Consider the following 72,089-nt stretch of genomic DNA (forward strand, 5'->3'; position numbering starts at 1 on the left):
GTTTTCCACCCAATCTAGTAGTTCTAGTTGGCCCAAAAAGATCTAAATGGATCAATTGTAAAACTCTACTAGTTGATACATCATTAATGGATTTAAAAGAAACTCACTTTTGTTTTCCTTTAGCACAAGCATCACATATTTTATCATTATCAAATTTAAGCTTAGGCAACCCTCTTACTAGGTCTCCTTGAATTAACCGTTGTAAAACACTCATACTAGCATGTCCTAGTCTCCTATGCCATAACCAACTATCATGTTCATCCTTAGCAACTAGGCATAAATTAGTCATATCAAAAGAATCTAAATGCACCATGTATATATCCCTATTTTATGACCAATAAGCATAATCGAAAGTAGATGCAATGTCAATTAATTTTGTAATCATTTAAAATAAAACATTGTATCTTTTATCAACTTTATTTTTCAAAAGATTATGATTTTAACCCATTCACATATAAAACATTATGCAATGTTGATTATAGAGAGTAAGAGCACATGCATAAAGTTTTTGAAAATGTTATGCATTAAAACTTTATAATATTTAAACAAAAATCTATGCATAAACATTAAAAATTTCAGATCAAAATTTTGCAAAACCAAAGTTCTTGAAAAATCAATATCAATTATTAAGAGATATCAATTACATTTTAAAAATAATTTTGACCAAAATTAATATGATGAACTAGAGTTATATAAAAAAATTACCATGTTCATCATACAATTTTTTCAACATACATGAGACAAACATAATCATTTAGAATTATTTAACATTTAAAACCTCATGCATGCATAGAATAAATGAGCAACCAAATAAAATAAAATAAAATAAGTTTAGAGGTTATCCATTACTTTTTCATGTGTGGCTAGAGCATCTTGAATATCATCAACTTCATCACCATTGCTCCCACACACCTACAAGAGACATTTAAGTAGATTTTGGTATCCAAATTGCTTTGGATCCTTGAACATTAGTTTCAATGCCTCTTGTTCCTTTTGGAATCCATACTTGTCTAATTTAAATCGTTTTTCTTTCTTTAAAGGACAAGTATGTTCCTTATGACCATGATAATGACAATGTGAACATATTGTCATTATTGAACTAGATGAATTATTAGAATGATCTCTTTTTATTTTGTTAAACATTCAAGCTTATCTTTTAAATTGAAATTTCTTTTTCAATACTTTCAAATTTCATTTTTGAGAGTTCTAAATCCTTCTTCAAGATTTCATTTTGATTTTCAAAATCTATTTTCATTTCTAGAAGAAGTTTGTTTAATTTGAAAATTTCTTTTTCAAAGTTTTCAGATTTTATTTTTGAAAGCTCTAACTCCTTTCTCAACATTTCATTTTGATTTTCCAAGTCTGTTTTAGCTTTCAAAAGAAGATCATTTTTAGCAATAAATTTAGAAATCAATTTATTGTATTTGGAGTTCATGGTCTCAAACTCCGAAAATAATTTATCATAAGCATCTTGTAACTCATTAAAAGATTTTGAATTTGATATATTTGAGTTAGAATATACCTTTGGCTCTGTGAGAGCTAATAGAGACATCACTTTTATTGGTTCTTCTTCTTCCTTGTCTCTATAGATCTCCTCAAGCTTATCCCACATTTTCTTGGCACTTGAACAAGAAGAAACTCCTTTATATACATTAGGATCAATTGCACAACACAACATGTGCATAGCCTTTGAGTTTTGTTGAGCTTCATTCTGTTCTTGAATACTCCACTTCTTTGCCTTCTTAGTAGGAGAGGAATATCCTTTCTTGATTATCATCCAAGCTTCCATATCAAATGCTTTGATGAATATCATCATACACCTCTTCCAATGACGATAATTTGTTCCATTGAAGTGTGAAGGCACGTCAATTGGTCTGGATTCTTCCATGGAGAATGAACCGGAAGTGGACGCCATCTTTATCGATTTAACTCTTCCCGGATCGACTCAAGAGGCGATTAAACCTTCAAATGAGTTAGGCTCTAATGCCAATTGTTGAGTTAATCGATTGACGAATATGGCCAAGACGGGGGTGAATTGGCAATTAAATTTTTTTGTGGAAGCTTTTACAGAAAATTGAAAATAATTGCACAGCGATTTAGAGTGGTTCGACTTTATCAACCAAAGTCTACGTCCACTACCTTAGCTATCCACACTAAGGATTTTCCAACAAATTCACTAATTTGTTCTTTCTTTTGAGGACAAAGAGTAACCTTACAGCTCCCTCAAGAATTATACCCCAAATTCTTGAGCACACTCTTTTTCAAAGAGAAATACACAAATTTGCAAACTTACAAGGAAAACCTCACAAGGTAAGATGTTTGCACAATTCTAGAGCAAGAAATGAACACTCACAAATAATTACCAATGAGCACAAATGGTGTTCTTTGAAAGAAAAATGAATATTGAAAGGAAAATTGGCTTGATTTGCACAAACTTGGTGTTTGATGCTTTCTCTCTTGTTTCTCTATAATTTCTTGTTGATTAAGGGCTTCAGAACTTGTTTAAATACACCTTGAATCACTTCTGAATGTTGGGGATGATTAGTGAAGATCATATAGTCGTTTTAGTGTGAAAACAATTAATAAAACAGCTTGGAGCGTGGGGGAATCGGTACCCCCTATGGGGAATCGGTTCCCTAAGTGTAAAATTCAAATATTTCGACCGTTATACAAGGGGGGAATTGGTACCCCTTGGGGGGGAATCGGTTCCCTCCGAGCATACTGGAATTCTCGGAGCCAAACCATTCAGGGGGGAATCGGTACCCCCTTAGGGGGGAATCGGTTCCCTCTGAGCAATCTGGAATTTTTGGCTTTGAAATGGTTTGAAATACTTTGTAAAATTATTTTGAAATTGTTTTAAGATTAAAACTTAATTTTACACTTTGAGTAAGGATTAAAAATGATCTTTGAAAGATTTGGAGTAATGTTTTGATATTCGAATAATTCTATCGAATATACTTAGAAAATCATTTGGAAAATCTTAAAATTCATTTAACTTAATTTGTTATATCGAAATATCAAAATGTTTTCAACAAGTTGTTTTAGGTGCTATTTGTTTTATGACACCTAAGAACCCTAGGTAACTCTCTAAAACTTCAGTGCATGATTTAGAATCAAATTATGGACTTTAAAATGATTTTCAAGTATTTTTTGAGCCTAAAATAAATCTTTTAGGGTTTGAGTATCAATACTGGAATGCACAATATCAATAATGGATGGATATGGGCAAAAATTAGGGATTTCAGTCAGGGAGTATTAATATTGACCCCTTAGTATCAATACTGAGGGTTTAGTATCGATACTAGATGCTCAGTTTCGAGACCAACTGCTCGGCTTGAGACCAGTTGGTCTCTATACCGAAAGAATGGTATCCATACTGAAGATTGAGTATCAATACTGAAGGTGACAATGCTTCATTCTGATGTCAAAATAAATTGTTCCTTAATCTCAAATAAAATAAATGAATTAAGTAGAATAGTGAGAGCAAGGGTCGATCCACATGGACTAGAAGACTAATGAATTCCTCGCTCTTGATTTTGATTTTGGCGTGATATGTAAAGGAAAATTAAAAGGGGATTTGAAAGTTGGAATAAAAAGTAAAATATGAAAGAAAAATAAAGAAAGTAAACTAAGTAAATTTAAGTGAAAATTCAATTGGTAAAAACCAGCCTTGGGCTAAAGCTTATGCCTCAATTTAAATCGATCCCTGAATAGGATTTTACCTCCGGGCTCACGCTGGTTACAGTTTACAGGGCCCAACCCCTGTGACGTTTTTTTCTCTCAAATAAATCGAGTATCTAAAATCAATTTTTAGATCTAAACTCTTTTGTGAATCAATTGCTATAATCATTTACTAATTTAACGCTTTTAAATTCTAGAAAAAAAACCCAACTCGGATTGTACCGTCTCAATCGAGAATCTAAATCGATTTTAGTTTCTCTTAGCGGTCGCTAAGTGTGTTCACATGAAGTCAAATGTGCCACAAGTCGATTCTTCCTCCCAACTATTAATCGAAACCGAAATTCAATTCCAATGTGCACTTTTGAAATGAAATTGCTTTGAATGTAAAAGGACGATCGATTGTCGATACTTGATTTTTGAAAACTGAAAATGTAACCCTGAAGGGTATGAAGCTCTTTTCAATTCTCACGACTTAGAATTGAGTCATTGCTTTAGCCTTTAGCTATGGAAAACTTAGCTAAGCATGGTAGAAACCATACTTAGCATTTTGAAAGAAAATAAAGTAAATTTAAAAAGAAAATAAAACGAAAAAGAAAACTTTTATAAAAATTAAAGAAAGAAACTAACAAAGAGTTGAATAATGAGTTCTAAATATTCTTTGAGGCTTACCCTAATTGGGTATTTATAGTCCTTAAAAACCCTAAAAATCACATTCAAAATTAAAAAGATAATTCCTAAAAAATAAAAATAAAAATAAATCTTAATTTGAATTCAAAAATTTGGTTGAGTCTTTGGTCTTCACACCACTACTGACTGGACCTTCTAGAAGTTGCTAACTTGATGCAACGTCAGTGACGTCATGCCCCACTAATCCACTCATTAATCAAGAAAAAAATTGCACAATTTCATTAGTTTTAACAATATTTCTGGAATCTATTGTTCTGCATTGAAAATGAACGAAAAGGACCAAGTTAGCAACTCAAAATAGCTAATCAAGGAATAATTAATCATAAAATAATGTATAATTTAAGCCCTAATCAAATTCCACCTCACTTATTCAATGTTTGTCCCCAAGTATTTCTCAATTTTCATGCCAAAAAGCTCAAGTAGATGATTCCAATTTCATAGAATTTCCATGATTTCTAAGCAAACTCAATCAAGCAAATGTCAAAATCAATCTCAAACAAACAAGGCATAAACAATTAGATGTAAATAAACTAAGTCATTTCAATCATCCATCAATCTCAAAGAATTCAAGACTTAGTTTCTTACATGGGTTCACTCATTTCGCTCAAGTGTTTCGGGTGAAAGAATCACTCAAGCCTAAACTAATCAACACATTACCATAGGCTTGTAACTAAATCTATTCTCCACTACTTAGTATAAAAATGATGTATTAATTAAGAGGACTTCAAAATGGGTTGTAGTGAGGCTAAGGTTTGGGTAGGATAAAGGCTGAAAATGGGGTTCAAAAGTTCAGGACAAAGTAGTAGAGACTATTCCAAAAATTTATTCAAAGAAAGGTAAAAATGAAATGAAGGCGAAACAATAAAAAAATAGAGATCTTTTTTTTTTTTTTTCTTTATTTTTCCTTGCTCGAACCAAAAAAAATTCTACACTGAATTTTCTGCTCTTTCGAAACCAAATTGCATTGTCTAAAAATTTCTGCACTGAATTTCTACACTGTTTGAACCAAACTGCACTGGTTTTTTCTACTATTTGAACAAGGTAAATTTTTGGATTGTTTTGTTTAATTATGCACTATATTTTTCAAACAATTTTTTCTATTTTTTCGAAAATAATCTCACATTTGTCCTAAAAAAGGGTAATCAAAAAGAGGGAAACCAAAATAAGCTTGGGTTTAAAAACGTGGTGAATCAAGGAAAAGGATATAAGGCTTAAAGTGGTTCACTAGGGGAAAATAAATAGGGTAGGTTATTATGTTTGGGAAGAGAAAGAGAAACGGGTTTAATCCTAATGCCTCTATCACATCAAATCATCATAATCAAAAGTGTAGTCTCAACAAGCATCGAGTTACAAGTTCTAGACTACAATTAATTAGTTAGGCACACTAAATTGAAACAAAGAGAAAGAATAAAATATATGGTCATTAAGCTCAAAACTCACATGAAATGCTTATTGAACTAAGTCATGCATCCAATTCAATCAACAAATTCATGAAATTACCACGAAATATTTATATCAATTAGTCATGCCATGCTATCTTGAATCCTAAACTCAATAAGAACATGATTGATTTCACAAAGAAACACAAGGAAATTCAATCAAACTAAAGATCGACAACCAATATTATCAACAATTCAAATCAAGAAATAACTCAATTGCAATTTCAAAGAATAAGCAAGAGTTAACTTGATTTATAATGCCACCCCCAACTTAAAATAATATTGCCCCAATATAAACAAAATTAAAATGAAAAAGAGAGAGGGTGTAAATACTCCATGATCAATGTCAGTTGCGGCCACGACTACGTCTAGAAGGGCCCGGGTGAAGACAGGAAAGTATCTTGGCAATGTTGGTCTCGATTGAATCAAGTCAGCTATGCACCTCGTGGATTTCACCATACACGCATCAAGATGGTTGCTCCTACGATGCTGTAGGTTGAGTAGTCCTTTGAAGAAATACGCGCTCATTGCGCGGGGTAATCGTGTCGGGAGGGACAATATGTATCGCATTGGGAGTTCCCGTGACGAGTCCCATCGAGTCCAAACATCTAGCATCGAAAGATCCATTGCAAAATCATAAGTAAACTGATTAGAATCAAATGTTAATGGCAATAAACGAGATGCAAGGTGAGTAATGTAAGGTCCAAGAATTAATGGGCAATCGGATCGCACAACACACTCAAAGGCATGCACGAATCAAAAACCCAAATTTACCTTCACACCGGTTTACATACACCATAGGAAAATAATTCAACCTTACTTAGTGAAGATATAGTATCATTACATCCGAAATAGTTATATACAAGGAACCGATGTATGTAGCAGAGAGCGGGATCATGAATATGCCATCCCTTGGTGGTGCGTACATTATAGGTAGCACCGGGCGAACCAATAAGTCCTTCATATGCCAAATCTATGTTGAAGTCCTGCGGGATCTCATTTAAAGCTGATAGATAATCATAGTCCGTAACATCCGTCACGAACCCTATAGAAAAATTAAAATCCGCCAGTGACTTAACGAAATGTTGTCCAAGTAATCTAAAGAAAATCACACCTGGCGGAGCATTAGATGCTATACTATTTGTAAAAAAATGTAAAAGTCATATAAATTCAAAAACCAAATCATAATAAATAGCATATCTAATTTCAGAGTAAAAACGCCAACCAATCGTATCAAAATAATTCATGACAGAATCACGCAAATACCTAGCAATCTGGCCTAAAGGGTTGTGTACTATACTTATAAACTTTCCTTAGTAAGGAGTGGCATCAATCAAATCACATAAATATCATATTGGTAATAATGACATCCTATTGGCATGTATACACTTTTCAACTTAAAACATGCTTGGTTTAGGCCTAGAATCGGCTAAATTAACAGCTCTATTAACAATAGTTGTAACACCCTTAACCCGTATACATACCCAAATACGAGTCAAAGATGCCTACAAGAAATTTCGATTGTTTCAACAAAACTATTTATCACTAAAAGTACTAAATTTGTCATGATATATTTATTTTGACTAATTTTATTTGTTACCATGTTTGTTAGAACAACCTTGTCATGTAAAGTATATTGTGACAAAATTTTGTTCATTACCATTTTATAGTATTTATTGTAACAATAAAATTTATTACTATAATTAACTTATCGCAATAAAATATTTGTCACAATGAATTAAGAATTTCGTCACGAAAATTACATTTTTTTCATAACTAACTTATATTTTAACATCAAATATAAAGAGTTTTTGTGTCGAAAATAAATATGGTAACAAAAATTATTTGTCACGGTTTCTATTTCGTCACTAAATGAAAAATACATAGTCAAAATATTTGTTAAAATAAAATATTTATTTTATCACAAAAAGTAAATTTTGTCACAATTAACTTAAATTATGACATCAAATAAAAAAAAGGTTTTCGTGACAAAAAATACATGTTACAACAAAATTTAATTTCTTACTACTTTTATTTCGACACTAAATTTTTTCTATAATTTTTTTCTATAAATAAATAATTTTGTTACAATTTGTTATTGTGAAAGAATATTACTTCGTCACAATTTTTTATATTGAGAAATTAATATTTATTATAATGTTATTTTGATTAAATAAATTTGTCACAATTTTTATTTTAACAAAATATTGTGACGAAATAAATTTGACATAACTTTTTATTTTGGAAGTCCATACAAATTTGGGGCATTTAATGCCCAGTAATAGTCCCAACAATGACTCATGAGCAACCCCAACAACCGAGAAGCACACCAACAATCTTCCTCTCCTTGCCACGCATGCAGCAGTGGTTCTTATCTTCCTTAATAACATATGCATCCCATGCTGGTGCCCATGCCCTTTGTTGCATAGTAATTCATTTATTGAATAATTACACATCAACCACATAACTTTTCAAAATTTTCAAATAGGTTCCCCTAACTTTTCAAAATTACAAATTGGTCCAGATATCTTTCTAAAGCTTGTAGGATCCTTCTTACATCATTTATAACCCTTGTATATTTTTCATAATTTTTCTCACTTCCAAAAGCTTAGGTTGAATGTTAAGGGGGTAGGGTTTTGTGATTTCACTTGATTTCAATTTGATTTGCGCATGAAATCAACCTCTATTCAACATTTTAAAACCTCTACAATCAAACCCCTAACTCAATTTCATCAAATCACAAACTTTCCCAATTTAGGGTTTAAGTCAAAAACCAAAATAGCATTTTCTAGGTGGTTTTGATCATCAAACAAGCTTGGAAATAATTCTATAGCCTCAACAACATCAAAATCCATCATAAATTCATAAAACCCTAACATGAACATAAACCCTAAAATTTATAAAATTAACATTCAAGCAAGATTAGCTTGAAATAATGGTACCAAATGATAGAGCTCTTTGAATACAACAATTATCTATTTCACGGTTCGATCTAAAATCCAAAGGAAATTATTCAAAAATAAAAAATAAATTTTCTCTTACCTAGTTTCTGAGGAGCACAAAATGGAGGTTGAAGAGGGCCTTATTTTCATGAAATTTCTAGTTAATTTCATGTTAATTTGTCATTTATTAAGCTTAAATGAATTTAAAATTCATTTAATTAGGAAATGACAATTTTATCATTAATGAAACTTGATAATTACATCCATACCAAGCCACATGTTGGTTATCATCTTCCAAAGTCAAAGATGAACAAAATATTATACCCTTGACAACTTTATCCATGTAACTTTCCAAGAATTTCATTCTAGCAATTTTCATCCAACGATCCAAATTGAACATGAAAATAAATTCTCAAATCCAATGGTCCATGTTATTTTCCATCATTTTAAAATGTGAAAATAATATTTCTAAGCTTAATTTAATATCCTTCAAATTTTCTATTTGATCCGATTTACTAAATTTTTACCTGACTTTAACACTTTATAGTTTTTAACATAAATTCCGGATCAAAAATCTGATTCCCACCAAAACGTCATTCTTGGGTTTGAACTATTCATTTATAGGGTAAAAAAGCTAAATTTTGAAAGTTACACTTTTGGTCCCTGAATTTTTAGAGAATTACCCTTTTGGTCCCTAAATTTTTCCAAACTTTATACTTTGGTATATAAACTTTCAAAATTTACATTTTGGTCACTAACAAAAATTTGGGGTATTACAACCAACCTTACTGCTTTGAATTACCAGCTGGAACTTCTTGTCCCCTTCCATTCGTCAACTCCTATGAGCTATCCTAGTTGATGAAATCCCTCGTAACCATGTCTACATTTTTAGAAATAACAACATTAGGTACCTGACCATTGGGCGTAGGTAGCGACCCACTAGAATCTTGAGGTGTGGCAGCAGTTCGATTCATTTGATCAAGACTGTTGAACCAATCCGATAGCAGCGGAGCAAGGGGAGTTATAGAATCAGAAGCTTTTTTGACTTTCATGCCTTCCTGTGCTACGCTCTTAAGGTTGCTTCCAGATTTCCTTACTCCCTGTTGAGTATCCCCCCGAAACTTACTCCCTCCATTCTCTACAATTTTAATCGACGTATGATGTCCTTTGCCCATTGCACTTTCATGAGAGGTAGCTGAGATATTCTTAGCACTATCCGAGATAATGACCACAGCCTGGCTCTTAGCCTGATTATCCTGATGCATTCCATCTATTTGAGGTGCCTTGGAGGAACTCAGTACGCTGGTCTATCCTTTATGCATCGTGGCAAGATTGCCAATCATTTTTTTTTCAACCCCTGCTCAATCGATGAAACCTGCTTGGTCGAGTTCAGTGTTACCTCACTTCCCCCGATTAGATTCATTTTCCACTTTCTCGAACATTTGAAATCAGGATCCTGACACGTGACCCACCTTCTATTTTCCTTTATCTTGTGCCTCAACAGTTTTTTGTGGTGCACGATTCTTGCTCGCTGCTACCATCCATGGTCCATAGATGGACCCTTCTTCATTATGTGTCTCTTGATTAGCTTGGGTTTCAGCACTCGCCAGGCTCTCCTTAATCGCTTCAAGCTCTACTGGACTATAGATTTATGCGGCTTGCCCATAAATACCACATTTGCAGCAAATCTATTGGAGACCCTCGTATTCCAACTGTCGAACAACACCATCAATCCGAATACTCGGGATAAGAGGTTTGTTTAAGTTAACCACCTTTCCAATAACGGCAGCAATATACCGGAATAATGCCTTCGAATAATACCGATAAGGTAGTTTAGGAATACGTACCCATACGATAACTTGCAAAGGGAACATCTCAGCTGTGGAAAAGGTCCTACTCCACGGTTGAACTATCAAGTAGTTTCCATACACCATCCACGGACCATCCATAAGCACCCTTATGTAGTCATCCTCATTCGTAAACATCACTATGTAGTAATCATTATCAAGGTCAACTACCTGGAATTGGCCCTTAGGTTTCCAGAGTTGATTGATTCGATCCATCAGAGTTTTGTAACCATTCTTACGTCCAAGAAGCTGAACAATGATCAACCTGCGCATACTTTGATCAATCCTCTCATGAATATTCTCTGAGAATTCGACCGAAGGAATCGGTCCAGTTGTATCCAATTTCACTTCACCCTCTTAAACGACTTCATCTAAACTCGGGACACGTTCCAAAACCCTAATCTTAGTAGAGCCTCCTGAAACTACGCCCGCATACGACACATTGCCCGTTCCAGCCTCATCTGTAGTCTCATTCATCATAGGCGTTTTATAAGTTTCCCCCACAAAATCCACAATCATCATACCAGTTCCCATATCACAATTCTCATTCCTTCCCTTCTTCAACGCTCGATAATTCACAATCGGCGATCCCGATCTCTCCAATAAGTTAGGGATTTCTATGTTGATTCTCTCCATCGAGGTAAATTCAGAACTGTTATCCGGTGGTTCAACGGGCGGAATAAGGGAGGGATCCACTGGCGGAGCACCATCATTCAGGCTTTGCGTGCTAGGGTTTTGTACGCTAGGGTTTTCCATTAAATTATTTTTTGAACAGCTTTTAGAATTTTTACAAGTAGCTCAATCCTTAAATAAGTCCTTTATAAATATGAGAGACTCCTAGTGCTTGTAACTTGGGTGAGTAGCATGTTTCATCCATGTTTTATAGATCCCTCAAGATACAAGTAGCTCAATACTTGAATAAGTCCTCTATAAATATGAGACTCTTAGTGAGCGTTTGGTTTACTAAATGTAAGATTACTTTTGGGAATAACATTACAATGAGAATGTTGTATTACCTTGTTTAGTTTGTTTATCATAAATGTAAAATTATAGTGTTTGGTTGGAAAAATATAAGGATACTTTAATTCATATTTTACCAAATTATCATTGTGATATATGTTTTTTAAAACTAAACTTTAATATTAATTATAAATATTTGAATGAAAATCCATAGAAATATTTTAATGGTTTATATCTAACTTTTGGAAAAAAAAATACATTTAATATATAATTAGTATATTAAACTTCTATTTTTAAATACTTTTCATAAGCATTATATTTATTTATATAAAATATAATATAATATTAAAAAATAATATTATGATCTCGAGTAGACAAAGATATATTTTCAATGTATAAAATATATTTTTAATAACTTAAATTCGGATATAATTTAAATAATTACATTTTTACACCCATATTATTTTTCACTCATATAATTATAAATAATTAATATATTGAATATTAAAAATAAAAAAATTAAATACTTAAATTTATTAATATTTTTCTAAATTAAACTCTTTGTATATTATTATTATATTTATAATTTTTTGTTAAGTACAAAAAAAAAAATAAGAAATGAAAAGGATCATTATAAAAAGAATTCATTGGTCCAAGGATGTTCTTGTCTAAAGTGGTGAGAATTGTCTAATACCTAAAATTTTGGATTTAATGACATTCCCACCATTTTAACCAAAAAATGTTACTATTGGGAAAAAATATTCACTGGTAATAATCTTTTCATTGAATCAAAAATGGAAATGTAATTTCATAAAAGATTATTCTCCGTAGTAATGTTCTTTTCCGCAAATCAAAACCCTAACCTAATGTTTGTTTCATCCATGTTTTTTTAGATCCCTCAAGATACAAGTAGCTCTAAAAATAACGATTTTAAGATTAAAATTTGCGATGAGATGTGCATTCAAATTTATTACATGATGACAATCAAGTGAAAATATAACATTCATTAAAATATTACATTAAAATATATTTACATTTATTTTTTATTAAAACTAAATAAATGTTTAATATTAATTATGAGTTATTTATATTGAAATAAATTATCAAAAATTATATTAATTTTTATTAATAAATAATTTTACTTTAAAAAATAGGTAAAGAAAATTAAAATGAAGCAAAAAAAAACTTAAATTCTCTTGAAATCTTGTTTGTTGGCTGAATCCAGCAGACGATCCTTGTTTGTTTACAGCAACGAGCTCATAAATTAACCCTCCTCTAATGGGGTTCAAATCTAATTGCAAACTAACATAAGATGCTGAGATATTTTGCCGGTAAGTAGGCAAATTAGGAAACGTATGCAGTACAAAACAAAAGCCAATATTAGCCCCTTAGCGTTTATTAAACTGTCATTTTAATCCCTGTTCTTTTTTTTAGTATTTTAACTCCTAACATTTGATCCTTATTCTAGTGCATTTTGACCCTCCAACATTTTAATTTAAGATAAAACAAAATTATTTTAGAGCATTAACCATTTATTAGTTAACGATTTTCATCTATTGAATGACTTTTTTGCCCTAAAATGAAAAACTAATGGCCAAAATGCTCCAAAAGAAAAATAAGGAGCAAAATAACTATTTTAGTAAACGTTGGGACTAATTTTGGTATTATGCCAAAACAAAATAAATGGCTTCTTAATTTGCCTAATGGAACTCGCGACTTCAAAACAGGACAAACAGGGTTCATAATGGACGCCTTTGGCGCAAGAGATTTACCACAAATCACAAGCAATCCACGGAAATATTGAAATACAAACCAACCTTCTAAACCCTTTCAACACATCCCCAATGAAGAGAGGAGACAGCAAAATCCTACACGCCGGAACAAAAACCGACCCCTTTCGCAGCAATGATGGACGAAAATGAGAACATACAAGTCCAAAATTTTCACTGCAATGAAAGTAGACGTACAAAACTATGGCTCAAGTTCTTCAACTAAACACAGCATCTAAAATTGAAGCCACCGTGGAACATTGGCCTTCTGGTTAACTCCAAAATTAAAGCCTTGCTGATTTTCATTCCCACCATCCCGGAGATTCTGTTCGTCTTTTTCCCCTTCAATTCCGTATCTCTCCAAGATCTTCATAGCCTTCTCGTAAATCTCATGGTTGTCGTGAATTTGAAGGTTTTCAATTTTATCCAACCCTTCACATTCATCGATCATTTCTGCATAAAGATTGATTCCATCATTCATTCCCATATCTTTATCGGCCTCACAGACCTTCAGAATGTTCTCAAGCCCCTCGAGACACACGGTCACAATCCATGGATCTGGACAGAGTAGTAGGTCACACAGAGGCTTAATGCAACCTTGACCCACAAGGAATCTGCAAAATAAAATATCATATGAGGTTTGCCACATTCAAGCAAGACTGTCTCTCTGTCTTACATGCATATGATTAAGGACCATATAGTGAAAGATTACTGAAATAAGGACCACATTTTCATTACACATTACCATAAAAAGCATGTACAATGTAGCTGTTATTCACTTGTTAAAACTAGATTCATGACCAAAAACTGACATGATTTGTCATCATATTATGATGAAATAAATTGAAAGAAAAAATAAATACAATGATTGCCTTCATTACGCCATTAACTAACTAATTTAGTAAAGTAAGCCAAAAGCTCTTGTTCCCATTCATACCGGAGCCAAATGCTCTTGTTCCCATTGATATCGGAGCCAAATGCTCTTGGTCCCATCAATATCTGTGTACATGTGTGCAGCTTGATGCTGATTTTGCATTTGGACATCTGTTTATATTCTCAAGTGAGTCCATGTGTGGATGTTTGCATGCATTTATGTGTTTTTTGTATAAACATGCATGAATATCGGGTCCGAAAAGGATAAACTGAAATATAAGAAGAAAGGAAGCAGGACAGACTGAATCTGCTCATGAGAACCTCCAGAGGTGGCATTTGAGATGGTTCATGCAGCCTCCTTAATGTTGAACTCTGCATGTTGAAGAAGGTGTACAAGAGGGAGAATAATACTGGCCTCAATAATTGCCTGTGCCACAGAAAGTCGATACAAAATATAAATAAGAACACTAGAGCAGCTAATAAGATCAATTTCCCAAAACTAGTATCAACTGAAGTCGGTCCAAACAAGCAATGCTTCAGCAGCTGTCAACAAAAAATTATCGACACTTCGGATTTATAAGCCAAACAAGATGACTGGATTATCATACCCTTCCTGCACATGTTGAGGAAATAAATCCCCATAAAAGAAAGACGGATGGGGAAACTATAACTGTATTTGAGCTCTATTCCCAGCTGTTATATTGGAGATAGTCCAGCAAGCTTCTTTCTTGATGCTTTTTTTTGTGATTTTGTACAAGAAGTTGATAGAGATGAGGAAGCACCTTATTGTCAACCACAAACTGAAAAATGTTCCTAGAGTTATTGCGGCTTTTGTAGCAAAGAAAGAAACAACATGACAACAATTGTTTTTCATGCAAAAGAATATGTAATTTGTTTACTATTTCCTCTTACACTTGTATTCAAGCTGATTGATAACAATCCAAAAGAAAAAAAGATAGCAAGCACAATAGACAACAGAATAAATGTACTTTGTACCTGAGTCTGATTACCATCTCCAGTGACAATGTTTCCCACAGTCCGAAGAGCAGGTATTAGAACTGAAGGAGATGGATGACTGGAAAAAAGTTAATTTCGGTCACCACTAGTAGTCAAAATGTTAACAAGAATAAACCCACAAAGTATACAGATTATAACCATGTTACAGAAGCGAAAACTATCGGCAGTAGCTGAAGTGGGAGGATGGATGATATCCACGCTGAAAAGGTACTTAGAAAAGGATGCAAACAAAGTTTGTAAGCACTCCAGTTTTTCTAGAGTACTCGTAAGCTTACCCTAGAAGTTTCACCAGTTGTGGGCAGACCCCAGCTTCAATGACCGCCTGAATTTTGTCATTTGGGCCATCTGAAAGATAAGATAGTGCCCAGCAAGCATTTGTCAGAACTTCTTCATCATTCAAGTAAATAAGTTCCCGTAGAACTGGTAAAGCAGGCTTCACCTGAAAAGAATACAAGATTGTTATCATAAGCTCTATAAGCTAACAAAATGAATGGTTAAAAACAATGATAAGCTAACAGTGGAAACTTCTTTTAGTACAATACCCACAGAAGCCTCTACAATCTCTTCCTGCTCAAATGTCGTCGGTGGCTTACCAAGGCAGAAATTAGATAACGTCCATGTAGCATTCCTCAGCATGGATAACTTGGAGCGCTCATTTAACTGAGCCTACAATGGCATAAGTGCACCATCACCAAGAACTAGATCTCTACAACTTAGAGAATCACCGGCAACATTACCCAAAGCCCATACAGCCTAAACAGAAAATATGGGAAGCAAGGGTACTAAATGCATCAGTCGCTGCAGCCAAAATAACATTGACAGAGCATCTGCACATAGATCAAATGTAAAATATACTGGTCCGACAGGTAAAGCAAATGCAGAAAAATGTAAAACTAAAACCCTAACGATACATGTTACATGGAAAGTAAGAGAACATTGTCACTCTAAACAGGTGCAGAAGATACTGATGAGTTATCTGGACAAGAACTGACCTGCTCTCTAACATCATCATAAGAAGAACTAAGCAGCTATACAAACATTGGAACAGCACCGTTTTCAATAACAAGCCGTGTGTGCTCCGATGTGCCGGAGGCAATATTGGTCAAAGCCCAAGCAGCCTCAAACTAAAATCAAAGGTAAGTAGCCTCAGTAATAATAATATATCTTATACGAATTATTCCAATTTGAACACAAGGCTCAAAACACCATACTTGCAACTGGTGTACATCCTGCTTTCCAAGAAACTCCACGAATCGAGGTACAACTCCAGGTTTGATTACTTCATCAATTGGAGGACTGCGCTCTACAGATAAAGTAGATGAAAGTCAACAACATATATGGACATACTCCTTAATAAAAAGAACTGTTCTAAGAATATGAATTAGAAAATACAACTTACCTATAGATAACAGCTTCCTAAAATGAGTCGTGGCTTCCAACTGTGAGGCAGGATCTTCAGACCACACCCCTTGTAACATCAAAGGAATACTTTCCACCTGTTAGATGTCATTAGAAATAATATGTTCAGGACCCATATAACGAAAAGCCTAAAATTGAGAGGATCAGAACCATAACAAAATCCTCTCCCACGCTTTCTATGCATTCAAGCAGACCTATCAGTTAGTTAGATAACCTAACCGAAGAACAGAACTTCAGAACATATTTAACCTTTCCGAATATCAACTCTGCCTGATGAAAGAGATAGGATCTAAAATGCTAAAATTTCCCCTCACCTAATCCATTTTATCGAACAGTAAAATCAAACAGACAATGGTTATTTGAAGAAAACGCTCCTATCATTGAAAAGCTAATATAGATCACAGAATATCAGAACGTTGTCAACCTAAATACACAACCCTATCCACTTTCCCCTTTTCTGTCAATTAAAACAAACAGGTATCTCGGCAAACCCTCCATTAAAAAGACTATAGACCTCAAATCCTTGAAACAAGAGGGGGGGGGGGAAATAGAAGCGGACACTAAAAGAAAAAGTAAAGTTTTTGGCATATTTTGAATTAAGAACGCCCCTTCTTTTACCAAAATACTTATACTTTAACCACTACAAATCAGAAAAAAAAAACAGCACGAATAAAGTGAGTTTAAAGATCTTGATTGAGTAAAAAACCCAAATCTTGTAGAAATCTATTTTTCTAACTTTCGTTAATAAAGGAAAATCTTTCCTTTCCTATTGTAAGAATAATGATTGTAATTGAATAATAATAGCAACCATAACTAAAACTAGTAACAAGCAATAACTCAGTCACATCGAGTTAATAAAATTTCCCATCAAGAAATCCAATCCAAACTCATCAATAAAAAACCCAAAAAGGAAAAGAAAATGGTACCTTTTTTTGAATAGCCTCAGCAAATTGGACAGAATCGAGCAAAAGCCGGTGAGAGTGAAGAAGAAGGCATTCTCGACGCTTTTTAAGGAGATTGTCTTGGCGCTTTTTCTTCCTGATCTCAACCAAATTGTCCTCTCTTCTCCTTCTGGCTTCATCTGCATCCACCCCAATCTTGTAACTCTTCTTCCGCACCTCGGTTCGGGTACCTGGTCGAAGCGGCATTCTCTTCTCTTCTCTTTGCAATCCTTGTAACTAAATGGAAGGGGATAGATTCGTGGGTGAAGGAATACGTAAGTCAGAGATTGTGAAATAGAAGTTTGTTACTTTCCCATACTAGATTTTATGCTCTAGATTCTGAGAGGCTCAGCGACTCACTGAGCTGACTAGAGTAGCCATGAATTACTTAATTTTGAAAAGAGTAAATTACATAAATGGTCAGTAATATTTGAGAATAGTTTTGTTTTATCCACTTAAGTTTCAAAAGTAATATATTAGTCACGAATATTATCAATTACAACGAAATGATAACAAAATATTCACTCCGTTAAATTGATGATGTAGCCCTATTAATAAAAAAGTTAATATTTATTTTTACTTCTAAAATAATAATAAAATATTAATCCCTAACAAATGATTTTTTTATCTAGTTTAATCTAAAATTTTCTATTTTTTTAAAATACTCACCATCTTCGTATTCCTCGTCCTCTCCATGCCTCTCCCACCTTATCATCTCCCAAAATCATTGTATTCCTTTTCCTTTGGCCTTGATGAAATTTCTTCTCTTCGTAGACTCCTCCCACCCCACCTGACCGTCGCATCAATTTCGAACTCCTAACAGCTTGCTTTCGGCGTTGTCGAACCATTACTCCCAATTTTAGTACACTCAGGATTTATCATATATACTCTCATAGTTTCTCATTATTAAAAGGCCTGGACATGGAATGGTACTGAAGAACCCGAATCCATGTGTTCTTCAGCCACCACTCATATATTGTTTATTCTCATAAACACAAGTACTGTCTTTCTAAATTTAATAAAAACAAACCAAAGCAAGTAAAATTTCAGTTGATGCTTTGTTTTTTCTTCAGCTGTTGGAGCCACTGCTGCGTTCCTTGACATGGAATCATCTATTGGTTGGTTTTCTATGGAAAAAAAGGTTCACACCTGGGTCATGGTGAGTGCAAGAAGAATTGTAGATGATCGAATTGTTAACGTCTTGCACATTTCTATTCATGAATGCATTCATAGGTGTGATTTTATTAGCTACATGAAAGCACCTTTATTCTCACCAGCGATTGTTATAGCCCTCATACAAGAATCCTCTGAATCCGAAGAGAACTTTTTTCCATTACCTTTCTCTTTCATCAGGGCCAAAGAAAAAAGGAATACTGTGGGTTTGGGAGCTGATGAGGTGGGAGAGGCAAGGAGGGTAGGAATACGATAGTGGTGAGTATTTGAAAAAAAAATCAGAAAGTTTTTAGGATAAATTAGATATAAAACTATTATCTAAGGATCTATTTAATATTCTAGCAGTAATTTAAGGGTAAAACTAAAAATTAACATTTTTGTTAATGTTGTCACATCATCAATTTAACGGAGATGATGGTCAAATGATAATTTTGTTACAAATCGATAATAGTAGTGACCATTTTGTTATAAATCGATAATATTATTGACCAATATATTACTTTTTAAAATATCAGTGGGGAAAACAATAAGTTACTCAAATCTTAGTGGTCATTTGCGTAGATTACCCAAAAAAATTAGCTACGGTAAATTGAACGCTTAAAATCATTCAATTGACACTTTTCTTATCCTTTAAGTTGCACGTTCATTAGCTATTGGGAGCAAGATTCCCTTTATCCAAAATTCCCTTTCTCCACTTCTTGGCAGGAATTGTTCAGGTCGAAAACATTTTGATATTTTGATATAATAAATTAAGTTAAATGAATTTTAAAATTTTTCAAATGATTTTCTAAGTATATTCGATAGAATTATTCGAATATCAAAACATTACTCCAAATCTTTCAAAGATCATTTTTAATCCTTACTCAAAGTGTAAAATTAAGTTTTAAACTTAAAACAATTTCAAAATAATTTTACAAAGTATTTCGAACAATTTCAAAGCCAAAAATTTCAGATTGCTCAGAGGGAACCGATTCCCCTCCAAGGGGGTACCAATTCCCCCTGAATGGTTTGGCTCCGAGAATTCCAGTATGCTCGGAGGGAACCAATTCCCCCCAGGGGGTACCGATTCCCCCTTGTATAACGGTCGAAATATTTGAATTTTACACTTAGGGAACCGATTCCCCATAGGGGGTACCGATTCCCTCACACTCCAAACTGTTTTATTAATTGTTTTCACACTAAAACGGCTATATTATTTTCTCTAATTATCCCCAACGTTCAGAAGTAATTCAAGGTGTATTTAAGCAAGCTTAGAAGCCATTGATCAACAACACGAAACATCAAGCAATTAGAATCAAGAGAGAATCAAAGAGAAAGCATCAAACCTCAAGTTTGAGCATTTCGAGCCTATTTTTCATTCAATATTCATTTTGCTTTCAAGAACACTTATTGTGCTCAATTGTATTTATTCTTGAGTGTTCTTTCTTTGTTCTAGAATTGTACAAACATATTTGCCTTGTGAGGTTTTTCTTGTAAGTTTGCAAATTTGTATTTCTCTTTGAGAAAAGAGTGTTCTCAAGAATTGGGGTATATTCTTGAGGGAGTTGTAAGGTTATCTCTTTGGCCTCAAAAGAAAGAACAAATTAGTGAATTTTTTGGAAAATCCTTAGTGTGGATAGCTAAGGTAGTGGACGTAGACTTTGGTTGATAAAGTCGAACCACTCTAAATCGCTGTGCAATTTCTTTCAATTTTCTGCAAAAGCTTCCACAAAAATTTTTATTACCAATTCACCCCCTCTTGGCCGATTCAGTCAATCGATTAACTCAACAATTTGCATCAGAGCCTAACTCATTTGAAGGTTTAATCACCTCTTGAGTCGATTCGGGAAGAGTTATATCGATAATCAAAGTCATCAATGGCCTCCGCTTCAAACTTCGACTCCGGTCTTGACTCGATGCCCGTCAACAAGCCTCATTTCTTCAATGGAGCTAACTATGCCTATTGGAAGAATAGAATGATGTACTTCATTCAAGCAAGTGACATGGGAGCATGGAATGCTGTAGAAGAATGATACATCAAACCTCTCACTCATCCAAGGTTGTGGAGTGAAGGAGAGACAAGAATGTTCCAACTTAACTCCAAAGCCATCCATATCATTTTTTGTGCTCTTGGACCAGATGAATACGGAAGAGTTTCACCGTGTACAACCGCCAAAGAAATATGGGACAAACTTCAAGTCACTCATGAAGGTACCGATGAGGTAAAGAAATCTAAAATTAGTATTCTAACGCATAGCTATGAAAATTTCAGGATGAAACCAAATGAAGATATCAAAGCTATGACGGATAGATTTTCAACGATTGTCAATGGTCTCAAATCATATGGAGAGATCATTTCAAATGAAAAGCTTGTGAGGAAGTTAGTCTACTCCCTCCCAAAATCGTGGCAATCAAATAAGACGTCAATCATTTGAGTCTAAGGACTTAACGTCCTTAACTCTTGAAGAGCTAATTGGATCACTCCTCACTCATGAAATGATGCTCGAAGATGAGGTGGACCTCGACAGGATTGACGAGACACCAAAGGAGAAGGAGAAGAAGAAAAACATTAGAGTTGCTCTCAAATCCACAAAAGATGAGAGTGATTCGAATAACGATGACGATGACGAGGAAATGACATTGTTTGCCAAACGGTTCAGAAAAATGATGAGACCTTATCGAGGAAGAAAATTCAAACGAAATGAAGGCCTCAAAAATGAACCGAAAGAGAATGACCCAATCATTTGCTACGAATGCAAAAAGCCAGGGCATGTCAAATATGATTGCCCACAATTGAAGAAAAAGGGTCAATCAAAGAATAAGCACAAGGCTCATGTGGCTACATGGAGCGATGAAGAAAGTTCCGATGAAGAGGAACAAGAAGTAGCTAACTTGTGCTTGATGGCATTTGGGGAAGATTCTAAGGTAACCTCTAACTCATCCGATTTTGATGATTTCTCCTATGATGAGTTATTAGAGGAATATAATGGGTTGGCTTCGGATTATGAGAAATTATTTTTAAAATATAAAAATGATGTTTTAAAATTGAAAATTGAAAACAAACTCATATCCAAAACCAACAACGATCTTGAAAGTAAAATCAAAGATTTGCAAATCAAACTAGAAGAGTTTGAAAAGAAAATTTTAGATTTGCAAAATTTACTTTCAAAGATCAATGATGATCATCAAAAGAAAATTGATGATTGTCGTAACCGGTTTTCGTCCGGGCACGAATTTTTTTACTTGGCGGGAAAAGTGATATGAATAAATGGTTTTAAAAAATAAAATAATTTGGGAGTCGCCATCGGCCTTTTGGGTCAGGTAGGTCGAATACCTAAAAATTATCTTTTAAAAGAGTTTTAAGAAAACATCAGTTAAAAGATAAACTGATCCGCGTTTATAACCAAAAATTCGTTCTTTTTAATAAAAAAGGGATTCGTGGTCGGTTATGTTTAGGGAAGAATTAGCACCCCTACAACGCCCAAAATTGGTACTTTATTAATTAAAAATTGTCTCTATTATTAGAAATTTAAAAATTCAAAATATATTTAATTTATAATCCTATTTAATTCAAATATATTTTTTAGAAAATATATTAAACATAAATAAGATATTTACTTATTTGGAAATATCAGAAAATGACTTCTAGGTGCCTTAAGACAGCTCTTTTCTTCGATATTAATAAAATTAAAATATAATTTTTTATCATAATATTTAATTTTAAAATACCAGAATAGGGCATCCAGTTGTATTAAGACTGCCCTTTTCTTTGATATTGAAAAATAAATATATATTAAAATATGATAAAAACATAATTTATGTAAAATCAAATTAAGATTTAATATAAATTATTATTTATTATATATATATTTATATGACTATATAATAAAATAATATTTAAATATAAACAAGTACAATTAAAACATAAATAATCAATAAAAATAAAATTAGAACTATATATTTAAAAGCAGTAAAACTTTATGAAAATATTTAAAATTAGTGACTAAATTATAATCTAATAAAATTAAATACCTAATTCGTAATTATTTAAAATTTCAGGGATTAAACATGCTATTTTCCTTATTTATTAATTTGGTGACTAAAATAAAACTATATAAAATTCGAATATCATATTAAAATAAATTAAAAATATATACTCGGGATTAAAATATTAATTATTAAAATTAAAGGATTAAATATGATATTTATCCTAAATATATTATTTTAATATAAAGGACTAAAATAAATAAAACTAAAATTAAAGAACCTAATTAAAAGGATTATAAATTGATTTAGTGACTAAAATGTAAAGTTTACAAATTAGGATGGTTGCGGAAAGGATTTAACTTTTATTTTAATTACAAACAAACCCCTCCCCAAAACGACGTCGTTTGGGGAGGGCTATTTAAACCCATAACCGGCTGGCCCGAAGGGCCAGCTCTCATTTCTCTCATTTACTCTCTCTCTCTTCTCTGAGAGAATTCAGAATTCTCTCGCTTCTCTCTAAAACAGAGAGAAGCACACCGGCCGGCAGCCGTTCGCCGGCGTTGACCTCGCCGCCGGCCACCGCATCCGGTGGCCGGGAAAAATTTTTTTACACCTAAAGATAGATCGGACCATCCTATTGATGGTTCCGATGACCGTTTCCCTTAAAACATTCCCGATCAGAGCAAATCTACAAAAATACCTTCGGTTTTCGAAGGTTTCTGATGACGTGTGAGGGCTTCGGTGATGTTGCAGTAAGTATCTCTCCGTCTTCTCCTTGCTTATTTTTGGGTTTGTGGTTGCTGGTTGTTGTGAGTTGGTCTCTATTTTTGTATATTTGCTCTCGGGTTTGTTTCTCTGTGGCTGTTGTGGTTGCTCTTTTTTTTTTTGTTCTCCGTTCTTCCTCTCTCTCCTCCTTTGTTGGCAGGGGGCTCGGTGGCTTTTATAGCCACCACCGGTGATGGCTTCGGACCGGTCCAAAAGGGGTTCTTCGGTGAGTCACCGGACTTCCAGTGGTGACTCACCGTTTGGGGGAGACGTGTGCGGCTGGAGTGTCTCTTCTGGAAGCCTTCAACGAGACGTGGCAGCGGTGGAGATGGTGGGAGCAGCTGCGGCGGCCGCGTGGCCCTAGGGTAATCATACCCTAGGGTTTGCATCTGGAGGAGTGTGGGCCGTTGGATCTCTCAGATCCAACGGCTGAGATGATGAGGCGGCTAGGGTTAGATCAAACCCTAAGCTATTAGGGTTTAGTTGGGCCATCTGAATTTGTAATTGGGCCAGATAATATGGGCATGTTTGTAATTATTTTTTTAATAATAATAATATATATAATAATTATAATAATTATAATTATAATAATAATAAAATGGGTAAAAAAATTAGTATCTTCAGCTGCCCCTCTTTGCTCATTCTTGTATTAACAAGAATAGGGCAAAGACGAAAAGATAAATTTTTTTATCCATTTTGCTTCACTTGATTATGATGGAGATATTGAATAAATTCTTCTCTTTCTTCAGATGAGTTCTTCTCATTATGAACTTTTTGCTGGGGATGATGTGGACCTATTTTCTTCTATGATAGAGTCATTCAAAAGGTTGAATAAGCTCTTCTCATTATGAACTTCTTCTTTCTCCTTCAGATGAGTTCTTCTCATTATGAACTTTCTCTGGAAAGGTTGATGCTAATCTATCTCTTTCTGTAATAGAATTATGCAAAAGGTTGAACAAGCTCTTCTCATTGTGAACTTCTTCTTCTTCAGATGAGTTCTTCTCATTATGAACTTCCTCTGGAAAAGCTAATCTATCAAGTTATGGATTTGAGCAAAAGGTTGAACAAATTCTTCTCATTATGAATTTCTTCTTATTCAGATGACGAGTTCTTATCATTATGAACTCTACCTGGCAATGTTAATCCATCAAATAATGAATTTAAACAAAAGGTTGAACAAATTCTTCTCATTATGAACTTCTTCTTCCTTCTTCAGATGAGTTCTTCTCATTATGAACTTTCTCTGGAAAAGCTGATCCATCAAATGATGGATTTGAGCAAAAAGTTGAACAAATTCTTCTCATTATGAATTTCTTCTTTCAGATGAATTCTTCTCATTATGAACTTCTTCTTCTTCAGATGAGTTCTTCTCATTATGAACTCGAACTGGTAATGATGATCCATTGAATGATGAATTCAAGTAAAAAGTTGAACAAGTTCTTTTCATTATGAACTTCTTCTGGAAAAGCTAATCAATCAAATGATGAATTTCAATCTTTGCTAAAATCTTTGAAATTCCTGTTAAAATTCAACATGGATGAGAATGAATGAAAATGCACCTATTTTTGTAAATGCTTAAATATGATGCATGAATGTTAAGTTATTTGATTTCAGATTGGTGAACTGAGTATTTCTTCAGTTGTAGAAACCCAATAAATCTTTTTTCTTCAAATCAGAGAATCTATCATCTTTGATAAATGTAGATGTAGATATAATGTCACAAAATCTCTTGAGAATAAAACTCAATAGTATAGGCTCTTGAAAAGCTTGCATTCATGCAACATGTTGATTCTGATAACAACTCATCTGATTATGAAGTGATCTTTCAAGATGATTTCGTAGATATCGATAGTTCTTTTAATACCGAGAAAATCTTGAATTCTGATTCTGATGAGGAGAGTAAACTGTTACACTTGACAAAAAAGGGATTCTCAGAGGCTGAGGCTTCAATAACCATGGAGAGATGTGGTTCAGATTCATCAATTGCAGAATTGACAGATTTTATATGTGCTGCTCAAATGGCTAAGGCTGCTGACACACTTCTTCCGGTAAAAGATAGGAAGCCATTATGCAATGATCCCAATTACAAGAAAAGGTGAAACTTGGGCTATGATTTTTGGGAAAGGAATAAGCAGAAGAAACTTGAAAAGAAGCTTCTTAATGAAGATGATCATGCAGTTCATCTTTTAATTCCAATGATTGGTTCTGTGGTTCCTACCGAAACAGATCAGATAACTCAAAGAACACTTCCAGAAGATGCTATTGGGTCTTCTTATTTCTACTATGATCAAATTCATCTTTCAAATTCAATGATTGGTTCTGTGGTTTCATACCAAACCAGATCAGATAACTCAAAGAACACTTCCAGAAGATGCTATTGGGTCTTCTTACTTCTACTATGATCACATTCATCTTTCAAATTCAATGATTGGTTCTGTGGTTTCATACCAAACCAGATCAGATAACTCAAAGAACACTTCTAGAAGATGCTATTAGGTCTTCTTATTTCTACTATGATCACATTCATATTTCAAATCCAATGATTGGTTCTGTGGTTTCATACCAAACCAGATCAGATAACTCAAAGAACACTTCCAGAAAATGCTATTGGGTCTTCTTATTTCTACTATGATCACATTCATCTTTCAAATTCAATGATTGGTTCTGTGGTTTCATACCAAACCAGATTAGATAACTCAAAGAACACTTCCAGAAGATGCTATTGGGTCTTCTTATTTCTACTATGATCACATTCATCTTTCAAATTCAATGATTGGTTCTGTGGTTTCATACCAAACCAGATCAGATAACTCAAAGAACACTTCCAGAAGATGCTATGAGCACATTCATATTTTAAATCCAATGATTGGTTTTCGGGGTTCATATCAAACCAGATCAGATAACTCAAAGAACACTTCCAGAAGATGCTATGAGCACATTCATATTTCAAATCCAATGATTGGTTTTCGGGGTTTATATCAAACCTGATCAGATAACTCAAAGAACACTTCCAGAAGATGATATGAGCACATGACACTTGTTCCACTTGAATCTGATGAGGTGGAAATGCTTCTAGGTTTCCCTAAAACACCATATACAAGGATCTGTATAGAGACATGTTCCATGGTGGTATCAAAGTCCTGTCTCTTTTCTCTGGGATTAATGATGCAGATGTTGCCTTTTATTGTCTTGGCATACTTTTGAAAATAGATGTGCAAGAACTGAATGATAATCGCTTGGAGCAATTGATGAGTAGTTTTAACGGACTCGACCTTGTTATCGGTGGCATCCAGCATAACAACCTTACTGGAAAAAATAAACATCATTCATGGGCTTGAAGATTTTTGTTGGTGCATTTACTTGCAATGATTGCTACAACAAACTGTCTCTTCTGCTGCTCCAATATATCCCACTCTTTTCGAATCATGGAACGGTTTAGTTGACAGTAAAACTTGTCATCTTCAACTTTTGGAATACTGTAACCAATGTTACCCTATATAACCAGAGTGCAGATAATGACTTGTTCATGGCTTTATGATGGTGATAATTTGCTTACTTTGTATTCCATGCTTTTAAAAGTATTAACATAAAGTGATATTCAGAAATCTTTAACTTATTTCAAAATTATGTTAATCCATTTACAAAATAAAAGAATAAATTGAATTTTCGAAAATAAATTGAATCTCAAATAAATTGAACTTGGAATTTATTAATTAAATAGATAGAATTGTACTCAAAGTTATGGCAAGCACAAGAATGATAAAAATTCAAATGACTCAACAAATTATTAGCATAAGTATTTCTAAATTAATCAAATTGACACAATTTAGAGTAATGATGTAAGCTTTTGTATGGAAGATCTCAAACGTTGTCAAAATGCTTGTAGATGTGAAGTTTCTCCCAAACTGTCAAAATCTTAAGAGGGTTCAATTGCCAAATGCCTAATATCAATATGCATTTGAGCCGCCCTTTCAGGTTTTCAACTTAAATCCTTCCTTTGGTTACAAGATGCCCTTTGCGGGTTTTCATCTTGACCCCCTTTTTCTTTTTTCTTTTCTCTTTTTTCTTTCTTTTTTATTTTTTCTTTTTTTTCTTCAAGCATAATATTTCTTGACAGAATCCGAGTTTATTGGATTTCTCAGAATTTTTCCATCCATTTCTGCCAGGATCAACGCTCCTCCGGAAAAGGCCTTTTTTACAACGTATGTCCCTTCCCAATTAGGCATCCATTTCCCACGGAAATCTTTATGTATAGGCAAGATATTTTTTAGTATTAGATCACCCTCTTGGAATTCTCTTGGATGTACTTTCTTGTCATGAGACTTCATCATCCGTTTCTGATACATCTGTCCATGGGAAATAGCTTTCAATCTTTTCTCTTCAATAAGGTTCAATTGATCAAATCTAGCTTGGATCCATTCAGATTCATCTAATTTTGTTTCTCTCAACATTCGAAGCGATGGAATCTCAACTTCAATTGGTAAGACTGCTTCCATCACGTAGACTAAAGAAAAAGGTGTTGCCCCAGTAGATGTTCGAACAGTAGTTCGGTATGCATATAAAGCAAAAGGTAACTTCTCGTGCCAATCTTTGTAAGTTTCAGTGGTCTTTGTAATGATTCTCTTTATGTTCTTATTTGCTACTTCAACTGCCCCATTCATCTTTGGACGATATGCCACTGAGTTTGCATGTTTGATCTTAAACTGTGCACAAAGTTCGGTCATCATTTTGTTGTTCAGGTTCAGAGCATTATCTGTAATGATCCTTTCTGGTAGGCCATACCGGTAAACTATCTCTTTCTTTATAAATTTGCAGACTGTGGACCTCTTAATGTTGGCATACGAAGCAGCTTCAACCCACTTGGTAAAATAATCAATTGCCACAAGGATGAAACAATGTCCATTTGATGCTTTTGGTGTGATTGCCCCAATGACGTCTATTCCCCACATAGAAAATGGCCAGGGTGCTATCATTACATGTAAAGGAGATGGGGGTACATGAATCTTGTCTGCATATATCTGGCATTTATGACATTTCCTTGCATAATCAATGCAATCTGTGTGCATGGTAACCCAATAGTATCCATATCTCATTATTTTTCTGGCCATGGAAAGACCATTTGCATGTGTTCCACATATTCCACTGTGTACTTCTTCAATGATGCTTCTGGCTTCGCTGGTATTTAAACATCTCAATAGCATTTGATCATTGCTTCTTCTATACATAATCTCGCCATCAAGAAAATATCCAGCAGCCATTCTTCTCAAGGTTCTTTTATCAATTTCAGATGCATTTTGTGGATAACTTTGATTTTTGATATATTGCAGGATATCATGATACCATGGTTTACCATCTACCTCTTCTTCCACACTATAACAATGTGCAAGAATTTCATATACTTGCATTTTGATTGGCATCATATCAACTTTCTTAGTTGCCTAAAACATAGCAGCTAATGTAGCCAAAGCATCTGCCATTTGATTTTCTTCTCGAGGGAGATAAATGAAGGTGACTCTCTCAAATTATTTCACTAATTTAAGGGTAAAATTTCGGTATTCCAACAATTTGGGATCTTTTGTTTCCCATTCTCCTCGTAATTGATACACCGCTAACGATGAATCTCCATATATTTTGAGACATTTGATTTTTCTTTCTATAGATGCTTTCAATCCCATGACACAAGCTTCGTATTCCACCATGTTATTGGTACAAAAGAACTCCAGTCTACTTGTAAAGGGATAATAAATATTTTCTGGAGAAATTAACACTGCCCCAATTCCTCGTCCCAAGGCGTTGGATGCTCCGTCAAAGTAAAGCTTCCAAGATGCAGATGTATCATTTGTTCTGACTTCTTCATTTATGGATATGCACAACAAATCTTCATCGAGAAAATTGAAACTCAAAGGCTGATAATCATTTGATACACGACTGGCCAGAAAATCAGCTATGACACTTCCTTTTATCGCTTTTTGGTTGACATATACAATATCAAACTCAGATAATAACATTTGCCATCTAGCCATTCTTCCTGTCAAAGCTGATGATTCCATTAAGAATTTCAAAGGATCAAGTTTGGATATCAACCAAGTAGTATGATATAACATATATTGTCTGAGTCTTCGAGTAGCCCACACCAAAGGACAACATAAATTTTGTATTGGTGGATATCGAATTTCACAATCAGTAAATTTCTTGCTCAGATAATAAATAGCTTTTTCTTTTCTTCCAGATTCATCATGTTGTCCCAGTACACATCCCATCGAATTTTCAAAGAGTGTCAAGTAGAGAATTAACGGTCTATCAGGTATTGGTGATACTAAAATGGGGGCATTGGATAAATATTTCTTAATAATATCCAAAGTTTCTTGACATTCATCATTTCAGACTTCAGGATTGTTCTTTCGAAGTAATTTGAACACTGGATCACATTTGTCAGTTAATTGAGAAATGAACCGAGATATATAATTTAATCTTCCCAAAAAGCCTCGAACTTCTTTTTTTGTATTGGGTGGTGGAAGATCTTGAATTGCTTTTACTTTATCTGGATCAATCTCAATTCCTTTTTTGCTGACCACAAATCCCAAAAGTTTCCCGAAAGTTACCCCAAAAGTACATTTAGCGGGGTTGAGCTTTAATTGATACTTCCTCAATCTCTGGAAAAGCTTTCTCAGATTTTGAATATGTTCTTCTTCAGTTCGGGATTTGGCAATCATGTCATCTACATATACTTCAATCTCTTTGTGCATCATGTTATGAAACAAAGTTACCATTGCTCTTTGATACGTTGCCCCTGTATTTTTCAATCCAAATGGCATCACTTTATAGCATAATGTGCCCCACATGGTTACAAATGTCATTTTTTCCATGTCTTCAGGATTCATTTTTATCTGATTATATTCTGAAAAGCCATCCATGAATGAAAACCATGCGTGTCCTGCAGTATTATCTACCAATGTGTCTATGTGGGGTAATGGAAAGCTATCTTTCGGACTAGCTTTGTTGAGATCTCTGTAATCCACACACATTCGAACTTTCCCATTTTTCTTTGGTACGGGAACAATGTTGGCTACCCATTCTAGGTATTTGGCTGCCTGTAGGAAACCTGCATTAATCTGTTTCATTACTTCCTTTTTGATATGTAACAACATTTCTGGCCTCATTCGCCTGAGCTTTTGTTGGACCGGTTTATATTCTGGATTGATTGGAAGCTTGTGCATTACTATATCTGTACTCAAACCAGGCATATCTTGATAAGACCAGGCAAAGATATCTTTGAACTCTTGAAGAAGATTTATCAATTCTTGTTTTATATGGATTATCAGAGTAGTACCAATTTTCACCTCTTTCATTTCTTCATCTGTTCCCAGATTCACAGTCTCAATTTCTTCTTTGTGAGGTAGAATTTGTTTATCTTCTTTTTCTACCAGTCTTAATAATTCAGTAGGAACATCACATTCCAGTTCATCCTCACACCCATTGATTTCTTCCAGACATATGGGCTGCTCTAAATTTATCTCTTGATTAAATTTAGGAATAAACATGCTATTAACATGGTGACACCTGCAAATTTAAGTCGGACATATTTCCGAAAGAATATAGTAAATTTATGAAATAAATAAATGTAAAAATGTAAGAAAATGTAAAGAATGATTGCCATCTGAAAATTTTAAAGAAAATTTCTTATATTTAATATTAGGTTAACATAATTTCCTTTACAAGATAACAAAAAGTTTTCATACTTTTAAGCTAAACATAATGATTAGTTCTGAATATTACTCTGTGTTAATATTAAAAACTATAGGAAGGTCTTCAGTGGTCCAATTGTTGAGTGTTTCTCCAGGAAAACAAGGGCGAATCCTATCCAAGTATTTGCTAGTCTTGTTGTCATTCATGATCATGTTGATAAATAATCCATTCATAGCTTCTTCAAGTATGCTTTGATCTTTCGTCAACTTTTCTTCTTTAAAGGCCTGAACAAGCTGTTGTTCTACATTAATTGTTCCCCCTGATCTGAATGTGGTATTCAACTGTGGGAAAAACATGTGTTCCCAAAAGATTTCTTCTCCTTTCAACCTTGCCTTTCTGTCTTCACATCTTCTTTTCATCTCTTTGTTCTTTTGCTGAAAATTGGGCTTAAATCCAAGCCAAAAACGATCTTTCTTCATCTTTATACTTACAGGAACTGAAATCCCTTGAAGATTCTTTCCTAAACTTTTCCCAGCTTTAGCTCCGATGCCTAAAGTTTGTCGTACCGTCATCTTGGTGCAATCAGATAATCTGGATATGGAATTTTGCTTCCTTCTGCAATAAAGGTTGCATTGACAAATTCAAGAGCTCGGAAAGAGCATTCAAGAGCATCATCATTGGTTTCAATATATGGAACATCACTTGTTATAGACGCAATGATTTCTTCTTCAGCTCCTACGCATATTAGTTGTCCATCAACAACAAATTTCAATTTCTGATGTAATGAAGAAGGAACGGCTCCTGCTGAATGAATCCATGGCCTCCCTAATAAACAATTATATGTAGGGTGGATATCCATCACCACAAAGTCAATATTGTACACGACTGGTCCGATTAACAACGGTATTTCCATTTTCCCAAGCATCTCTTTTTGAGTACCATCAAAGGCTTGTACTACATTCTGATAACTCTTCATGTGTGATTTATCCACAGGCATTCTTTGAAGTGTGACTAGAGGCATCAAGTTGAGAGCAGATCCATTGTCAATCAATACTCCTGGCAAAACATGACCATGACAATGTGTAGTGATATTCAAAGCTTTTACTGACCCCATTCCACCTTCAGGTATTTCATCATCCGTGAACGTTATGTAATTGTCAGCGGCTATATGTCCCACAATTTTGTCAAGTTTATTGAGGGATATATCTTCAGGGATAAAGGTTTGATTAAGCATTCTCATCAAAGCATTTCTATGTGCTTCTGAATTCATCAATAGATCAAGAATAGAAATTCTCGCTTGTTGTTTGTGTAGTTGTTCAACCACACTATACTCACTATGTTTCAGGAATTTCAAAAATTCTTGCGCTTGTTTTTCTGTTACAGGCTCATTGAATGCTGGAGGGGATTCATCATCAAATACCTTTTGGGGTACTACCATGGCTTTTCCTTTTGCTTTCACTTGTTCTGAAGCATTGGATGTTTCAGGAGAGTAATATCTCCCACTTCTTGTAAAGAATCCGACTTCACTCACTGCTTCAGATGTCAAACTCAGACTCTATATTTTCTCTTCTGTTTTTAGAGAAACAGATCCTCCTACCATTAAAACATTAGTAGTATAATTCCAAGGTACTCTGCGGGTATTCTTGTATGGAAATGGTAGAGGAGTGGTGATAACTACTTTCGGCTTTGTTGGTGCAGGAATCACTGTAGATAATTTCACATTAATGATCACAGGATCACTTGTTCTTTGACTAGGTTTAGAATCCTCTGATGAGCAAACATCATCTTCTTTTTTCCTTGGTTCTTCTTCAAAGAATTATATCTCTCTGCTATTCATCAATTTTTGCACCAAATCCCTAAACTCAGGACATAGTTGAATTTCATGCCCCTTCTCTTGATGATATTCACAATAATTCTTGCCTTCATTATGATTTGGCCTGAATTGTTGTGGAATTATACCGGCTAAAGAGAGTTGTTGAAATACCCAAACAAAAGGAGATTTAATTTCAGAAATGTCAGTTTTTGCTTTCTTTCTGTTCTCTTCCTGAATTGCATTCACGTTTTTATCTCCATGATTTGGCAATGGATGATTTGATGTAGATGGTGAATTGAATTCCAATTTTCCAGTGTTGATCAAATTTTAAACCACCCTTTTGAATGCCAAACAGTTTTCAATAGAATGACCCGTAATTCCTTCATGGTAAACACAGTGTGCCTTTACATCATACCATGGAGGGAATGGTGGTTGCATGGGAACCAAAGGATAAGGCCGTATGACATATGCTTTTATCAGCGAATCATAGATCTCTGCATAAGGTACTGGTAAAGGTGTAAAAGACAACCTTTCATTTTCCTTTCGAGATCCTCTGGACTCTGCTCGATTAGTGTTTGTTTCCTCTTTCTCAACCCTTGGCTGGGTTATTGTAACACTTTTCGATGAATCCTTGTTGTAAGAGTTTGCATTGTTGATTTCATTCTCTTTTTTCCGGTACATAGGTCTTTTGGAACTAGACCCTTCATTTGATTCAATTTTGCCACTTTTCAAGACATTTTCAATGAGTTCTCCAGAAATGACCATATCTGCAAAATTTCTGGTTGCATTCCCCATTAGATGATTTAAATAAGGAGCTTTCAATGTATGGACAAATATTACTGTGGCCTCTTTTTCTGACAAAGGTGGTTGAACTTGGGCTGCTGTGTCACGCCATCTCTGAGCATACTGTCTGAACGTTTCGTTATTCTTTTTCTCTAAATTTTGGAGAGTCCATCTATCAGGGACCATGTCTGTTACATGGCGGTACTGCTATAGGAATGCTTTAGCCAGATCTTTCCAAGATCTAATGTTGGCTTTGGTCAATTGAGTATACCATTTTAAGGCTGGTCCTGTCAAACTATCTTGAAAGCAGTGAATTAACAATTTCTCGTCTTTCACATATCCTGTCATTCTGCGACAAAACATAGTAATATGGGATGAAGGGCATGTGGTACCGTCATATCTATCAAATTCGGGAGCTTTGAACTTGATGGGGAGGATTAGGTCTGGAACCAAACTCAACTCACTAGCGTCAAACCCATAGAATGATTCAGTTATTTCCACGGATTTCATTCGTTCTTCTAAGCTCTTGATCTGTCTGGTCAATTCTTCATTTACTTTTTCTTTTTCATTCAGCTCATTCAAATCTGGGATTAAATGCTCAGTATTAAAATCCCCTATTTTCACATCTGATATAAGTGGATTTTTACTTGAAGATGCAGGATCCACTTGTCGATTTTCATGTGGTTTGGCTTCTTGAAATGCTGATGTGCGGGTATTAATTTGTATAGGTGTAGTACCATAGTGATAAATTGGTTCTGGTGGAAAACCTAAAGGATACATAGGTTCTTGGTCGAAAGATACAGGATTTTCATGCATTTTTCCAATGATAGCCTGCCTTTTAAACATGTCTTCTATTTTCTGCATCATGCTGTCTTGTGAATTTGCAATACTGGCTTCAATTTTCTCCAGCTTCATTCTCATTTCTGCTTGTTCTTTATTATGCTGTTCCTCAATACGTTGTATTTTTATCCTCCATAATTCTCTTAGTAGCTTGTCTAGTACCGTAGTGATGTTGTATTTCTCTTTTGGCCAGAATAACTGAGATTGAAAAATCTTTTGATATTATTTTTTCCAAATTTTAATTAATTTTTTATCTTAATAATAAAAATTATACATAAAGAAAATCATGAAATGAATAATGAATGTATGCAAAATGTATGTATGCAAAAAGGTATTGATCCCAAAAAGTTAACTGTCATAGAACAACTTTCATCGACATACAAAAGTTTCTGTATAATAGTTCATAACTACATATAAGGCGTAGCTTTCCTATTAAGCTCTATAATTTCTTTCATTAACCATGACACCTTCTTTCTGAACTTAGAAACTGGATCTACGTGATGCTCAATTATTTTTAGCTTCAACAGGTAGTTCCCCAACATATCTAGCAACTTCGCTCATTTGTACCATGGCCTCGAATACCATATTACTTCTTTCTTCACTTCTTTCTACATAGAAATTAGTTGACTTTTGCCATTGTTCATTAGTTCCTTCAAGAGTTTGCTCTAACTCAGTGATTCTGACTTGACAATTGTACAGAGTTTTTTCAAGATCTCTAATGCGTCTTCGCAGTGAAGCACTTTCCTCGTTACTTTCTTTGAGATCATTAGGTCCTAGACGAACCTTTTCTTGAAATAATGACTCTTCAAGTTGTAAAATGTAAGCATTAAACTCTGCATTTTTGTTTCTAGACTGATCCAGATCTTCTTCCAGTTTTGTTCGTGCTTCTTGCGTTCTTTTATTAAGCTTCTGGATTTGAACATTCTTGTTTCTGCATCTTTGCATCCAATTGCTAGCCACTTCTTGCTCTACCTCAAGTTTGGTGTTGAAATTCTTTCTTTCCAGCTCCCATTTTTCTTTTTCAACATTGAACTCTTCAATCCTTTGGCCTCTAACTTCAAGTTCGGCAATCAGCTGGTTCATTTCAGATTCAAATCCCTTGAACATGATATTTTTCTCACCCTCAAATTTATCAAGAATATCACTCTTCATTTCTTCTAAATCTTTGGCTCGATCCCTTTCTCTTTGCATTTCATTCATGATTTCGCGGTGTTCAGCTTTGTGTTTTATAATTCGCTCTCTTCTGTCAACCTCAAAATCTTCCATTTTTTGTTTTCCTTTCTCAAGGCTTTTGAGTAGACGGCTATTCTTTTCTTTCAGATCTTCAACTCGACTTTTCTCGATGTTCAATTCTCTGGTCATCTGTACTGTTGATCGGCTTGGTCCTGATGCTTTCTGGGATTTATATAACTTCTGGTAATTTTTCTTTAATGCTCTGAATTCACCATCAACTTTTTCTTTGTTTTCTCTCAACATTGCACATTGTGATGAATGAAAGTCAATGTCAACACCCAACATAGCTTTATCTTGTCTCATTTGCTCTAATTCTCTTGACCAATCTTCTCTTTCTGCTTCAAACTCGGCTCTTAGGATTTCAATCTCTGATGGAACCACCTTAATGCGATCTTCCATAGAGATATCCTCAGTTTGGTCTGGTAGAGGAATATTTTCATTTTTCCTGATAGATCTCCATTCTTCATAATCAGGAGTTAACATTTCTTTTGCTGCTTTAGCTCGGATACAAAAAGTTGTTTTCCAAGCTGTAAAGGCTTCCATGATATTTCTTTTATAATTTTTGCTGTGGAATGCGAACTCAGATGAATGTAATCCATCAGTGACAGGTACAAATTGACGACCTTCATACTGTCTTATTACCAGAAGTGGTGCATATCTAATTCCTCCCCACAATCCGAGCAGCATTATCCAATTGTAATCACCATATTTGTAAAAGAATTCTCTTTGGATTTGCCATGGGGCTCGCCAAACAATGTCATTGCTTTGCAGATTTCGAAAGACATTAATCAACATATATTTCTTAATTTCTTTCGGCCATTCTTGCTCCAGAAATTCTTTTAATGGTGAGTAATCCGTATTAAAGCACCGGTATGAAACCTTTTATGTCCTCCAGAAATGGCTACGGATCCAAACATATAACAATTGGGTACACCCTGAGAATCGTCCACCTCCTAGCTTTCTACAAGCATTTAATGATCTGAAAGTCTCTGCTAGAATTGCAGAAGCAGGATTAATCTTTTTTGGTAGCTGCTCAAACAAATCTACTACTGCAGCTTCAATATATCTCAATACTTTTGGGAAGATGACCACACCATACATACCCAGAGCAAATAGATCTAATCGTACTTTAGTGTCTGGATGACTCTGAATAAGTTCTTTAATGTTGGTCCAAGCAATGCCTTCGCTTTCTCCCTTTTGTTTTGTACGGGATGCCACCCATTCTTCTCGTACCCCGGCAATCTTTGCTAATTTAACTCGAAAGGGTTGAGTTTTAATTGACTTTGAATAAATTCGATTCTCCAAAGCCCCTTCTATATGTAGCAAAGTTGTGTACTCTTCAATAGTAGGGACCAAGTCCTCCTTATTGAGAGTGAAGCAATTGTACCCGAGATTCCAGAATTGAATTAGGGCTCGAAGTAAGTCATCATCAACTTCGACATAGAGAAAATATGGGATGTCTCCATAAGTCTGATAAAACTGCAACTTTTTGTTTGAGTCCCAACTTTCCCAAATGCTTCGCAAATCTTGCATGTCATTTTTTTTAGCGAAACTGGAGCATAACTGGCTAAGTCAGATACATAGTCATCTTGCAGACTGTCTCCTCCTTGTCTTTGTAAGTCCTCAGCCTATTGTCTTACTTCTGAGTTTAGAATTATTTGATTTGAACACTTTTTATCCATGGATGAAGGCTTTCCAATGAGACAATTAACACGAGGATCAATTCCTTTTATCCTGTATGATGCTATGCAAACAGAAGAAATAAAGAACACACAAAAAGAAATGAATTAGTTTACATAATAAAGAAATTTAATAATAATGTCTACCTAAATATCCTTATTTAAACATGCTTTTTTCATAATTTGAATAATTTAAATTCACATATAATTTAATAAGTAAGAAAATAAATAAATAAATTAAAAGGAAAGTTAGAATTCATTTCTCCTGTGTGTACACCTATTTTGGACAAAATTTCGGCATGGCTTCAGATCGGAAGAATTTCTAGGGTTTATTATATGCAAGGTTTCAGATCTAAGAATAAAGGTACCCGAATTGTCCTTGTTAGTGTCCCCTTGGGCTGTTAACCCTCAATCCTAGTCCATCACAGACTAATAGTGGATCGAGTTCAATTCGAGGGGATACATTTCTCTATGCCTGACACGGAGAATAAATTCTCACGAAGACATAGAGCATATGAACCCCAAAAGTTACTTGCTAGGTCTGACACGGAGAATAAATTCTCACGAAGACGTCGCTTTCACTCCCACTTAAAATGGACAAACTCAATTATAGAGCTTTATGTTATGCAATGCAAGTGTTGTGTGTGAGGAGAAATGTTCAAACCTCTGACAGAAAAATAAATAATGAAATAAAATACTTGCAAATAAAATGAAATATTAATAAGAAAATATATAAATACTATGAAAATAATAAGTATATAAAAAAATTTGAAAAGAAAGAATTATAAATCAAATATATGAATTTTTTAATTTATAATTAATAGAGACAATATATAATTGATTTTAAAAGTTTGACGGTCCCCAGCGGAGTCGCCAAGCTGTTGTAACCGGTTTTCGTTCGGGCACGAATTTTTTACTTGGCGGGAAAAGTGATATGAATAAATGGTTTTAAAAAATAAAATAATTTGGGAGTCGCCATCGGCCTTTTGGGTCAGGTAGGTCGAATACCTAAAAATTATCTTTTAAAAGAGTTTTAAGAAAACATCAGTTAAAAGATGAACTGATCTGCGTTTATAACCAAAAATTCGTTCTTTTTAATAAAAAAGGGATTCGTGGTCGGTTACGTTTAGGGAATGATTAGCACCCCTACAACGCCCAAAATTGGTACTTTATTAATTAAAAATTGTCTCTATTATTAGAAATTTAAAAATTCAAAATATATTTAATTTATAATCCTATTTAATTCAAATATATTTTTTAGAAAATATATTAAACATAAATAAGATATTTACTTATTTAGAAATATCAGAAAAGGACTTCTAGGTGCCTTAAGACAGCTCTTTTCTTCGATATTAATAAAATTAAAATATATTTTTTTATCATAATATTTAATTTTAAAATACCAGAATAAGACATCCAGTTGTATTAAGACTGCCCTTTTCTTTGATATTGAAAAATAAATATATATTAAAATATGATAAAAACATAATATATGTAAAATCAAATTAAGATTTAATATAAATTATTATTTATTATATATATTTATATGACTATATAATAAAATAATATTTAAATATAAACAAGTACAATTAAAACATAAATAATCAATAAAAATAAAATTAGAACTATATATTTAAAAGCAGTAAAACTTTATGAAAATATTTAAAATCAGTGACTAAATTATAATCTAATAAAATTAAATACCTAATTCGTAATTATTTAAAATTTCAGGGATTAAACATGCTATTTTCCTTATTTATTAATTTGGTGACTAAAATAAAACTATATAAAATTCGAATATCATATTAAAATAAATTAAAAATATATACTCGGGATTAAAATATTAATTATTAAAATTAAAGGACTAAATATGATATTTATCCTAAATATATTATTTTAATATAAAGGACTAAAATAAATAAAATTAAAATTAAAGAACCGAATTAAAAGAATTATAAATTGATTTAGTGACTAAAATGTAAAATTTACAAATTAGGATGGTTGCGGAAAGGATTTAACTTTTATTTAATTACAAACAAACCCCTCCCCAAAACGGCGTCGTTTGGGGAGGGCTATTTAAACCCATAACTTCTCTCTAAAACAGAGAGAAGCACACCGGCCGGCAGCCGTTCGCCGGCGTTGACCTCGCCGTCGGCCACCACATCCGGTGGCTGGGGAAAATTTTTTTACACCTAAAGATAGATCGGACCATCCTATTGATGGTTCCGATGACCGTTTCCCTTAAAACATTCCCGATCAGAGCAAATCTACAAAAATACCTTCGGTTTTCAAAGGTTTCCGATGACGTGTGAGGGCTTCGGTGATGTTGCAGTAAGTATCTCTCCGTCTTCTCCTTGCTTATTTTTTGGGTTTGTGGTTGCTGGTTGTTGTGAGTTGGTCTCTATTTTTGTATCTTTGCTCTCGGGTTTGTTTCTCTGTGGCTGTTGTGGTTACTCTTTTTTTTTGTTCTCCGTTCTTCCTCCTCTCTCTCCTCCTTTGTTGGCAGGGGGCTCGGTGGCTTTTATAGCCACCACCGGTGATGGCTTCGGACCGGTCCAAAAGGGGTTCTTCGGTGAGTCACCAGACTTCCAGTGGTGACTCACCGTTTGGGGGAGACGTGTGCGGCTGGAGTGTCTCTTCTGGAAGCCTTCAACGAGACGTGGCAGCGGTGGAGATGGTGGGAGCAGCTGCGGCGGCCGCGTGGCCCTAGGGTAATCATACCCTAGGGTTTGTATCTGGAGGAGTGTGGGCCGTTGGATCTCTCAGATCCAACGGCTGAGATGATGAGGCAGCTAGGGTTAGATCAAACCCTAATCTGTTAGGGTTTAGTTGGGCCATCTGAATTTGTAATTGGGCCAGATAATATGGGCCTGTTTGTAATTATTTTTTTAATAATAATAATATATATAATAATTATAATAATAATTATTATAATAATAATAATAATAATAATAATAAAATGGGTAAAAAATTTAGTATCTTCAATGATCTTAAAACTTCTTTTGATAAAGTTGGAACAAAACATTTTGAAAAAGGTGGAAATTCAAAATCCAACTTTGTTAGAAAAAGTTTTAGAAACTACAATCATAGAGGTCCCCAAAGAACCTCTAATGGAAAAATCGTTAGAAGTATGTGGGTTCCTAAAGAACTTATTACTACTAAAGATAAAAATATCCTACACAAATGGATACCTAAGGGGACTAGGATTTTGGAAACTAATGAATATGGACCCAAAAGAATTTGGGTACCAAAAATCAAAAATTAATCTATGTTTGTAGGGAAAGGAGCATTGCTACAAGGCACGGGAAACAAATTCAAATTCATGGTACCTTGATAGTGGATGCTCAAGACACATGACCGGAGACAAAAGCCGGTTTATTGAGCTTAACGCCAAAAATGGAGGAGAAATGACTTTTGGAGACAATTCAAAAGGTCACATCGAAGGTATTGGTACAATAGGTAATACCTCTTCCATACAAATTAAAAATGTTTTATATGTGAATGCATTAAAGCATAATCTATTGAGTATTAGTCAATTATGCGATAAATGATTCAATGTCTTATTTGAAATTAATGGTTGTAAAGTCATTGACATTGCATCTAACCGGATTATGCTTGTTGGTCATAGAATAGGAAACATATACATGGTGCATTTAGATTCTTTTGATATGACTAATTTATGCATAGTTGCTAAGGATGAACATGATAGTTGGTTATGACATAGGAGACTAGGGTATGCTAGTATGAGTGTTTTGCAACGGTTAATTCAAGGAGACCTAGTAAGAGGGTTGCCTAAGCTTAAATTTGATAATGATAAAATCTGTGACTTGTGCTAAAGGAAAACAAAAGCGAGTTTCTTTTAAATCCATTAATGATGTATCAACTAGTAGAGTTTTACAATTGATCCATTTAGATCTTTTTGGGCCAACTAGAACTACTAGCTTGGGTGGAAAACAATATGCATTTGTCTTGGTAGATGACTATTCTAGATATACTTGGGTTCTATTTTTAAGTACTAAAGATGAAGCATTAGAACAATTCATCACGTTTTCAAAAGTAATCCAAAATGAAAAAGGTTACTCTATAACTAGTGTTAGGAGTGATCATGGAACTGAATTTGAAAATCTTGGATTTACTGAATTTTGTAACTCTAACGGTATTAGCCATAATTTTTTAGCACCTAGAACCCCTCAACAAAATGGAGTTGTTGAGAGGAAAAATCGAACTTTAGAAGAAATGGCTAGAACCATGCTTTGTGAAAATAATTTGCCAAAATATTTTTGGGCGGAAGCCACAAATACCGCTTGTTATGTTGTAAATCAAGTAATGATTAGGCCAATATTAAAGAAAACTCCATATGAAATTTTCAAAAATAAAAAGCCTAACATTAGTTATTTTCATCCTTTTGGATGTAAATGTTTTGTTTTAAACAACGGTAAAGAAAACCTTGGCAAATTTGATGCTAAAAGTGATGAAGGAATTCTGGGTTATTCCTTAAATTCTAAAGCCTATCGTGTATTTAATAAAAGAACTTTAGTTGTAGAAGAGTCTATACATGTTGTTTTCGATGATAATCCCCTTCCGAGGAAGGATTCTTGTATGAATGATGATGTAGGTGTTATAAATACAAATAACGTTAGACATGACGTTGGAGAACCATCATCAAAGGAAGAAACGAAAAATGAGGAAACTCATGATCCTCTTGAGAATCCAACCATTGAAGAAAGGGAAGTATCTTATCCAAGAGAGTACAACTATGTCAAGGATGGTGAAATTATAGGTGATCCATCCAAAGGGGTAACAACTCGATCTTCTCTTAGAAATATTTGTAATTATGTTGCATTTATCTCATCCATAGAGCCTAAGAATATTAAAGAAGCATTAAATGATTAACATTGGATTATGGCTATGCAAGAAGAGTTAAATCAATTTGAGAGAAGTAAAGTATGAACATTAGTTGAAAGGCATAGTAATAAATCTACTGTAGGTACTAGATGGGTATTTAGGAATAAGCTTGATGAGAGTGGTAATATAGTGAGAAACAAGGCTAGACTTGTTGCTCAAGGGTATACTCAAGAAGAGGGCATAGACTATGATGAAACATACGCTCCCGTAGCTAGGATGGAAGCAATTAGAATGTTATTAGCTTTTGCATGTTTCAATGAATTTAAATTATATCAAATGGATGTTAAAAGTGCATTTTTAAATGGTTTTATAAAAGAAGAAGTGTATGTGGAACAACCTCTAGGTTTTGAAGATTCAAATTTTCCGGATCATGTTTTAAAATTGACAAAAGCTCTTTATGGTTTAAAGCAAGCTCCTAGAGCTTGGTATGAAAGATTGTCAAATTTTTTAATTGAAAAAGGTTTTTCAAAAGGGAAGGTTGACACTATATTATTTTTTAAGAATAAAGGTAAAGATTTATTAGTAGTTCAAATTTATGTTGATGATATAATATTTGGTTCTACTAATGATGTTCTTTGCCAAGAATTTTCTAAGCTAATGCAAAGTGAGTTTGAGATGAGCATGATGGGGGAGCTCTCATTTTTCTTGGGACTCCAAATCAAGCAAAGAAAAGATGGCATCTTCATCAATCAAGCTAAGTACGTCAAAGATATGCTCAAGAAGTTTGGACTGGAAAATGGGAAACCTCATGACACTCCAATGAGCTCTTCAACAAAGCTTGACTTAGATGAAAGAGGTAAATGTGTAGATGTTAAATTATATAGGTCAATGATTGGATCTCTACTTTATCTAACTGCAAGTAGACCGGATATTATGTTTAGTGTTTGCTTATGTGCTAGATTTCAATCATGTCCTAAGGAATCACATTTACTAGCTGTTAAGAGAATCTTTAGATACCTTAAAGACACTCCTAGTTTAGGACTTTGGTATCCTAGAGACTCTAGGTTTAGCTTGCATGCTTTTTCTGATGCGGACTATGGAGGATGCAAATTAGATAGGAAAAGCACCTTCGGTACTTGCCAATTCCTTGGAAATATGCTAATTTCTTGGTTTTCAAAGAAACAAAATTGTGTTGCATTATCTACCACTGAAGCCGAATACATTTCAGCTGGTAGTTGTTGTGCACAAGTTTTATGGATGAAACAACACCTTTTTGATTATGGAATTGAAGTAGGTACCATTCCTATCAAGTGTGACAATACTAGTGCTATTTGTCTCACTAAAAATCTCATCCAACACTCTAGAACTAAGCACATTGAAATAAGACATCACTTCATTAGAGACCATGTCACTAAGGAAGATGTAGTTCTAGAATTTGTTGATACTTTGCACCAATTAGCGGATATCTTTACAAAACCTTTAGACAAGGAACGATTTTTGGACACTTAGGAGAGAATTAGGTTTGACCAATCTATCTTCACTGAGTGTTTAAAAAAATTTTAGCACTTTTAATAATAAATGAAAAATGCTTATAATAGTAATTTTTGATTGCATTCATGACTATTAGTTAGGGGGAGTTTATGATTCTTGATGAAAAATTAATTTTATGTTCAAATATCGTTTAAAGATTAATTGAATTGTTTGAACATGATTAATTTTCAATATATGAGTTGACAATACCACTAGAGGAAATTAATTTAGCATTTTGGGTGTTTAAAATCGGATTTTAGCATTTTGGTGCAGAGGGAATCGATCCCCCCTTGAGGGAACCGATTCCCCCTTTGAAGGGGAACCGATTCCCCCTTTGAAGGGGAACCGATTCCCCCCACAGGGGAATCGATACCCCCCTGGGGTTCTGGTTAAACACGGGTAGAACCCTTATTTTTGTTCAAAACCCTCTATTTTCTTCCTTCCGCCGTTTCTCTCCCTCTAAGCACTCAAATCTCCATTTTTGCCTCAAATCAACGTTTTTAATCGGAATTCACTTCAAATATCATCCTCTAAACCTGTTAGAATCATAAAAAACGTGCAAACTTCATCTAATCTCACTCAAATCCGAAATCATTCAAGGTATTTTTCCAAAACTTCTTTTTTATCAATTTATGAACATAGAACTAGTTTTAATTAGTTCTAGGTTGAATTTTAGATCGGGCATTAATTATTTAGTGATTAGAAACTAGATATTACAACTAATTTCATCAAAAACTTAAAACAGTTTTCGAATTCAAAAAGTAGTAAAATTTTGTTTCTTTAAACAATACGGTTTAATAATATAATATATATAAAACGTCATTGAATTACTAATATATATAAAATAATGTTTATTTATATCACATAGTAGTTCATATATAAATATAATACTACAAAACATAGTTCAGCTGTTCCTACCAGAGTATCATAACATACTTAAGTACATGTCAATTAGTAATATTAAAAGAACTTCTAGAGATGTCATACTATTACTAATGAGGCAACCATTGACAGATGATATCAGTTGTACTCCTCACTTCGATCGTAGTCTATCACTTACGCATGAAACAATCACACGCTAAGTATTCACTTAGTGAGGCATAATAAATTAAGGCTTTTTAGAAACAAAAGTAAATCATAACAGATCAAAACATGATTTAAATCGTATAAATATATATACACATAAAATTGACTTATTAAGCCAAACCTTTAGTCTCACAACCTACGAAATAATACTACCTACGCATAGCATATTTATCAATCAAAGTATTTAAAAACCATTCACAACCCAATCTAGACAGGTGATAATTAAAGGTAATAAAACACATCTAATTGCTAAACAGAAGTATAGGTACGTAGTATTCAACAAAACTATACTAATACATCGGAATAGTGATTCACAACTTAAAATATTTATGATCACCATCATCGCACACATAGTGCCAAGAGTACTCAAATGTACTAATACAAGAATGCAATAATGCATTAAGCATAATCAATTGATGCCCATTTTACTCAATGTTTATCAAGTGCACCTATGACTCTCAATGTACATACAACAGGATTTTATATCCAAATTACAGATTGAACATTTATTCAGAAACATCAATAGATGCTAAAATATTATAAAAACACATCCATTTAATTTAGGGTAGTTCATACCCTAAAATCCTTCATAAAATCATTTTTCATAAAATTTTATGAAAAGATATCATAATGCGTTAAAACATGCTTATTAAAAAACTCAAGGTTGACTTATCACAAGTCTTCCTCATATCATATAAGTACATAGTAAAATGCACTCACCTAGTATGCCTCACTATTATGCCTCACTATTATGCCTTACTATCGATATCCAATTACTTTTGAACTTTTTCCTTGCCTTTCGATTTGCATGTATCACGAGTTTGATCACGATCTACACAAGCATAAATATATAGCACATACAAATATAAAATACATGTTAGTATTCTTACTAACATTTTATACACAATAATAATACTCAAAAGTACTACTATTTACGAATTCTTTTAGAATTCATCTTAACTTTTCCTTTTTACTCATAATGGTCCCTTGCCATTATTTCTTCAATTTAAATCTCGAAAAACTTAATTAAATTTCCAGCCCAATACCTCAACAATTACACCATTTCAACTTAAGTCACTAAATTTTTCCATAATTGCAATTTGGTGCTCAAACTTTACCAATTTTCCAAAATAGTCAAATTTCAAACTCTAACGTCGATTTCAACCCTCCAACATTAAATTCCAACAATGTAAAACACTTATTGTATAATTACACATTAACCCTATAACTTTTCAAAATTATTAAAAAAGGACCCCCAACTTTCATAAAATTACAAAATGGTCCCAAAATTTTTCTAAAGCTTGTAGAACCTTCAAAAATCATTTCTAAGCCATGGGAAATTTTTCAAAAATTTTCCCAAAATATAGCCCTAAGGTTGAAAACTATAAGAGTTGGAAATTCATGATTTTCACTTGATTCAAGCATTAAATCAACCTCTGTTCAATATTTTCAAAACATCTACAATCAAACCCCTAACTTAATTCATCAAATCACAAATTCTCCCCAAACCCTAGGATAGGTCGAATTCTTTGGGAGCATTTCTAGATGGTTTTAAACATCAATCAAGCTTGAAAATGATTCTACAACATCAATAACCTCAAACTCCATCATCATTTTATTAAACGCTAGCATGTTCTTAAACCCTAAATTTTAGGATCTAAGAACTCATGCAAGATTAGCATGCATAAATGATACCAAATTATAAAGCTCATTGAATAGAACAAATCTCTATTTCATGCTTTAATCCACAAACCAAAGGAAATTGCTCAAAAATGAAAAACACACTTTCTCTTACCTAAGGTTTAAGTTCTACGACCACAAAGGGCAAATGATAAACCAACCTTCATGAAATATTTGTTAATTTCATGTTAATTTGTCATTTATTAAGCTTAAATGAATTTAAAATTTATTTAATCGGGAAATGACAATTTCACATTTAATGAATCTTGATAATTTCATCCATACCAAGCCACATGTTACTTATCATCTTCCTGAAGTTAAAGATGAAAAAAACATTTCAGCTTTCACAACTTTGCCCATGCATTTTTCCAAACATTTCAATCTTGCTACTTTTCATCCAATGGTCCAAATTGAACATGAAAATAAATTCTCAAATCCAAAGATCTATATTATTTTCATTAATTTTAAAATTTGAAAATAATGTTTCTAAGCTTAATTTAATATCCTTCAAATTTTCTCAAAATTTTCATTCGATCCGATTTACTGAATTTTTACTATACTTTAACACTTTATAGCTTTTAACACAAATTTTAGATCAATCCGATTCCCACAAAAAAGTTATTCTTGGGGTGAACTATTGATTTATGGAAAAAAAAAAATATTTTTGTGAAAATTACCACTTTGCTCCCTAGACTTTTCCCAATTTTATGCTTTGGCCACTAAACTTTCAAAATTATGTTTTGGTCACTAACCAAAATTTGGGGTATTACACGACATATGGTACTAGAATAAGCTGCGATTCGATAACGATGAACTATCTCTCTTCCCAGATTTCGACATAGCTTAAGTCGAGAAGAACTATTTTTCATCGAACTTTTAAGATCAACTGCAATCTAGCAATGAGGAAATAGTCTTCATCCAAAACCTTCACACTCAAATTTCAACTTCACAAAGATACTTGACTCAGAAACATGTTCAGAATCGATTCTCAAAGTCAGATTTCAACTCCGCAGTAGAGGAGGTCAAGTTCGAGGACCAAATCATCTATAGTATAGCAACGAGGAACTAGTCTCCAGTCGCATATTCCTGGTGTTAGAAGATATCATGCTTAGAGTGTGATCGCCTGATTTCTGAAGACAACTAAGCGCCTCGACATTACAATAGCAAGCTCGCCTTAAGAACCCTTTTATTTTGAGGATCGAACAAAAGTTTTTGTCATTTTATCTTTGTCTTATTATCGTTACACAAAAATATACAAAAAAAGGTAGCTGTAGATACTTATTTTCGTCCGGAAGCCTTCCAAGGATATATATAGTTTTGAAAATATATAATATATATAGACTTTGAAAATATATAATTTTTGAAAATACATTATACAGTAGTTTTTAAAATATAATATATATTATATAGTTTTTAATATATATGTGTGTAATTTTTAAAATATATATATATTATATGTTATATTATTTTATTATTTTTATTCATTCTTTTTTTTTCTTTTTATTTACTTTTATTTTTGTTTTAGGTCTAAGTCTAGTCCACAGTTCAGTCCGATCCAGCAAAGGTCAAAACACAGGCCCGCCTTCCTGACCCAGCAGACGAGCCTGTCAGGGTTTTACAATAAAATATAGAGCTGCCTAATAACATCTGTCAGATCAAGAGATGGATCAACAGAAGAGATCAATCACAGGCTATAACCCTAGTCACTAAGCATGAGCGCCACATCAGTGTTGGCTGTTGGATCGGATGAAGTGATCCAACAGCTGCAAGAGTTTCACAAAGGGATAGGGTTGCGCATGAAGGCCATGCGTCGGTAAAAAAATGGAAGGCTCCCTTTCAGATTTCACACATTCCTTTTAGGAACTTAATCACAACATGATCGAACCAAATCAAGAAACAAACCAATTCTCAAAAAAACAAAAAACAAAAGGGAAACAAATAAAATATAAACAAGAGATGGAACCAAAGAGGCAAGGAAAACCACCAAACAAGGAAACAGAGATCGAAATCAGGATGAAACCGAAACCAAATCAGGGAAAACAGGAAATGATCCCTTCAACTTCAGACTAAATGGGATCACGTATTGAGAGAAAAAGATCCGCCAAGTGTTAGAAATCGACCAGTGAGAGAAATGAATGAGGTCAATCACGAACAAGTGGCGGAAATCGAGAGAGAAAACAACAAAATACCAAAAAAGAGAGAAAGGAAATGCCTTTGCTTGAGTTCTTCATCAGAGAGACGAACAACTGTTGGAGAAGTTGAAAAGCCTTCGAAGGAGGTAAAAATCGAGACCATTTTTTTTATAGATCTACGCGTTGGTGATGACTGCATGAAAGTTTGGTAAAGAGATTCAGGTCTAGGGTGACGAGGGGAGCATTTTATTGTAGCTTTTAGGTTTCTGGCCACTGTGAGTGGTGGCCGGACTAAGTTTTTCGGTGGAAAAATACATGGTTCATTTGGTGATCAGATTTGTAATTTAGCCCTTGAAAATTCATTTTCAATGCAATTTGACCCCTGTTTTTGTGATTAATTATTAATTTGTCATTATTAGTATTTGGCATGTTATGTGTTTGATTAATAATCACTTAATTTGTTTCTTATGTATTTATTTATTTGTATGATTCTATTCGAGCATGATTAACTTATTAATTCTTTTACACAACATTAATAAATAAACATGTGTAATTAATTTGGCCTTTAATTATAGCATGATAATTTTTAATTCGTATGTGAACTTTTATATGGAATTTATTGATTGTGTGACATATTTAATTTTTTAAATCATGATGACCTCATCCATATTACTCCACCATTTTACATAATGAATTAAAAGGCAAGACCCGGTATTGGAGCAGTTATCCTAACCCACCTAGATAGTTTAATTCAATAATCTAAAGTGAACGAGTCACCTCTAGTGAAATGAGTAAAAAACGAAAACACTTTTAAAATCAACCAGGAGGGTAGAAAGAGAAACGTTCCAATATTTAGACTTGTCGAAAATATGTCTCTCGATCATATTCGGAGGTTTAGGTTCGATACTTCTAAATATGTAAACATTCTCTATCTATCTTAAAGGCTCGATAACATTTATCTCTCCATGTACATACAATAGGCTTTAAAATCCAAATTACAAGTTAAACATTCATTCCAAACCATCAATAAATAATAATTTGTATGAAACACATCCATTTGTTTTAGGGAAGTTCATAACCTAAAACATTCGTAAAAATCATTTTCACAAACTTTATGAAAATATTTCAAAATACGGTAAACATGCTTTTTATAAAAACATTCGAGGTTGACTCATCGCAAGCGTCCTCATATCATATAAGTATAATAAATCCACTCCCTGGTATACCTCAATATTATGCCTTACTGTAGTCCGACTATTCTGGAACTTTGACATTGCCTTTTTGTTTCATTGTCTCACGAATTTGATTACGATATTCACAAACATCCATAATCACACATACCAATATAAAATATAATGCTAGTATCCTTACTAACATTTATACAAAATTATAATACTCAATAGTACTAATATTTTTGAATTCTTTTAAAATTCATCCTAACTTTTCTTTTTATTCATAATGGGCCCTTATCATAATTTCTTCAATTCAAGCACAAATAAGCCCAATAAATTTCCAACAATAAATTTACAGCCCAATATCTCAACAATACCATAATTACCACTTAAGCCACTAACTTTCTTAATATTCACCATTTTGTACTTAAACTTTGCCAACTTTCCAAAATGACTTAATTTCACATTCTAAATTCAATTTTAGACCTCAAATAGTAATTTCCAGTATTGTACATCAATTATTGAGTAATTACAAAATTAGATCTTACTTTTCAAAATTACCGAATAGGTCCCTTAACTTTTGAAAACGTCCACTTTGGCCCTAAAAATTTTCTAAGGCTTGTATAACTTTCCAAATATCATTTCTAAGCCATGGTAATTTTTCCACAATTTTTCCCAACCTATTTTCTCATGGCCGAATGCTTTAGGGGGGGTGTAAATCTCATGATTTTCACTTGATTTAATCATGAAACTAACCTCAATTTAACATTTCAAGACCTCTAGATTCAAACAACTAACTTAATTCCAACAAAATACATCTTTCCCCAAAAGCTATGGTTTTGTCAAGATAAACATAGTCTTATATAACCATGGACAAGTGATTTTAAACAACAATCATGCTTGTATATGATTCTAGAACCTCAAAAACATCATAATCATTCATCAATTTCACAAAAACTAATGGGAACACAAACCCTAAAATTTGGGATCTTTGAACACAAGTAAGATTAACATACAATATATGTACCAAATGATAGTATTTTTCGCGTAGATTTTTTTTATTTCACGGCATAACCCAAAATCCAAAGAAAATTGCTCAAAAATTGAAAAGAAAAATTTTCTTACCTTAGGTCATGGGGAGCACGAAATGGAGCTGGAAAACGACCTAAGTTTCATGAAATTTTCATGTAATTTCATGTTAATTTAACCTTTATTTAAGTTTAAATGAATAAAATAATCATTTAATAAAAATGTTCATTTTTCCATTAATGGAACTTGATAATTACCATCCAACCAAGCCACATCAACCTTATCATCTTTCAAAAGTCAAAGATGAACAAATTATTTTACCCTTTTCCAATTTTACCAAGCAACTTTCCAAAAATTGTAATCTTGCCACTTTGATCCAATGGTCCAAATTAAACATGGAAATAAACCTTCAAATACAATGATCCATATTATTTTTCATCATTTTAACATGTTGAAATAATATTTTTAAGCCTAATTTATCATCCTTTAATTTTTCCCGAAATTTTTATTCGATCCGATTTACTGATTTGTTATCGGACTTTAACCATTTCTAGTTTTCAATATAAATTACGGATCAATAATATGATTTAAATAAAACCCCACTCTTAGGAGTAAACTATCTATTTATGGATTAAAAATTATTTTTGTGAAATTTACCATATAGGTCCCTAAACATTTTCCACTTTTATACTTTGGCTACTAAACTTTCAAAACTTATATTTTGGTCCTAACCAAAATTTGGGGTATTACAACTCTCCCCTAAGAAAAATTCATCCTCAAATTTTAGTACGTTTTCTGAAGTGAATAAGTGCAAATACTATCTTTTCATACCCTCTTCTTTTTCGCCGGTCGCTTACTCGACTTTATGATTCCGCCAAAGAACTTTAACCAAAGGAATCGTCTTGTTTTGCAGTTCTTTGAATTCTCAAGGCAAAATCTCAATCGGCTCCTTTTCATAGGTCACATTTAATTGAATCTCTATTTCCTCCGGGGTGATAATATGTGACAGATCTGATCGATACTTCCCGAGCATCGGCACATGGAAAAAAATTATGGATCTTGCCTATTTCGAGAGGTAATGCTAGCTGATAAGTCACTGGTTCAAATCTCTTCAAATTCTCATAAGTTCCATTAAATCTTAGACACAACTTTCCTTTACGTCCAAATCGCAATACTTTATTCCAAGGCGATACCTTGAGAAATACCTTATCACCCACTTGATATTCATTCTCTTTTCTCTTTAGGTTTGCATAAGAATTTCGTCGATCGAAAGCTATTTTGAGATTATCTTGAATGATCCCTACTTTATCTTTTATTTCTTTCATCAAATCAAGGCCAACTAAATCTTGATCTTTTAGCTTGAAATAATTTAATGGTGTTCTGCACTTTCTCCCATAAAGTGCTTTGTATGGAGCCATCTTGATGCTCGAATGATAGTTGTTGTTATAATCAAATTCTTCTAAAGGTAAATACATTTCTAATGATCCCTTGAATTCGATCACACATGCCCTTAGCATATCCTCCAATATCTGAATGGTCCGCTCTGACTAACCATCCATCTGCGAGTGATAAGCCGTACTAAAATTCAATTGAGTATACAAGGACTCGTGCAACGAATTCCAGAATCTCGAAGTAAACCTTGGATCTCTACATGATACAATCAACACATGCACTTTATGTATCTGATCTACCTCTTTTATGTACAACTCAACATATTTATCCATCGAATAATATCTTCGTACTAGAATGAAATGAGTTGTCTTTGTTAATCTATAAACAATCACCCAAATTGAGTCTTTCTTGTTGGGTGTCGAAGGTAGCCTTGTAATAAATTCCATAATGACTCGTTCCCACTTCCATTCAGGAACGAATATCGATTGTAGCAAATCAGAAGACACTTGATGTTCAACCTATTGACATGTCAGACACTTTGCCATAATTTTCGTGATAGCTCTTTTCATGCCAGACTACCAATATCGACTCTTTATATATTGATACATCTTATTTCCACCTGAATGGATAGTCAACGAACTATTATGCCTCAAAAAGAATATTTTTCTTTAGTTCTTCATCGTTGGAAATACAAAGTCTCCAACGATAGTATAAACATCTGTCAGACCTGACCTCGAAGTCCTTAATCTTACCATTTTCTACTTACACAATTCTTACCAAGCAATTTCCGTCTTTCTTTTGTAATTTTCTTATCCGATCTAAAAGCACCAGCTTTAACTTTAACTCGATAATCAAGGTGTTGTCTTCCTTTAAAGACAAAAGCGCATCCAAAGCTCTAAAGGCTGTAAAAGTCTTCCGGGTAAGTGAATTAACAACCATATTAGTCTTTCTTGGATGGTAGTCAATGATCACATCAAAATCCTTTAAAAGCACTATCCATATTTTCTGTCTCAGGTTCAGCTCTTTTTGAGTCAACAAGTACTTTAGGCTCTTGTGATTCGTATAAATATAGAACCACTCACAATACAGATAACGGTGCCAAATCTTTAAAGAAAACACGATCGTTGCCAAATCTAAATCATTCGTCAGGTAATTCCTCTAGTGTGTCTTTTAACTGCCTCGAGGCATAGGCCACAACTTTCCCTTCTTGCATAAGCACAAATCCCAAGCCGTTCTGATATGCATCAATAAAACCAAATAGTTTTTACCCGAATCAGGTTGTACAAGAACTGGTGCCTCTGTTAAATTATTCTTTAGCGTTTCAAAACTCTCTTGGCACTTCTCCGTCCAAACAAAAGGCACATATTTCCTTAATAACTTGGTTAGCGGTGACGTTATCATCGAAAAGTTATTCATGAACCTTCAATAGTAACCAAAAAGTCCCAATAAACTCCAAACTATTGAGACATTCTTTGGGGTTTCCAATCCACTATAACATAAATATTATTGGGATTTACCATTATGCCATCCGTCGAAACAACATGGCCAATAAAACAACTTCTATTAACCAGAATTCACATTTTGACAGCTTGGCGTACTACTTTTTCTCTCAAAGAGTCACTAAAATTTGATTCAAATAAAGATGCAACACTCGATTAGTCAAATCCATAAATGTTATAAGAGCATTAGTCAAACTTAATGGCATCACCACAACTCATATTTTCCATACCGTATCTGAAAAGTTGTCTTAGGAATATTCTTCTCTTTAATCTTCAATTGATGGTATCTAGACCAAAGGTCTATCTTAGAGAACACTATTGTGCCTTTCTGTTGATCATACCGACCATCAATCCTCAAAAGTGAATACTTATTCATATTGTCACTTTATTTAACTATCGATAATCTATGCAAAATCGCATAAATTCATCTTTCTTTTCGCCAACATCACAGGTACTCCCCAAGGTGAAACACTCGATCATCTGATGAAACCTTGATCACACAACTCTTGTAACTGAGCCTTTAGTTCTCCTAACTCGATCGGAGACATTAAATGCGAAACCATAGAAACAGAGATAGGATCCACATAAGTCTTCATTCAACAATAGAATCCAAAAATCATAAATAGTTCAATTACAGATAAGGTCGAGTTTATAAAACCCAAACACCACAAGCAATTTGGTTACATATAAGGTTGAGCCCTCCTATTCAAATATAAAATCTTATTTGTCAGCCAAATGACTCTTTTTTTGAAATTTGAGATAGGATCCACATAAGTCTGGATAGCTTCAGCTTTATTTGCCAATACTTTCATTTATCCAGCTATGTCACTCATCTGTGCAATAGCTTCTTCTATGATGTGTGCTTTATTCGCGACCATTCTTGCATATTGTTGAGTGGTGTCTTTCCAACCAGAGTTCATGTCCTAAATTTTCTGTTCCAAATTGAAAATCTTTACCCTACCTTGTTGCAATACCTTTTCCAGTTCTCTAATTCTTGTTCGTGGAGTTCTATTTTCTTCTCGGACAATTCTGGTATATGTCGACTAGCGTTGACCTTGCATAAAGGGAATCCTCAAGTTCAGAAACTCTAGCCCTAAGTTCAATGTTTTGGGTTAGAGCCTGAGTTAATTCTTTCCCATACATTATGTGTATCTCTTGCATATTATGAGTGAGTTCTTCCACAAATAAATCCTTCATGATACATCTTCGATTCAAGGTGTCAATTTCGTCATCCTTTTTCTCAAGCATGTGATCCTAACATTCTCGTTCTGCTTACAGTTCTTTATTTTTACAATTTGCCTCAGTTTCGAATTCTTTGACCCTCTGTACTTTAAGCTCAAGTTCTTACAACACATTATCATTTTCAGTTTCCAGCTCTCTGACTTTGTGTTTAGCCATCCTCAGACCTAGATTTAAGTTTCTTCTTTTAGCTATTAAATCATATCATTTACGCTTTCAGTCTTAAGATCTCTATATCTTTTATCAGCTTCCAGTTCCTCCATTTTTTTCTCAGTTCTCAATTCTCGAGTTAGACGTTCAACTTCCATATCCATATTTGTAACTCAATTCATTTCCAATTCTAACTCTGTCTATTGCTGAGACATTTTGCTTGACCCACCATCCTTTTACCTAAGTTTTGATAGGTTACTTTTAATCATGGTTATCAAAACCAGACTGGATCGATCGGTTGAACCGTGAACCAGTTGCATGTTTAGTCCTGTTAACTTCCAAAACCAGTTTTGCAATGAACCGGTTGAAAACTGGTAGAATCGACTGAGAACCAGTGTGAACCACCGGTGTGAACCCCTGTTCTATTTTTTTCTTTTTTAAAAAATTAAACCAAACGACGTCATTTGTTAAACGAGCCGAGTCGAACTCGAGTATTGCTGAGCTCGACTCGAACTCGAAAACATTAAAAGTAAACTCGATTGAAGCCTGAAACTTGTGCTAGATTGAAGTGAAAGAATAATTCACTTTGTGCTCACCAAAAGGCTCCATGATTTTAAATGCCAAATTACCTCTATTATTTATAGAAGTCAGTTGGGATGCTCTTCTATGTTTCTTAGCCATGTGGGATTGTTTTGTTCTCCTAATTTTGCTCTTCTATGCTCTTTAGACATTTTTCTGTAGTGTTGTATATATTAATATTGCTTTGAATATTATGTAAAATTTTAAAAAATATTATTTTATATAACCCGGTTGAACCACGGTTGAACCAGTAAACCAGTACCTTCATCGGTTTAAGGTCCGATCTGGTTTTAAAAACACTGCTTTTAATTCAATAGCTTATTTCTATTGAAAGCCACATCAACAGTCATTAGATAATTCTTATGGATGAGCTTTTCCTTGTGGCGACCCACTTTTCTCTCTTTGCTTCGAATTCCCGCCTTTAAACTTCTAAGGATGAGGGGGTCGACCTCAGTTATTTTTCCAAAAAGACCTCTGGTTTATCAGTGGGCGTTGGGACCATTTCATTTTACATTCTTTGTCTCCAAGCTTTATAATATGGAGTGAACATATCGTCTCCAAAAACTAGTTTACACCAAAAAAATATTTTTCCAAGTGTCGGCCTTTTTACATAACAATTTCTTATGGCCGCCTTTTGTGAAATAAGAATTCAGACCCCCTCAGTCCATGTGTCATAGGACCATACTGCCTACTTCCAAACTGTCTGATTACTAGAAGTGGTGCATATCCAATACCTCCCCAAAGTCTTAAAAAATTTACCCAATGATCATCGCCATGTCTGTACACGAATTTGTACTAATCATACCATGGTGTATGCCAAACGATGTCTTATACTCAGAGATTTATGAAGATCTTGGTCCATCTACATTTTGAAAGTCCATTGGTCAGTCTTGTTTTAAAAAATCATCCAAGGGCGAGTAACCATGAACAAATCGACCAAGAGATATGCAAGGAGCTTTCCATAAGTGGTTGTGAATCCAAACTTACAACAACTAAGCACATTTGACAAAACATTCAGCTGCTATACGTCGACACCTATTTAAGGATTTTAGAGTTCCTACTATAATTTTAGGTGTAGGGTTTATCCTCTTAGCATGTTCTATGAAATCTACCATCGAACCCTCTGCATGCCCCAGAACTCTTGGAAATAAAACTAATCCATAGATTGCGAGGGCGAAAACTTTAATTCTGTTTTCTTCGTCCAAGTGATTTTCAACAATTTCTTTGAGGCTGACTCAAGGAATACCCTCATTTTTACCTTTATTTTTATTGTGGTCCTTTATCCATTTGTCCCTAATTTCTATAAGTTTCATCAACCTGGCTATAAATAATGGTCATTTAGCGGGTTTGCAATAAACGCGATCACTTTTGACATTTTTTGTGTTCAATAATGTCATATATTCTTCAATAGTAGGGTAATACCATGTCCATTAAAGGTGAAACAATGGTTGTAATATCCTAAATTTTGGTTAGTGGACAAAATGTAAGTTTTGAAAGTTTAGTAGCCAAAGTATAAAAATGGGAAAAGTTCAAGGACATAAGTAGTAATTTTCCCAAAAATAATTTTTATTCTATAAATATATAGTATACTCTTGAGAATGGGGTTTTATTAAAATTAGATTCTTGATCCGGAATTTATGTTGAAAACTAGAAATGGTTAAAGTTTGGTAAAAAATCGCTAAATCAGATAGAATAGAAATTTCGGGAAAATTGAAGGATGATAAATTAGGCTTAAAAATATCATTTCCACATGTTAATATGATGAAAAATAATATGGATCATTTGATTTGAAGGTTTATTTCCATGTTTAATTTGGATCGTTGGATCAAAGTGGCAAGATTGCAATCTTTGGAAAGTTGCTTGGTAAAATTGGAAAAGGGTAAAATAATTTGTTCATATTTGACTTTTGAAAGATGATAAGGTTGATGTGGCTTGGTTGGATGGTAATTATCAAGTTTCATCAATGGCAAAATGGACATTTTTCATTAAATGAATATTTTATTCATTTAAGCTTAAATAAAGTTTAAATTAACATGAAATTACATGAAAATTTCATGAAACTTAGGCCATTTTTCAGCTCCATTTCGTGCTCCCCATGACCTAAGGTAAGAAAAAATTTCTTTTCAATTTTTGAGCAATTTCCTTTGGATTTTGGGTTATACCGTGAAATAGAAAATATTTCAACGTGAAAAACGCTATCATGTAGTACCAATATTGCATGCTAATCTTGCTTGCGTTCAAAGATCCCAAATTTTAGGGTTTGTGATCACTTTAGGTTTTATGAAATTGATAAAGGATTATGATATTTTGAGGTTGTAGAATCATATACAAGCATGATTGTTGTTTAAAATCACTTGTACATGGCTATATAAGCTTATATTGATTTTGGTCAAACCCTAGCTTTTGAGGAAATATGTATTTTGATGAAATAAAGCTAGGGGTTTGATTCTAGTGGTCTTGAAGTGTTAAATTGAGGTTGTTTTCATATTTGAATTAAGTGAAAATCATCAAAGTTACACCCCTAAAGCATTCAGCCATGAGGAAATAGGTTGGGAAAATTTGTGGAATTTTTTGGGGCCAATGTGTAATTTCAAAAGTTGAGGGACCTATTTGATAATTTTGAAAAGTTATGGGATGATTTTGTAATTACTCAATAATTGATGTACATTACTAGAAATTACTGTTTGAGGGCTGAAGTTAAATTTAGAATGTGAAATTAAGCCATTTTTGAAAGTTAGCAAAGTTTAAGTACAAAATAGTGAATATTGAGAAAGTTAGTGGCTTAAGTGGTAATTATGGTATTGTTGAGATATTGGGATGTAAGTTTAATGTTGGAAATTTATTGGGCTTATTTGGGCTTGAATAAAAGAAATTATGATAAGGGCCCATTATGAATAAAAAGAAAAGTTAGGATGAATTTTAAAAGAATTTGAAAATAATAGTACTATTGAGTATTATTATTTTGTATAAATGTTAGTAAGGATACTAAAATTATATTTTAAATTGGTATGTGTGATTATGGATGCTTGTGAAGATCGTAATCAAATTCGTGAGACAAGCAAATAAAAAGGCAATGACAAAGTTCTGGAATAGTCGGACTACAATGAGGCATAATATTGAGGCATACCAGGTGAGTGGATTTATTATGTACTTATATGATATGAGGACGACTTGCGGTGAGTCAACCTCGAATATTTTTTATAAAAAAACATGTTTTTACTTTATTTTGAAATATTTTCATGAAGTTTGTGAAAATGATTTTTACGAATGATTTTAGGGCATGAACTTCCCTAAAATAAATGGATGTGTTTCATACAAATTATTATTTATTGATGGTTTGGAATAAATGTTTAACCTGCGATTTGGATTTTAAAGCCTATTGTATGTACACGGAGAGATATATGTTCAATAATAATACCATCAATAAGGTGGTATTGTAATAGTACTTTATGTATTGTAGCACCATGTGTGTAATTGGCATACTTGGTGTGAGATGGATATCTATCGGTTTTAGAAAATGCACTATTGCATTATCGTAAGAGTATTTTGTGTACTTGGAACAGTACTTTATGTACTATGGCAAGAGTACTTCGTGTACATGGAGTAGTACTTTGTGTACTATGGCAAGAGTACTGTGTGTACTTGTAGTAGTACTTTGTGTACTATGGCACTTTGTGTGCAAGGATGGTAGTCGTACGGGATTACTATTCCAAAAAATAGTTAGTTTCATGTTATTGTGTACCTTGCATTCTTATTTGTCATAAATTAGGCTATGAATGGATATTTTGGAATATACTTATTTATAAGTATGCTAGGCATACGAAATACTGTTTATTAGGTTATTTGACAGAAACTTGGCTTATCAAGTTAGTTTTTATGCGTTATGTATTTTATACGACAAATCATATTTTGATCTTATAATGGTTTACTCTTACTTTTAAAATGTCGTATTTGTTTTAATATGCCTCGCTAAGTGTATATTTAGCGTATGATGATTTTCACGTGTAGGTAATAATGTACGATCGGAGTTAGGGGTGTAGTTGACATTTGTCAAGTATTGCCTCATCAGTAACAACATGACATCTCTAGATGTTTATTTTGATATTAATAGTTGTCATGTACTTAGATATATGGTGTTATTTTGATAAGATACTTGGTATTTAGTTATAGTATTATATTACGTTCGAACATAATCTATTGTTTGATAGATTTTAACATTATTATATATATATATATATTTGAAGAATGTTTTATAAACTATATTATTAAACTGTTTTATTTAAAGAAACAAAAGTTTACTGGTTTTCAAGTACGGAAATGTTTTAAAAGTCACGTGACATCTGTGACTCTTGTATAGAGACGTATACGGGAAATGGGTGTTATATTTATTGGTATCATACCTATAGATTTAGCCAATTCTCAACTGAAAATGAGTGTATTTTATGTGAAAAGTGTGTACATGCCACTAAGATTCAAAGTTACTGATATGGTGTCAATGTGATATGATTGATGTCACTCCTCAGTAACTTAAGTTGTTATTATGTGTGTTGTGTTCGATGTTGGGAACTAAGGATAAAGGTAAGAAAGTCGATAATGTTGAAAGAAAGGTCGAGATTGAAATCGACCCAAAAAGATCTGACATGACTTCAGTATCATGCCTTAGAAGAGTTTGGGCTGTAAGGATTTTTCTTTATTTATTGGAAGAAATGCCTCAGCGTTTAATGAAGTTACTGCAATAGAGGAATCCATTAAATAGTTTAAATGGATTACAAGAGAAGTTGAATCGGATGAGGATTTAGAGGAGATTATTGAGTCCATTGATGACACTGAGGTTTGTACAGGTAAGCTTAAATATTTGAGGAATATTTAAGTAAAACATCAAGTTGCTTAAAGAAATATCGATTTGATTTAGAGGAAATAAGTAAGGAATAAGTAAGTTGTCCCCTAAAAGTTTAAAGAAAGTTGAGTTATTAGTGAATGATAATTATGTTATCATTCTAACGGTTTTAAAATGAGTTTGAATGAGATTAGATGTTGAGTTTTATGGACTTGATAGAGTTACCTTGCAAAGGTAAATATTTGGAATGGATTGTCTACCCCTTCTATACTATAATGAATTATCACTTAGATTGCGATTGATTTTCAATAACTTGAAAAGTTTCGAGTTCGTAGTGATATGAAAGAAAAAGAGTAAATTGTTTTAAGTTTGATTTTAGCATTAACTGCTATGAAGTTATTGTTACAAAGTGATCAAGTCTTATTATTAAATGATGTGGATATTTAGACTTTCATAGTTAAGATGGAAAATGTTTCAACTGCTTGAGAATATTTTCAATGGATCCAGAAAAGTCATACGGATTACCTCAATAAGTAAATAAGGAATTTTAAAATGAAGGTATTCTATTCAACTTGATATCAAGTGATATGATAGTGGTAAACTGTGTGGGTCATGGTGTAAGTGTGAGTCAGACATGTAGTAAATATCCGATAAATATTCAAGAGGATATGTTCTCGGTGAATCTGATGTTATCATTTGACGAGTTTAAGATCATATTGGGCATGGGTTGGTTTCTTTGCATTATGATTGGGTTGTTTGTCACAAGAATCTATTATTTTAGAAAGATGTGGATGATTTGGAAATATAGTGATTGGTGAAAAAACAAAATCATCGCCCAATATGATATCAACAATTACTGCAAAGAAAATAATGTCAGAAGGGTGTACAACTTTTCTGGCTAATGTGATAGACACTCAAATATCAGAAGTGAGGTTGGATGATATTATCACAACTCATGAATTTCCAGATCATTACCTGGGTTACCTCCATATCCAGAGGTGGAATTCAAGATTAATGGTTATCAGGGTATTGAGCTTATTTTTATGGTTTCGTATCGAATGTCTTCGACCGAGTTAAGAGAACTAAAGGCTCAATTACAAGAGTTGTGTGATCAAGGTTTTATCAGACCGAGTGTTTCACCTTGGGGAGTACCTGTACTTTTAGAGAAAAGAAAGGTGAATCTATGCGGTTATGCATAGATTATCGACAGTTGAATAAAGTGACAATAAGAATAAGTATTCACTTTTGAGGATTGATGGTCGGTATGATCAACTAAAAGGAACAGTAGTGTTCTCTAAGACAGACCTTCGATCTAGATACCATCAATTGAAGATTAAAGCGAAGAATATTCCTAAGATATCTTTTTGGACGCGATATGTACAATATGAGTTGTGGTGATGCCATTAAGTTTGACTAATGTTCTTGCAACATTTATGGATTTGATTAATCGAGTGTTCCAGCTTTATTTGAATCAAATTTTGGTGACTCTTTGAGAGAAAAAGTAGTATGTCAAGCTATCAAAATGTGAATTCTGGTTAATAGAAGTTGTTTTTATTGGCCATGTTATTTCGACAGATGACAAAATGATAAACCCCAAGAAAATTTATGTTATAGTGGATTGGAAACCACAAAGAACATCTCAATAGTTTATAGTTTATTGGGACTTTTTGGTTACTATCAAAGGTTTTTGAGGTCAGGTCCGACAGATGTTTATACTATCGTTGGGGACTTTGTATTTCCGACGATGAAAAACTAAAGAAAGATATTCTTTTTAAGGCATCATAGTTCGTTGACTATGCATTCAGGTGGAAATAAGATGTATCAATACATAAAGAGTCGATATTGGTGGCCTAGCATGAAAAGAGCTATCAAGAAAATTGTGGCAAAGTGTATGGTCAATAGGTGAAAACTGAACATCAAATGCCTTCCGATTTGCTACAACCGATATTCATTCCTAAATGGAAGTGGGAACTAGTCACTATGGAATTTGTTACAACGCTACCTTTGACACCCAACAAGAAAGACTCAATTTGGGTGATTGTTGATAGATTAACAAAGACAACTCACTCCATTCTAGTACGAAGAGATTATTCAATGGATAAATATGTTGAGTTGTACATAAAAGAGGTAAATCATATACATAGAGTGCATGTGTCGATTGTATCATGTAGAGATCCAAGGTTTACTTTTGAGATTATGGAATTCGTTGCACGAGGCCTTGTATACTCGATTAAATTTTAGTACGGCTTATCACTTGCAGATGGATGGTCAGTCAGAGTGGACCATTCAGATATTGGATGATATGCTAAGGGCATGTGTGATCAAATTCAAGGTATCATTAGAAAAGTATTTGCCTTTAGAAGAATTTCTTATAACAACAACTATCATTCGAGCATCAAGATGGCTCCTTATAAAGCACTTTATGGGAGAAAGTGTCGAACACCATTAAATTAGTTCGAGCTAAAAAATCAAGATTTAGTTGGCCTTGATTTGATGAAAGAAATAAAATATAAAGTGGGTATCATTCAAGATAATCTCAAAATAACTTTTGATCGACGAAAGTCTTATCAGACCTAAAGAGAAAAGAGAAAGAATATCAAGTGAGTGATAAGGTATTTCTCAAGGTATCGCCTTGGAATAAAGTATTGCGATAAAGGAAAGCTATGTCTAAGATTCAATGGAACTTATGATAATTTGAAGAGAGTCGGACTAGTGGCTTATCAGCTTGCATTGCCTCTCGAAATAGACAAGATCCATAATGTTTTTTCATGTGTCGATTCTTGGGAAGTATCGATAAAATCTGTCATATATTATCAACCCTGAAAAAATAGAGATTCAATCAATTTTGACCTATGAAAAGGAACCGATTGAGATTTTGTCTTGAGAATTCAAAGAATTGCAGAACAAGACAATTCCTTTGGTCAAAGTTCTTTAGCGGAATCTTAAAGTCGAGTAAGCGACCGGGGAAAGAGAAGAGGATATGAAAAGACATTATTTCACTTCTTCACTTCAGAACCGTACTAAAATTCGAGGACAAATTTTTCTTAAGGGGAGAGTTGTAATTCCCCAAATTTTGGTTAGTGACCAAAAATATATGTTTTGAAAGTTTAGAAGCCAAAGTATAAAAGTGGTTAAAGTTCATCGACCTAGGTGGTAATTTTCCCAAAAATAATTTTTATTCCATAAATAGATAGTTTGCTCTTGAGAGTGAGGTTTTATTTAAATCACATTCTTGATCCGTAATTTATGTTGAAAACTAGAAATGGTTAAAGTCCGATAACAAATCAATAAATCGGATCGAATAGAAATTTTGGGAAAAATTAAAGGATGATAAATTAGGCTTAAAAATATTATTTCAACATGTTAAAATGATGAAAAATAATATGGATCATTGGATTTGAAGGTTTATTTCCATGTTTAATTTGGACTGTTGGATCAAAGTGGCAAGATTGTAATTTTTGGAAAGTTAATTTGTAAATTTAGAAAAGGGTAAAATAATTTGTTCATATTCAACTTTTGAAATATGATAAGGTTGATGTGGCTTGGTTGGATGGTAATTATCAAGTTTCATTAATGGCAAAATGGACATTTTATTAATTCAATATTTTATTCATTAAGCTTAAATAAAGGTTTAATTAACATGAATTACATGAAAATTTCATGAAACTTAGGCCATTTTCCAGCTCCATTTTATGCTCCCCATGACCTAAGGTAAGAAAAATTTTCTTTTCAATTTTTGAGTAATTTTCTTTGGATTTTGGGTTATGTCGTGAAATAAAAAATTGTTCTACGTGAAAAACAATATCATTTGGTACTATATTGCATGTTAATCATGCTTGTGTTCAAAGATCCCAATTTTAGGGTTCATGTTCACATTAGATTTTATGAAATTGATGAAGGATTATGATGTTTTTGAGATTGTAGAATCATATACAAGCATGATTGTTGTTTAAAATCTCTTGTACATGGCTATATAAGCCTATATTGATTTTGGCCAAATCCTAGATTTTGGAGAAAGATGTATTTTGTTGAAATTAAGTTAGGGATTTAATTCTAAAGGTCTTGAAATGTTAAATTGAGGATGGTTTCTGCTTAAATCAATTGAAAATCATGAGATTTACACCCATAAAGCATTCGACCATGAGGAAATAGGTTGGGAAAAATTATGGAAAAATTACCATGGCTTAGAAATGATATTCGGAAAGTTATACAAGCCTTGGAAAAAAAATTAGGCCAAAGTGTAATTTTTCAAAAGTTGAGGAACCTATTCGGTAATTTTGAAAAGTATAGGCTGATTTTGTAATTACTCAATAATTGATGTACAATAGTGGAAATTACTGTTTGAGGGCTGAAATTGAATTTAGAATGTGAAATTAAGCCATTATGGAAATTTGGCAAAGTTTAAGTACAAAATGGTGAATATTTAGAAAGTTAGTGGCTTAAGTGGTAATTATGGCATTGTTGAGATATTGGGTTGTAAGTTTATAAAAAGAAAAGTTAGAATGAATTTTAAAAGAATTCGAAAATAATAGTACTATTGAGTATTATTATTTTGTATAAATGTTAGTAAGGATACTAACATTATATTTTATATTGGTATGTGTGATTATGGGTTCTTGTGAAGATCGTAATCAAATTCGTGAGACAAGCAAATAAAAAGGCAATGAAAAAGTTCCGGAATAGTCGGACTACAATAAGGCATAATATTGAGGCATACCAGGTGACTGGATTTAATATGTACTTATATGATGTGAGGACGACTTGCGATGAGTCAACCTCGATTGTTTTTATAAAAAGCATGTTTTACCGTATTTTGAAATATTTTCATAAAGTTTGTGAAAATGATTTTTACGAATGATTTTAGGGTATGAACTTCCCTAAAACAAATGGATGTGTTTCATATAAATTATTATTTATTGATGGTTTGGAATAAATGTTTAACTTGTAATTTGGATTTTAAAGCCTATTGTATGTACATGGAGAGATATAGGTGCAATAATAATACCATCAATAAGGTGGTATTGTAATAGTACTTTGTGTACTGTAGCACTATGTATGTAATTAGCATACTTGGTGTGAGATGTATATCTATCGGTTTTAGAAAATGCACTATTGTATTTTCGTAAGAGTACTTTGTGTACTTGGAGCAGTACTTTGTGTACTATACAAGAGTACTTCTTGAACATGGAGTAGTACTTTGTGTATTATGGCAAGAGTACTTTGTGTACTATGTCATTTTGTGTGCAAGGATGGTAATCGTACGAGATTATTATTCCAAAAATTGGTTAGTTTCATGTTGTTGTGTACCTTGCATTCTTATTTGTCATACATTGGGTTGTGAATGGATACTTTAGAATATACTTATTTATAAGTATGCTAGGCATACGAAATACTGTTTGGCATGTTATTTGACAGAGACTTGGCTTATCAAGTTAGTTTTTATGCGTTATGTATTTTATATGATAAATCATATTTTAATCTTATAATAGTTTACTCATACTTTTAAAATTCCGTATTTGTTTTATTATGCCTTGCTAAGTGTATACTTAGTGTATGATGATTTTCACGCGTATGTAATAGCGTACGATCATAGTGATGGTGTAGTTGACATCTGTCAATGAATGCCTCATCAGTAACAATATGACATCTCTAGATGTTTATTTTGATATTCCTAGTTGGCATTAGATATATGGTGATACTTTGATAAGATACTTGGTATTTAGTTATAGTAGTATATTATGTTCAAACTTAATCTATTGTTTGATAGATTTTAACATTATTATATATATGTATTTGAAGAATGTTTTATAAATTATTTTATTAAATTATTTTATTTAAAGAAACAAAAGTTTATTGGTTTTCAAGTACGGAAATATTTTGAAAGTCATGTGACATCTGTGACTCGTGTATAGAGATGTATATGGGAAATAGGTGTTACATTTATTGGTATCAGAGCTAGAGATTTAGCCGATTCTCACCTGAAAATGAGTGTATTTTATGTGAAAAGTGTATATATGCCACTAAGATGTCAAAGTTATTGATATGGTGTCAATGTGATATGATTGATGTCACTCCTCACTAACTTATGTTGTTATTATGTGTGTTATGTTTGATGTCGAGAACTAAGGATAAAGGTCAAAAGTCGATAATGTTGAAAGAAAGGTCGAGATTGAAATCGACCCAAAAAAATCTAACATGACTTCAGTATCATGCCATAGAATAGTTTAGGCTGTAAGGATTTTTCTTCATTTTGTGGAAGAATTGCCCCAATGTTTAATGAAGTTACTGCATTAGAGGAATATATTAAAAAGTTTAAATGGATTACAAGAGAAGTTGAATCAGATGAGGATCCATAGGAGATTATTGAATCCATTGATGATACTGAGGTTTGTACAGGTAAGCTTAAATATTTTTCGAATATTTAAGTTAAACATTAAGTTGCTTAAAGAAATATTGATTTGAGTTAGAGGAAATAAATAAGCAGTAAGTAAGTTGTCCCCTAAACGTTTAAAGAAAGCTAAGTTATTAGTGAATCAGATGATAATTATGTTATCATTCTAAAGGTTTTAAAATGAGTTTGAATGAGATTAGATGTTGAGTTTTATGGACTTGATAGAGTTACCTTACGAAGGTAAATTTGTGGAATGGATTGTCTACCCATTCTATGCTATAATGAATTATCATTTAGATTGCGATTGATTTTCAATAACTTGAAAAGTTTCAAGTTCGTAGTGATATGAAAGAAAAAGAGAATATCCTTTTAGTGTGATTTACCATTAACTGCTATGAAGTTATTGGTACAAAGTGCTCAAGTCTTCTTATTAAATGATGTGGATATTTAGACTTTCATAGTTAAGATGGAAGATGTTTCAACTGCTCGAGAATATTTTCAATGGATCCAGAAAAGTTATACGGATTACCTCAAGAAGTAAATAAGGAATTTTAAAATAAAGGTATTCTATTCAACTTGATCTCAAGTGATATGAAAGTGGTAAACTGTGTGGGTTATGGTGTAAGTGTGAGTCGGACATGTAGTAAATATCTGCTAAATATACAAGGGGCTATGTTCTTGGTGAATCTGATGGAATTATCATTTGACGAGTTTAAGATCATATTGGGCATGGGTTGGTGTCTCCACATTATGGTTGGGTTGTTTGTCTCAAGAGTCTATTATTTTAGAAAGATGTGGATGATTTGGAAATTATAGTGATTGGTGAAAAAAACAAAATCATTGCCCAATGTGATATCAGCAATTACTGCAAAGAAATGTCAGAGGGGTGTACAACTTTTCTGGCTAATGTGATAGACTCTCAAATATCAGAAATGAGGTTGGATGATGTTATCACAACTCATGAATTTCCAGATGTCTTTTCAGATGAATTACCTGGTTACCTCCATATCCAGAGGTGGAATTCAAGAGTTGTGGGGTATTATTCGGACCAATGGCTTTTCTTGCATTTACATCTTTGCATTCCATATTAGCATTTACACATGCACTTGCATCATTTCTTTTACATCTTCATTTGCACTTGCATCTCTACATTTTGCATGTACATTTTTTTTATTTTGCATAACATTTAAGCATATTTGCATACATTAATCATGAAAAACCTACATGAAGGAATTTCGTCCAGTGATCTCCTCACCTTTCTTATCCTAAGGATTTTGGCGCCACCAAGAACTGTAGATCATTAAACCGCGAGGACCAAAATTTGATCGAACCAAATTTTAAGCATTTAATGAATGATAGGGTGGATCTAAGAGAAGTCGGTATTCATCCACCAAAGAAGAGGTATTGGGCTAACACAACTCTCAAGGTGTTTCAAGTGCCTATTTCAGAATTGTTTCCACATTTGATCAAAGGGCGATACCTCATTCCTAAGCCTTCAAGAGTATTGACTAGTTCATCTGCCTACGGCTATGATCCAAACAACATGAGAGACTATCACATGGGGGCATCCAATCACCTTACTGGAAAATGTATATCACTCAGGAATTGACCAAGAAATGGGGTGCAAATCGAATAGAGCGTATTTGGAAAGAAATAAGAAAAGATCACGAAGTTGTGCCACCGAAAGCATAATATGTCTTGTTTGAATTTATCTTTTATATATGCTTGAACATTTTTATCATTAAATAAATATCATTTCTTCGACTATTTTTTTTTTAAATTCAGTGAATATCAAATATCTTGAAATACACATTTGATAATTGAGGTTATAGTCTTTTGACATATGACAAGATAAAAATTCCCAGAAAAATAAGATACCTTTTACCTGAAGAAATATTTCCCCACACAATAAAGCCATTAGATACTTAGGTAAGTGTGAAAGCGGACAAAATGGGGCATCATTGATTTATGTTAGTTCTAGACTGATTAGTTAACATATATGTTAAGGACGTTCGATGACGATCTATAATTTTCACAAATGGAATGATGAAATAGACAAATTAAGCTCTAAGGATGAAATTCCCTGACTTTCAATGACACTCAGGCTATCACAGATTCTACCTGACGAGCTTAGAAAATCTTGAAATCGAAAACTCTAGGAATAATGTGGTATTAATGAAGGTTAATTTTAACATTTCTTAGGGCACTCCGCTGAAAGTAGTAACTATTAATTTTTGGAGGTAATGTTTGGAGTAGCTATAGAGGTAATGTCTGAGCTTTATGAATGTGTTTCGTTTGAGTTTGTCAAGTTGATGACTTTCTGACACTTGAATCATTTAACTAAGGGTATTTCGCTAAAGTATTGGGCCATGTCAATTGGTATAACTTTATGAATATGATTACATTCAAATTATGACACTATTCTCTATGTGTCAAGATGAATCTCCTAGCAAAATCTAAAGCGGGGACATCAAAGTTAATGAAATATTATTTAAAGAAAGACGGTAAGGCCCAAAGTAAATGTGGATTGTTATTGAGGTTCGATAAAAGGTGGACTAAGGGAGTCAAGAAACATCTAATATAGTTGACTACACAAAAGCAATCAGGAGTTTTATTTTTAGATCGATATTTATGCACTATCTCTACTTAAAGAGTCTATTAAGCTTGAACAAATGGAAGATGCCTCAGAACTGAAAAAGAAATGATATCTAAATAAATCTAGCAATGAAGTGAATCAATTGCACTATTTTGTCCGCATCCTATATGTAAGTCATGTCAGGTTTATGGGGCATTTTAAGAACATTCACACAAATTCTAAAGTATTGATGAAACCAAACCAAATTACATTACCTTCCCAAATTACTTATCGATCTTGACATTTGTTAAAGGGCTATAATTTTAAAATCGAGCTATAATTTTGAAATAAACATGTGTAATTTATTTATCTGATATTTAGTGAACTAAAATTTTGCTTCAATTGTTTTGACATCATTTTTATACCGAAAAAGACATTTTTTTTTCAAACAAAACATATTAAAATGAAGTGGGGTATCTCCAGAATCCCTATCTCTTCCATCTTTGCTTCACTCGATGCAGTTTCATGATTCTTCTTGAAAAAGTGGGCCTCACAATAATGAGTCAATTGGAAAAAAAGCTTTGCACATGATAAAGAACGGAAACCTACTCATGAATGATACTTGAAGATGCTACGTCTAAAGGAAGCCTTGTTGGCTACGATAATCATAAAACGATCAAATCAAATAAAGGAAAAACTTGCAAGCAGCATGAAGCATCAAAGTAGTGTTTCCATCCAAGTTTTGAAGTTGCCAAGATTCTCATGTAATCAATTCAAAATACTCTATGAGTGCAAAAGTCTGAGAACTCACAAGAAACACTAAAGGTGCTTGATATAGTTTTTAAGGCAATATTGTCCATATACAGGGACGTCTTTTTGTTCGCTAGACCTTTTCAATGTCAATCGGAACAACTTTACAGACAATGGAGGAGACATCATTGGTTGTAGGTTTCCACTCGAGCTTCTGAGCCATGAGAAGAAATCTTTCACTGAAAATTGATGCTTCAACTACGATGATGATTCAACCGGTTCCAGTAGTTGATCGTCAATCAAAACGCAAGAGAGCCTTGCTCCTTCGACTAATCCAAGGCCTAAAAAAACATTCAAAAATCTCAGGATTAAAGTTAACCCATGCAATCAAGAGTACAAGATCATTGGATTGAGTGATCAAATGTGCAAGCATCATATAGTTTGCATGAATTCGTCAATTCTAGGGCAAGATCGATACCAATAAATATGAGAGAAGATGAAGATTGACAGAAGAAGATCCAAACTTCTATTTGAAAACGAGAAAGCCAAAAAATGACATTTGCATTTTAGACATACTTTAGGTCATTACATTCATGCCATCATATACATATATAATTTTGAATATTGTTTGAGTCAATTTTAGCCTCACGACGAAGGATATTGAACTCGAAGCAACCAAGATCTACTTAACTCGTGATAGAGGAGTCGTCCACAACCTAATCCAATTTAGTGACGATAGGTTATTTTCCAACGTATGTCTTCCTGTATAGAAGAAGACCTCAAGATAACTATGATCTAACTCAACAGCGATGAGCCAGTTTCCAGTTTAAGTTTTCAAGCCAGATTTCAACTCCATGATGAAGGATATTTGGCTAAAAAAATATATCACTTAACCTTCTCGTGAAGAGGGCTCATTGGGAGTCATCCAAGAAGTCCTCTCATTTGACTTAGACCCGCGAAGGGGATTTAACCAAAGAATCAAGATTGACTTAAATCACGAAGGGAAATTGTCTTATTTGGGTAAGACTTGCAAAGGAAAGCCATCCAAAGAATCCTTCACTCGGAGGAATCATCCATAGCATATCGAGAGGAGTTATCTGTCAACCAAAGCTTTTAAGTTCGATTCTACTCAGGTCGAGAGTACATTAACCACATGGTAGCAAAAAAGAACAACCTTCTGATCAAATTTCAAAATAAGGTCTTTAAGCCAAGAACAAGACCTAGGTTGACTGCGATTTGGTAATAAGGAACCATTTTCTAGTTAGATTTTAACATAGCTTAAGGTGATAAGAGCTATCTATTTAATAAAAGCTTTTGAGTTCGATTCCACTATGCTTAAGAGCATAACACATTGACAGCATGGTGTCAAGAAGGAGCTACCTTCCGATCAAAATTCAAACTAAGGGTTTTAAGTCTAGAAGAAGACCTAAACTGGCTGCGATTTAGCAATGAGGAACTATCTCCCAGCCCATATTTTGACATAGCTTATGTCAATAAGAGCTATATTGACTTAAGCTTTCGAGTTCAATTCCATTCAATTCGAGAACATATTGACCATAATATGGTAACAAGGAAGTATTTTTAGATCGAACTTTTATGATTAGCTACAGTCTAGCAACGAGGAACTAGTCTCCAGTTAAAACCTTCACACTCAAATTTCAACTTCACAATGATACTTGACCTAGAAGCA

At 33.5% G+C, this 72,089-nt stretch overlaps 1 protein-coding gene and 1 pseudogene across 1 annotated transcript; both read right to left on the bottom strand.

The window, feature by feature from the left end:
- Nucleotides 1-10,437: 10,437 nt before the first annotated feature.
- Nucleotides 10,438-10,869, bottom strand: LOC120163645. The gene has a single exon (XM_039173528.1). It carries the CDS (start codon nucleotides 10,867-10,869, stop codon nucleotides 10,438-10,440), a length of 432 nt encoding a protein of 143 aa, XP_039029459.1.
- Nucleotides 10,870-13,338: 2,469 nt separating this feature from the next.
- Nucleotides 13,339-48,789, bottom strand: LOC120163638 (annotated as a pseudogene).
- Nucleotides 48,790-72,089: the final 23,300 nt, after the last annotated feature.

Source organism: Hibiscus syriacus, unplaced genomic scaffold, assembly GCF_006381635.1.
Source record: "Hibiscus syriacus cultivar Baekdansim isolate YM2019G1 unplaced genomic scaffold, ASM638163v2 tig00111473_pilon, whole genome shotgun sequence".
Classification (NCBI taxonomy): domain Eukaryota; kingdom Viridiplantae; phylum Streptophyta; class Magnoliopsida; order Malvales; family Malvaceae; genus Hibiscus; species Hibiscus syriacus.

What these genes read in the sequence shown, in the direction of transcription:
- LOC120163645 (XM_039173528.1), bottom strand. Translation starts at nt 10,869, where the DNA reads ATGCGCAGGTTGATCATTGTTCAGCTTCTTGGACGTAAGAATGGTTAC.